At 44.7% G+C, this 72,089-nt stretch overlaps 1 protein-coding gene and 1 long non-coding RNA gene across 4 annotated transcripts in view; both read right to left on the reverse strand.

Moving 5' to 3' along the window:
* Positions 1 to 4,802: 4,802 nt before the first annotated feature.
* On the reverse strand, positions 4,803 to 50,096 carry LOC142564339 (uncharacterized). Its single transcript, XM_075675311.1, has 8 exons — positions 50,030 to 50,096; positions 49,843 to 49,976; positions 35,274 to 35,323; positions 23,770 to 23,878; positions 14,259 to 14,397; positions 13,730 to 13,880; positions 12,753 to 12,869; positions 4,803 to 4,922 (listed from the first exon to the last, which is right to left on the reverse strand). The coding sequence occupies exons 2-5, from the start codon at positions 49,974 to 49,976 to the stop codon at positions 14,343 to 14,345; spliced, it is 348 nt and encodes a 115-aa protein (XP_075531426.1). The 5' UTR covers positions 50,030 to 50,096; the 3' UTR covers positions 4,803 to 4,922; positions 12,753 to 12,869; positions 13,730 to 13,880; positions 14,259 to 14,342.
* A 4,443-nt stretch (positions 50,097 to 54,539) lies between these two features.
* The window catches only part of LOC142564596 (uncharacterized), a 20,176-nt gene continuing 2,626 nt past the window's right edge, over positions 54,540 to 72,089 (reverse strand). For 2 of the 3 annotated variants that reach the window (XR_012824625.1, XR_012824623.1), the window contains exons 2-3: positions 67,555 to 67,754; positions 60,094 to 60,261 (exon numbers count right to left, since the gene is read on the reverse strand). This is a non-coding gene — a long non-coding RNA (uncharacterized LOC142564596). Of the gene's footprint in view, positions 54,666 to 60,093; positions 60,262 to 67,554; positions 67,755 to 72,089 lie in introns of those variants that run through there. The other variant, XR_012824624.1, reaches the window with a different exon arrangement.

Here is a 72,089-nt window from a genome sequence, read left to right on the forward strand (position 1 = left end):
AACATTTGTAAGCCATATGTTGTCCGACAAGTATCTATTGCCCATGTTTCAAAATTTCGCCTATTGTATGTAGTAGAGTGATATTTCAAGTTCGCTAACTGACGCAAAAAACAAGTATTATTTTTATCTCTTATTTATATCGCTTGTACAGGCAATAATCATAAATATTTGTTACTGACATTATGTTGTAGCTGCGAAATAAAGTTCAGATAGATAGTACCTGGGTACATCCGCAATAACTCGCAGAAACTTTTTTTTTCTAGCGTGAAACAAAACTGCCTTTGTTTTCTGTACATTTATTTTTAAGGCATTGTCTTCTGTCCACTTTTCAAGTTTACCCGTTCTGAAAGTATCTCGTCGTACGTTGAAACAAGTCGAAACGTACGGATTACAAATGAGGTAAGGTTGGACTGCAGGCCAAGTAAACAGATGGATGTGATGCTATCCTTTAGGCACCGACCGCAAACACTCACATCTAGGTTGAAGTGGCTGAGGAAGTCCGCTCCCAGTATAACATAGCGGACGTGGTCAATCACAAACACAAATCTGTGGAAGAGCTGGAGTCCGATATCTAGCGTTATTCACAGGAGATCATGCGACGCGATGTCAGTACTCACTACGCGGAGCATCGGTGTGGACTTGCCGCGTTGGCGACATGCGGCCGTTGCGCGAATGACACCTTGGCTCCGGTGTCGACGAAGAGGTGCGTGCCGGTGATGCTGTCGACAACGAAGAATGGGAGGCTTGCTCGAGGGCCGATGTCGCATGTCACTGTTAGCGACTGGTCGTTGCGCTTCCGATTCACGTAAAGGCCTGAGTGCAGCGACATGCTTGTTCGCGGAAACGGCGGTGGTATCATCACAACTGCCGCGGCGAGTCTCTGGGTGTACAGCGAGACTGTGAAGCAGAATGTTTGGGCCTGTAATAGTTGCCAGTGTTGCCGCGAGGCGTCAGCTTCTCCAGAGCACTGGTAAGGCAGTCTACTGTTTCCTTTAGGCGCGAGAGTGTGTCTCCTGGCTCTGAGATTCTCGCAGAGGCAATAGGCAGCTGGGCCGAAGACGAGCATCCGCATATGCGGTCCGCGAGTGCAGCTAGCAGATCGAGGCTCGATTCGTCCGAACCCGCCAGTGTTAACAAAAATGAAATTATCTGGTTTTACATGCCAAAACCACTTTCTGATTATGAAGCACGCCGTAGTGGAAGACTCCGGAAATTTCGACCACCTGGGGTTCTTTAACGTGCACCTAAATCAAAGCACACGGGTGTTTTCGCATTTCGCCCCCATCGAAATGCGGCCGCCGTGGCCGGGATTCGATCCCGCGACCTCGTGCTCAGCAGCCCAACACCACAGCCACTGAGCAACCACGGCGGGTGAACCCGCCAGCGTCATGCGTGCGGATTGTGGGAGGCGTGCAAGGACAGCTCGCATAATAATGGAAGCTGGCTTTCGTTCGCGGAGTAGTTACGTAGTAACTGAAGCAACCGGTGCAGCAGTTGTGACGGTCGTTGATCGCAACGTTCCACGGAGAGAGCAGTTGGAGCCATCTCTGTTGCGATGGCCCGAGGCGCTGCAGGACCGTGAGTTTCAAGTCGTTGTATGCTGTGTCCAAAGGCATGTCCACTAACAGGTCCTCTATGTGATCGGCGATGTCGGAGGGTAGAGCGGTGACGATGTGCAGGTGCTTTACTGTCTGTGAAGTGATGCGCCGGAGTTAGAAACGGGACTCTACTTGGACGTCACACTGTCTAGTACACACAGCACCTGTTTGGATCTTGTGCTCGGAAAGGCTATCGGATCCCCTGTGCATTGCCTGCCATTGCCAACCTACTTCAGTGACCACAAGGCGGTTGTCGCGGTCGTCGTCGAGTGAACTCTGTTCCACTTATGTGCACGTGCGCCTACATCAAATACAGTTAGTAAAGCAATGAAGGGGGCTAGTTGGTGAACGTCCGTCCACGTCCTGTCCTTCCTTAATATCGTCTGTGTAATACTCAGCGCAATATTTTCTTGCAATTTATTTCTACGCCTCAGTATATACACTACTTACTGTTCGTCATCTGAATTATTGAATTATTCTAAGCATTATGCATTATTCAAGCGAGCGTCCCAGCGCCTACTTGCGCGGCGCGTCCAGTCTCATCAGCTGTGCGCGCGATGGCAGCCACAACGACTCCACACCGTTGGTCCATTCGAACCTCTGTGGGCGCTATTTTGTCCCGCGCCCTATTCTCACGGCAGTCTGATATGCTCATTTTCCGATGCGCAGCCCACATGAGATACTCCACTGATCGGCAACGCAGTATGTATATATATATAGCCCTTCACAACTGCACGCGCTTCCCATGGTAGCCGCTTGTCAATGCCACCATTTCACACGCGCCTCGTCGTGCTGGTCCTGTCTTCCTCTTCATATCGGTCTGCTTACGCCGCGGCAGAGTTGCTTACTTGTTGCTTCTAAAGCTGGTAGCGTTAATTCCTATGGGCAGTTTAGTCGGTTGCTATTGCATGCATTGCTTCGCCCTTGCGGCCAAACTGGCTCTTTATGCAAAACTTTCTCAAGAAAACCATTCACCAAGCGATATCTTGCACCACACAAGCACAACCGGCGGTCATTTCGGCAGCCTAGTCTAGAAGAAACAATTTTTTTAATAAGACGAAGGCTCGTCCAAGAAACCTAATTAGTGAAGCCAAACCAATCTGATAGTCGCCCGACGGTGACAAAACGGTGGGCAAGCCAAGTAGAGTCACTAAGTTGCCAAAGCTACACTAGCGGTTTCGAATATGTTTTGCAAGTGGAGGGGGGGGGGAATTTACGTGTTATGCACTGATGCCACCTCGGCCGAAGACTTCTACTACTCATACAATGTTCATCGTTCTAAGTTAAGCAGCATGAAATGGCACCATTCACTGTGGCTGGGCAATGGCAATCGCGTTTCGCTGCTGTGCACTAAATCCCTGGTTTAATTCCTCATTTGAGTGGCTACATGTTTATGAGAACTAGAGAGATAGAGAGAGAGATAATTTATTTGAACGAAGGCAGAGAAGTCGGCCTGAGCTAACACGCTCTAGCCAACTATTCTACACAGGGGGAGGAGGAACGGGAACATAAAGGTGTGATAACTGATGGTGATGACATAGAAATGCAACATTGCTTGTGTGCCTAAATTAAGGTTGAAAATAAAGAGCCCCAATTGCTCGAAATTATCTTGGAACCTTCGACTTCGGTGTCTCGCACAATTAAAGGGTTTCTTTCGCACGTTAAACTGAAAGAATCAATTAATTTATAAAACGGTGCCAAGTACACCTTTAACGACTTGCGCTAACAAAGGCGGCTATAAAGCGAGAATAAGTTAAATAAATATCTGTTTCGAAGAACCCGCCTACCCATGAACGGAGCGCACTTACGATTGTTCTAAACCGAGAGCAGACACAGACTTTGTGCACGCCCTTACCATAGTTGCATCTTTCTGTAGCGACTGCATGATTGCGGTCGAAGTGCGTTTATATTCCCGATAACACGCATGCTTCTTCTTTACACGGCTACAATGTTTTGTGCGATATTGTGACTCCCTCGTTTTCTCGTTTTTTGTAGATCAAGATTGCAGTTGAAATGAGATAACATGGCACTCACAATACTTTTAAATAAACAAGCGGTCTGCCAGCTATACGTTATTTGTTCGTGATATATCCTGCCAGTTAACTTTGGATGATAAAATAATGTGTTTTATCGTTTCCAAAGTAATGTTTTGGCGAAGCCGAATTGCTTCGTGCATCTGAGCAGTTTCAAAGTACGGGAGGTAGTGACTGCCTACAGCACAAGGATTACATGATCTGACATCGTCGTAGAATAAGTTAGTCAAAGATATACCTCTCCTTTAAACTAGCTCTATTTCCTAATGCTATTGTTCATGGCGATACATGATATATAAACAGTAAGAACGCACATGTTCTCGGGCTCTAGGAAAATCAAGCTTGTGTTCCTCGACAAGTGACGATTGTTGAAGCTTATGGTAGCCCTTGGCTTCTTAAAATCTAGCTGACGACTGGTTGCAAAACACCCTAGCCGTCTAGCGTCACGACTCAGCACACTCTACAATAGTGAAGCTTGCGCCTTCTACTTTACTGCGCACTGCTAGCGGCTTTGAGTCTTCAGGTCGCTCTACCGAAATGACAACACCGCTCGTCGACGCTAAGTGGCTCAGGCGCCTGGAGTCCACGATACGCTACAGAAAGAAGAAAGAGAGAGAGACAAGAAAGGGAAACGGCAGGGAGGTTATCCAGATGAGAAGATCCGGTTTCCTACCCTGCGCTGGGGAGAGAGGGGAGGTAAAGTTATTTCAAACTAGAGATAAAGAAAGGAAGGAGCATAGATGTACAATTAGAGTTGGTCACTGCCACCGCATAGCGTCATCGCACAGAGCAGTAGCACTTGCAGCACTATAAACATCTGTTCAGGCTAGAGCCGCTTGTCCAATTCCGTTGCTCTTAAAAACTGCAGCAGTGCCCTCGTCAGCCTCCGTGGCGATGGCTTGTGATGTCGGCATTCGAAAATAAGTTCCTATGTTAGAGTTCTTTGGTCAAAGCGCGCTATCGTGATTGCGAATGATCGTCTCTGTAAATTGTTAGAGTAACAAAGTTTTGATTGTAGTATAACGTTAAATAAATAAAAAAATATGCACCATTGAATACATCAATTATATCTTAGCAATTACACACTTACAATACTACTTCATAATGCCTGATGACTGGCATCAGGCGTTATATGGATCGCACAGAAGTCTTCTGAAGCACTTGACAAGATGGGAGCAAATATTTTTTTTTTGTTTATTCAAAATATCTGAAGTTTGTGTGTACCCAGGTCAGCACCCGAATTCAAAGGCATTCGTAATTTTTATTACTGGCATTTTCCACTCGTGCATTGCTGGAATGGAAAGAAGAGGTGTTCAGTAGTAGCGCATGCCTCAAAATTCCACAGGGGCAACGAATTCTGGATCTCGCTCTAAAATTATTGTTCTAATATTGCGTAAGTTCAGTGGCTGACTTCTGCTAAAATGGTAAACCTAAAAGATTGTTATGCCTCCACATTCATATTTAGCTGCTTTATTTGTACAGTACCGAGATGCGCAATTTGTCGTTTAGTTCATTTGTAGGTATTTTCTTGTTCTTGTTTTAAAGAGAGCTGTATGACTTCATTTTAGCCGACATTGTGTAACCTTCAGAATTGTTTTTTTTTCCTTTAAGAAAATGGATATATATCACAACAATAACAACAGAAGTAGCTATTGCAACGATAAGATATGGTATGGAAGGAACGGTTGTGCAAACGAATACGCCACAGTTACCGTGTTATGGTCCTGTTGGAAATTCTCTTGACGCATAAGGCATTAGGAGGAGCGGCGAATAGTTTTCGTGCGCTTGTAAAAAGAAGCATGCGATTAGATGCAGAACGTTAAGTCCTTGCACTAAAAGCAATGCAACAAAATGCAGTACAATGAATAAGCTTATGTAAAAAGTGCCCCACCGCCAAAATTCTTTGTGGAATTATAGAATGTGGCACTTTAAGTGGTGAAATTGTTTGAGCAGCCGTGAAAAACTTGGCTGAATTGCGTGGTCACATTGTTTGCGGGATCATGAAAATGTATTTTAGTAAGAAATTCGGTGGGTAAGCGCACCTTTAACACTGTGCTAAACAGTTTCGGTTCCCTGGTATTTTGTAGGTGTGGTATACTGTATTGGTATTATTTACTCCGCGGACATTCGCCGCTTGTGCGCCATATTATACAGCAGGAAGTTCAGAAGTTGTGCGCGACAAGTATTGTCCAAGTTCTGCCCGTTCAAACACGAAGCAGTAATGTATTTATTTATTTATTTACGTATTTATTTACTTATTTATTTATCTATTTATCTATTTCCAATACTCTGAGGGTTCGAATACCGCACAAAGAGGAGAGGCCTACAACGTAAAAGGAAACAGGAAAAATAATACCACAAGGAGGGAAGCATTACACAGAATAATTATTCAAAGCATTATACAGCATACACGAAGTATGCAGAATAATTACCATCTGGAGTACAGTGTGCTACACACGAGAAATTAACGTTTGGTACTATAGTAAGTTTGAGAGGGAATCTTTAAAGGCAGTTCAATCAGCTATGTGCATTATGAGGGCAGGTAAGTGATTCCAGTTTCTTTCGATTATGGGGACAAATGAAGGCGAGCCTGCAGTAGTTGAAAAATATGGTACGTTAACCTTGTGGGGATGAAGTCGGTGCGAGCGAAATGGCGCTGGCATTGCGATCATAGTTATCTGAAATAAAGCGAGCGGTGCGATTTTGCGCTGCCTAAATGCACTGTATGATTTCACAGTGAAAGTAGGTTCTAAAATGTAACAGTTTGAGTGACAGCGGGGCAAGGTAAAATTTTCTTTTCAAGTAACCTAAAGTTTGGTTCACTTTAGCTATTAAATGATCTTTTCTCGATAATTTACTGCATATGATAAACTAAGATAGTGATAGGAAGCTGTGGTCTGCAGGGAGTTGTTGTTTAGAAGGTCGGACGAGGAGATCATGTCACGCCTAGTTACGCGCATGCTTTTTCATTTAGCAACGTTTATTTCCATGTGCCATGTGCATCACCAATCTGTAACCATATTTAGATCATGTTGAAGTGATGTTACGTCTGAATCGTTGGTTATTTTACGGTAAAAGACACGGTCGTCGGGGAACGAACAAACTTGGGAAGAAACGTTTACAATTAAATTGTTGATATAAATGAGGAATAAAAAGGGGCCAAGGACTGACGACGTGAGGTATGCCGGAACCGACTGGAGCCATGGAGAATCGCTGCCGTTAGCTGTGACATGCTGGACACGGCAGGAAAGGAATTCGCGAATCCAATTAAATAGTTGCGGGTCAATATTTAACGCACCCCGCTTGTGTAACAATGAGGAGTGATTAACTTTATCAAAATGCTTGGCGATATCTAAAAAAATACAATCTACAATAAAGCCAAATTCAATATACGTGTGTAAGTTGTTTGTGAAGGCTATAAGTTGGGTTGCACACGAGAAAACTTACGGAAACCATGCTGCGAAGTCGAGAAAGAACAATTATTCTGGAGAAAGTTGACAAGATGATTGCAAATGATATGTTCCAAAATCTTACGCGGAAAGGACGCGAGTAAAATAGGTCGTAAGAGTAGCGTACTGTTCAGTTTGCCTCAAAATCGGCAGAATTTTATGTATTTTCGAGTCTTCTGGTAATGTACAAGATTCATACGACTGAGAAAAAAGATACTCAAGAGTAATTGAACAGCACTCTGTCGTGTTTTTTTTAATTTTGTGTTACCTGATGCGTTCCACAATTGGAACTTTGCTTAAGTTTGTCGATTATTTTTTTTGCGAATCCAACTGCATCAAACATTATCGGATCCATGGGAAGGTAATTGCATAGTGAAAGGCTAGGCGTCAGAAACAATTTCACAAATAGAAATGATTGAACGCAGGCAGCCTTCAATACAGGGGCAGTAAGGGATAGAGGCACGGGATCACTAGGTGGATAGGGGAATGCTAACTTGTGGTCATTGTCAATTTTCAATGCATTCCAAAAGCTTTTCTGGTTAGTTTTCAGCATGTTTTGAAGAGTAGTGTTGAATAAGTAAAGTTTGTTTGACTTCGAAGCAGAAAGGTACGTTGAAGCGGCCGTTCTGTACGACAGCCAATGAGAAGTCTTTCGAGAAATTTTTGCTCTTCGAAAGAAACGTTTCTTTTTGTTAGCTAGTCGGTTTATGTATTTATTGTACAAATGTGCACCATAACTGGAGAATATACGTCGACTGGGTACGTACTTCTTAATTAGTTTTGAAACTAACTCAGAAACATAAAAGACTACGTTGCTCTCCATGGGAGCTACATATATTGCGAAAATAGTTGAATTATTTTTTTTTTCATTTATCTTTTATATTCTCAAGGCTCCAAGGTCCTACGATGTTGTGCGGGTATAATTGGTAACTGCTCCTTTGAATCATGTGTACCGTTTCGCATGACAACGATGAAGGAGGGAGGTGGTCAATTCGGTTGCTGTTTTTGCGATTAAGTGTAAATAATGGGGAATGGTAGGTGTCTGCTTCATAAAAGCATTTTTCACCATTTTGACATCAACCATTTCATTTCAGTTTTTGATATCAACAATACCATTTTTATATATTTTGCCACCAATCTCAGTTGAACGGGCGCATAGAATCGGGACTTTTTCAAATACGAAGTGACATCCGTTTACAATGAAACTACCAAACTTCAAAGTTAAGGAGAGCATATATTCGTCGCGCAGCCAGGTTACAAGTCGAGCTAGAAAAAAAACTTATCGAATTTGGCAAAAACCGACCTAATTCACCCTCACTTAAACTAAGCTTTATGAAGCTTTTCATTGATAAGCTGATGATTATTTCATTGCTGTTTCATGTATGATCCAACAAGTGACAGCGTAAGCGAGTTAAACGTGGTGTTCAGATCACGCAAGCGACAATCAGCGTCATCACCCTAGTACATAGCAATGCGTGAGGGACAATGGCGTATCTTTAACACCACAAGCTTCCGTTCCTGTTGCTAACGCTAGAAGTGTGTTTCGCAAACGCAAGGAACTTCAATCGTTCCTCGATAGCTGTAATGCTGACATTATTGCATTAACGGAAACATGGTGAGAACCTCATGTGCAAGGCGGTGAAATCTTTCACTTGTCTCGATTTCGTACTTTCCGTTGAGATTGTGCTGCTCGCAAAGGCAAAAGCATACTGTTAGCTATTTCGAAGTTCCTGCAGTGTCATCACATTCATATTGACTGTAACCTGGAAATCTTGTGCGCTTGCACTGATGTAGGCTACCATAAAATTACGATCGTTGTTTGCTACCGCGCTCCATCCTACCCATTCGTTCTCGCTGCTGAGCTTCAATATGTGCTTAACATCTTTACTCTGCGGCATCCTTGAAACTCCATTATATTAATAGCGGATTCCTACTTCAAAAAGATATGCTGAACTGCTGATCATCCACACGTTTACCCATTTTCTTAACAAAATAACAACTTCCTTGATCTCTGCTCTGTTTTCCGTAGCATAATTAGTATTAGAACCAACTAACATCTCAGACTGCGCTGCTAAACTGCTTGACTTAATCTTATGTCCTTATCCTGACATCTTTCAACACAATATCTTCTGTCTTTAAACCAGTTGTCTAAAAAAATAATTATTTACCGCTATGATAGAGCAAATTTTGACGCTGTTAACATTGAACTTGCAAAATTTCTTGATTCTTACCTAAGCCAATTTAATGATCGCACGGTTGATGAGAACTGGATTCTTTTCAAAATAATATACATGACCTCACCGACAAGTTTATTTCGTCATGTGCAATATCCTGTAATAATATGAAGCCCTGGGTCAACTCCAAATTAAAAATGCGTTCTAACCAAGAAAACGTCTGTATCGAATAGCGAAGGATAGTACACTTGCATCGAAATGGGATTCTTATTAGAAAGCGCGCAATGCTTGCACAGAAGCTATAAAACTTGCCAAAAAGGCGTTCCAAGTACACACTTTGCCCCCAAGGATTAAGAATGACCTTAAAAAGTTTTGGTGTGTTATTAACCTCTGCAAAAATAATTCTGTCGTGCTGATCAATTCCAGTGGTTCACCGGCACTCGATGATGTATGTCCGCATGTCCTTAATTCTTCGTTCTGTAACAACTTTGTCGTATGTAATCACCCTGTGCCTCCAACTCTTCAGTGTTACGATTACACACCTACAGAATGAATTATCATTGAACCTCTTGTGGTCGAAAATCTAATTAAAGATCTGAAGTTGTCGTTAAGTCCTGGTGCTGATTTGTGCAACACGAAATTTCTGAAAAATAGTGTAGTTGATTCATCTGTTCTGCTTTCAGAAATTTTTCAGCAATCTTCAGATACCCATCAGGCACCTGCAGATTCCAAGGTCGGGAAGGTGGTGCCTCTTCACAAGTCAAGTAGCAAAATTCGCCCTTTAACTACCGCCCCTCGTCCCTCACCATCATTCGTTGCAAGATTTTCGAACATATTTGTACTGACATTTTGTAAAGCACTTAGAAAATAACTCATGTTTCACAAATGCACAACGTGGTTTCCTAAAAAATTTCTCTTGCGATACTCCAATTCTATTACTCACATCCTTCAAGTTATTCTCAACAAAGGTTCATTCCCAGACACTGTTTTTGCTTCTATTTGCTTCTATAATTTGCTTCTATTTAAACTTAGTAAACGTTAACGTGTTCCTATCCTATTTGCGTGGCTTTAACATTTTTCCTTAGTCGGTCACAGTATGTTGCCTCAAATAATCATATCTCTCCATGTAGTACTGTACACTCTAGTGTGCCCGAAGGATTAGTTATAGACCCTCTTCATTTCTTAATTTACATTAAGAATTTACTCAATGATGTTTTTTCTAATATTTACCTTTTCGCAGATGACTGTGGTATCCTCCGTGAAACCACAGGCAAATCTGACGACAACTTCTTACAAGACGATATAAACGCTATCTCTAACACGTGTGACGTATGGTTAATGCAAGTTAACATATCTTAATGTAAATATATGCGTGTAACTCGCAGCAATATTCCTCCGCCGAACTATTACCTTAATGATACTCTCCTAGAAGTCATAAGCTCTTACAACTACTTAGGCGTCCATGTAACCTCGTCACTTTCCTGGTCGTTGCACATCGATAAGGCAATTACAATACTAATCACATGCTTGGTAATCATCGCCGAAACTTTTCTTCTGCTCCTACATCAATAAATATAATCTTTTACATAACGCTTATTATCAGCCAAATGGAGTATGCATCATCCATCTGGGACTCGCACCTCGTCAAGCCTTATTCAATCAGTTGAACTAATCGAAAACAACACCGCGCGTTTCGTTTATAGCAATTGTAGACGCACATCAAGCGTAAATGCCACAAAAAAACTATTTGATACTTGCTCTTCTCTCAGCCCGACGTAAGTACTTTCCCCTTGTTTTATTTCATAAACTATATTTCCACAATTGCTACCTGCACGATAAGCTTATGACATGTCCTACTTACATTTCCCCTCGCATTTATCACAGCCATAATGTTGGAATAATTGAATGCCACACCCGAACCTGTCACGAATAATTTATTGCTAGGACCTCGGGAATGGAACCACCTTCCCGGGGCAGTTGTCCCAATCAAGGACAACTCAAAGTTCCGTGCGGCCTTATCAGATATAATTACTCGCAGATAGAATTAACTAATAATTTGTGCTGTAATGCCTAACCACATCTTGCTGCTTTGTTATTACTTATGTATATGTTTCTTACCCACTCCCCTCAACGACACTTCGCTCTTTAGGGTACAATAAAATATAAATAAATTAAATAACTAAAAGAGACTTCTGTTTATAAGGAATATATACTCTTAACTTACCAAAACGAGGAATAGAAATGTTTCAAAAATGCCAGTTACATCCCGCCAATGAAATTCGGTTTGGCTTCAAAGCAATTTTACGCATTTGCATCTTCAGGGTGCTAGACACTTGCAAAATGCTTTTTTGCTTTTGGGATTGAAGATTTGGCGTAACAGGTAACTTCAGTTGATTAGAATTTTAAACATTCACCGAAAAATGACATCGCCAACCGTTTGCGATGGTTCCATTGTTTGCATGGCAGCAATTGCGTTTATCGTACTTCACATTCTCAAAATTGTTCATAACTAGCAAAATTTGCTTATTGATACACGATACTAAGAATGCACGAATGTTACGTTTTTCTTCAATCAAGCAAGAAAGCGCACATTTTCCGAATATGGGTAAACTATCTCGTGTACACATGGGGAAGCCTTGCTCACGAGGCGAGTCCCATGATAACCCTATGTGTATCGCTCATATGCTCAAAGGCAAGCCAAACAGAAAAGCTAGAGCACTGGTGTGGAAGGTGTATTCGAGGGAATGCTGGATACATGCTGCTGAAAATGAGTTTCTGGAGCGTTTTAGGCTTGATGCTTCAGAGATGAACACTAAACTAGCTTTCATGTAATGACTGCTTTTTTCTCCAGAAAAAAATAATTTTATCTCTTCTACGTAGAAACATTTCGCTATGAAATATTTCCAACAATTTTGTTCCGTGTAAGGCATCTACTGAACTAAAACAGTAATTTCAACTGATTTAGGTCCTATTTAATAAAGATATCTTTGCATATTGCCCTCTTTATGGGATGTCACTCTTGAAAAGGGTATTTCAAAGCACGTTGCATATATTTATATATTTCCCACATCTTGTTATTTCTTGAAATAAGACTTTGTATGATTGATAAGATATGTCATTGCTAATTAGGCGCAATTTCTTGAAACTTCGTTTGGAGAAAGGAGAAAAATTGGGAAACTGTTTGACTTTCGACATGTGTCCATTAAACCTCTTCAACATCTGAAAGGAACCTTCAGTGTAACATGTGACATGGCATAAGCACAGTCGCCGAACACGAGACTAATCGCTCTGAGTACTTCAGTAAGCGTACGGTCACTTTAAAGATATCAACAGCGAACTGCAACCTAAACACACGTAAATTATTTGTGCTGCTGACAATTCACTCCTCAGTTGGCACTCTTTGACCACTTCTGGCCATTCCACCAATAAACCCCGATCACCATGATCATCAATCACTATGCTTCTATACTATATTCTTTGTTCAAATATTAAACTTACGAGGAAGGGATTTTCATTGTTGCAGGGCGTATGGTCTCCATCATGTAGATAATATATAACTCCAACTGATTTTGTTTCGTAGCTAACGCTGCATGAAAAGTAGCAGGGTTTCTTTGTCTAAATGCCGAAAAGAAAACGGCACAAATTAAACAAATGTAGAATGACCGGTAGCGCCGCACTGTTTACCGATGCGAGTATAGACCGGTCGAAAGTTTTTAAGAAAACTACTTTACCACTGTCTATTTGGCACCACAGCAAAATACTGTAACAGCCGTAACAATATTTTAGATGTCGACTATCGATAACATTCGAAGGCAATTAATTAACATTGAACCACTGTAAAAACCCACCGTATTGCCACCGTCGAAACCAGGTATGCATAAGGCGCGTAATGCAGCGGGAATAGTCTATCGCACTAGCCTAAAATCACGCAATCCTAGAATTTAGGCTGAACCCGAAAGCAAAGCACTCAAAATATATGTCATCCAACGCTCCATGTACTCCTCTCATGCGGGGGGTGACATCATAGAGTGCTGTGCGCAGTACGGCATTCTGCGCATTTTACGTTTGAAACTCCGCCTTGTTTCTGCGGTTTGTGTGCTCTATAAATTTCGGCCGATCCCTAAAAGAGTGCAGTAAAAAATGTTAAGCTGTCAGACGCTTCTGCTACTCTCCTAACATGAGTGTTAACGCGGTCGACTGCAGCGTGCCGTCCCTCCGCCCCATTTTCACCCCAAAATATGCTGAGGAAAACATTGACTTTTGGTTGACGCCAATGTAGGCTTGAACAATAATGCCTTTTATCTTTAATTTTCAGAACGGCCAAAATTTAGCGCACTGCACCAGTAGCAGACACAAGGCCTAGGCTACACCATTCAAGGGTCTCACTACGGTTCGAGAGGATGAGTTTTGTTAAGTGATATGCACATCATACTTGGACCATATTATTATAACTTCAACGTAAGGAATCAACGTACCTCAATGCGTGAGATTGACTGCCCATCACTCATGTGTTTTTGACATGCTTCAGACCTTAGGTTCCACAGTTGTGGATTATTCTCAAGCCTTGTGCCCAATTGAGGTTGCTCGATGTCTGTCTCTCCAAACAAACAGATAGCTTGGGGTGTACTGCGCAAGTAGGAAATACGAGAGGTACACAAATAAGCAGTTCTAAATGTAGGAGATCTGTGTTTAGATTCTAATTCAGTTGAAGGGAAATTGTGACAAGAGCACAAAAAATCACTTCATAAACCTAAAATTACGCCCAAAACGGGACGATATTAAGCACATATCAATTTAATTTCGCATCCATGCTATTGTCAACAAATCAGCGATGATTACAATGCTTATAAACTGTCTCTTTACTAAACCCCTCTACATCTGGCAAACGTTTGTACTATAGAAGTACCCTGTCGATCACAAACGTAAGCTTTCCCAACCGCTTGTGTTACACTACCCTAATAATAAAGGAACCTGTAAGAAGCGCCATGAGAAAAACGAACTTACTTCAAAAATGCATTGATGGACGCCTTGCTACAGCTTGAGTAGGTTTCTCCTCTCTCTTCAAAATAGGGGTTCATTAGGTGACGATCACTCTCTGGACACCCTTTTGGATGCTTCTTGTCCATCGTGAGCAGATCCGAGCCTGAAAGTGTATAGTTGTTAATGTGCATGCAGTCTACATAAGATTATCAATAATCAGATGATTGGCCCCTGTAAACCACGGCTGCGGACCCACCTACATATGCGAGCAGACGTTATTTGTGATGAAGTACTAGTCCGAATATGTATTTTCCTTCACTGATGAAAATCTGTGAGCTACTCTTTGCATAACTACCTCGCTCGTGAACATCGCTCGTGCTCAAGCCCATGAAAGTGGCTTTTTGTTGCACATCAACAACAACAAATTACTACACCATAAGAGGAAACGTCGTTGCTCTACTAGGAGCCACAATCACAGGCGCACCATTGTTGATTAAACTTCAATTTTGTGCGTGTAGTCCACACGTTTCGCCGTTATTCCTGCGATTCTTGTTGATTAGGAACGTTCACTAAACGTGTCTTTATTGTAGGTGTTCTCAATATAAATATTCGCAATTACGTAAGCTAATCACAGCATACTTCTGCCGGTGGCAGGACTCGAAACAAAGACAGTAGCGTACAATTAAGTTCAGCCCGTTGGCCTAGCCCTCAGAGAGGCTTAGATTCTCGAGCACGCCAAACCTCCTCCCAGGAACAAGAGTTGCCCCCCCCCTTGACTACGGTGTGCACTATTTTCGCAGCTCTCTGTGCCGCTCCTGCAGTTAAACCAGAGTGAAACAACGTGCGTGCGTACCGTAGAATGGTCTTCATGGCAGGGTCCCATATGGACTTATCCGCGCACTGTGGTTGTTCATTCTGATATTCCCGAGTCCTTGTCTACAATGGCAAGCGTAGTTAGGAATTAGAGTCCGGCCTTGCGTTGCTCAGTTCATGCAATGTATCTAGACGATCGGTGGAAAGCCATTTAGCTACCTCCCTCTAGACCTTGGCAGTTGAAGCCGAGGAGCTCTGTTTTATTCTCGTTTGATGCTACAGCTCGTTTACGTGGACGACGTGACCGCCTCCTCGAAGGGGGTGCTGCTGCTGCCGCTTCTTTGTGTAAAGCGCGGGCATTGCTCATTTGGTTCAATATTTTCACCTGTTTTCTTAGGCGGGGGGGGGGAGCACTGCTATTGGCCTCATCTTGTTCATTGCAACTACACCACTTCATTTGTCTTACTATGCGTAATGACTTCTCATGGCTGGGCCTGGCCTGTGCAGATAGGGCTGACATAGCCTAATTCTATGCACTTGCAGCATACCGGTAATCGGAGCACACGAGGACGCACGAAGTGACGCACGCAGCCCTGCTTGACTTGACAAGGTAGCGTGGCTCCCTCGAACACTATCTTGACCCTCGTCCAGCCACCGTAACGATAAAACTCCAGGGTATCACTCTTAGTGACAAAATCGTTTGTGTTTCTTCATGCCTCCAGTGAAAGATCGCATCGAAAATGACGCCTGTCTCAGTGCGATAAGCATGCAGGATAAATGGGAGGGCTTGTTTATGGTGTATGTCACGCTCTTCGCAAAACATAAGGAAGGATCAGCGTCCAGTAGCTCGCTTCAACGGCAATCGCGCAATCGCTGGTGGGAACTGACGTTTCTAACAAACAAACCTATACGAGTGTTTTTAAGGGTTCAATGAATGATGCAAAAATATGTAGACGAGATTGTACCAAAACTGGACACGACTTGGCCTTCGAAAAGGCAAAAAACCAAACTTCTTGCGGCTCATAGTGTATCAGTGAACATTCAGCGGGTAATAATGCAAGTTTCAACGTCGTCCGTTAACACCGTTCTCTTAATTCACGCCAGTACACAAACCATCGGACGCGATTTACGATATATATATATATATATATATATATATATATATATATATATATATATATATATATATATATATATACATATAGGTTTTTCATGTAGCGCGGAAATTCTCGGGGATTCGGACTTATTAATATGGCACACAGCTGTGCTCACTCGGGCTCATATGCATCCTAATTCTGGTTAACCGGGCTGAATCACACTCACTCAGAAATTTTACACGTAGCCTCGCGCAGTCAGAATTAGATGTTGGGAAATTCTACTCATACGTGCTAACTGGGACTCGGGCGCACTAGTATTCTACTCAGCTATCGTAATTCAAACTCGGACGGAGTAGAAATTTCAATAAACTTCCGTAATCAGACACAAACACGGAAAATTCTACTCAGCATAGCTCTTTCCTACACAATCAGGAGGGTCATACGCAAGTACGTCGTCTTAGACTACGCCTTTTCCTACTCGAGTGTTGCTCGTGAATTCATCGCATCATATGTAAGAAGACCTTGAACCTCCGTACGAGGCCAATATTGAGCAAGTGCAGGGTGTACGACGCCGTTTACTCAAACTTCACGGTTGGCGTCAGACGTCATCATAGTGACTGGCCAGGAGCGTACAAACTTGATACAGGGCGGCAAGGAAACGGATGAAACCTCCAAGCGTTTTAAAAAGGGAGAACACAGCGCTCAGAAGGGGCAAATCAGCACCATTTTCTTCGTTTTTGGCGCCTTGGCAGTTTCTTCCGTTTTCACGCCGCTCTATATCACGTTTGTAAAGCATTACCAATTACCCGAATTTGCAGCGCAAGTGGCCATGGGTGTCAGCAAACGAGGGGGCGCGGCACGGACGTAAGGTACCTTTTGCTAGACCTAAGATTTATTTCGACTTTCAATTAGTGAACTATGAAAAAGAAGGCAGCTCAAATTATAGGCCTATAGGGGCCTTGACGCCTACAATTGGCGATGCGACGCAGACATTCCACCTGTGGAAGCAAACACTTTCCTCGGGGAGACGGCGTTAGTCCACCTTCTTGTGACGGACCATTCTTGTCAGACGACATAGCATGCGCCACAAACGTGCGGCACTTGCCGACCCTAGGCAGCATGTGACACCACTTTCGATTACTGACCTATCAGTGATTACCCTCCTGTTGGTAGCCGCAAGTCTCTTGTGTAATGGCAATGAAAACGCACCTAATTGTTTCGCAGTGGACGTCACGGTGTGAGCACCATGCACACCATACACACCGAACATGAGCTTATGCATAGTGCGTAGATTTCATATAAGTGTAACAAAGTGAATGAAATAAAGTTGCTTCCTCTTCCTCGAAGTAGCAGGTCGTACAGCATCTCATACTGGAGAGCAAGTTGAGGACATGCAGTGGCCAGCAGCTACTGTGCAGAGGGATAGGAAATTCAGCTTTGATGTTCAGCCTGTTCATCCACAGTAGGTGCATTGCAAACGGTGCCAACATATAGCCATCTAGCCGAGGTTGCATTGCTGTTGTCTCGGCTGTTTCTCTCCTTTGCAAATACTCGATGAACGTGCACTTTCTGGCCGCTTTAGCAACTTCTTTTTACTCGTCTTCTGCAAGCAGTCGGTCATGACCAGCGCGAAAACCACAAGCACAATGCGCAGGAGCACAAGGCCACTTCCCCTTTAGTTATATGAATGATAAGGTTGGTGGCTACTGCCATCCTACCCTTTTACAGCGCAGCTTTAAGACGCCCGTTTCTGCGGCGAGATCCGGCGCTCCTCGTAACCGAGCGAATGGGCACACCAAAGTCCGAAAGAGCGAACGCAAAACGTAGTGGGGCATGAAAGACTGCCACAGCGAAGAGAGCGCGAGGAAGAAAGCGGAGAAGGAGCCTGCAACAGAACCATGAGGCGGAAAGCAGAGGAGAACGGTAACGCGAAAGCGTTAGAAGTGTTGTGCCGCGCAAGACGGACCCTGCGGCGACGATAGCTACAAAATGGCGCCACAGTAGCCCGCGTCATCTGTGTGGGGAACAAAGCGCTGCATGAGTGGACGTATGTCTGAGGCGGCTGATCGAATCGCACATACGCGTCACCCACATGCTGCCATTCGCGATCTCCCAATTAGCGAGGCAGTCATGCCACACTTCGCTCCGTTTGAAACGTGCCGTAAGAGACAGATTGCGAAATAAAAATGTGTAGTGACGCGCTGAATCATCGCGTTAGGTAGCGTCGTATTCACCAGTGATCTTTTCTTTTTTGCGTCTCCCCCTCCATAACGCTAAAAACAACCTTTCCCAGCTGTTGATGGAATGATCGACTTAGTACACTAAAAATACAGTAACAGAAATAAGCGGGAATCGAAACAAAAGAGGCACTGAGAAGAACATTGCACACAGGCAAACGCAGAGGGTTCAGTATTCCGATAACAATATTGCACACCCGGGCGCAGATATTCTTTGGAGTGCTAATTACAACCCCGTTGCCTAATATTAACCCCAAATTTTAGGCGATTCTTTCATATCAGAGCGAGGTTATCGACCAATCCTTCAATGGGTGATAAAAGTAGAGACTTATACCTTCAACCATTCTAAAATCAGACAGCCTGGTAACACGTGTTTTAGCATTTAGGTGTTTCTCATAACATGACGCATATGAACTTTTTAAACACCAAGCAAAAATGTATGCTCGTTCACCAGTGTCCGAAATAGCCAGAATTATTTGAATTGGCCTGTTCGGTATAGGGAGACTCGTTTATTTCACGTTTATTCTTGTGCGTGTATAAGAGACGAGAGAAAGCATACTAGAATATCTTCCACATTCTACGATTTCACTTACCAGTTCTACTCCTTACTCTCCAAGCTCGCGATGGATCGGCAAATATCACATCGAGTCCTCAGGTGTGGCAGGTTAGCTCTCTTAGCTGCACTCTTGTATGGTAAGCTCTGTCGAGGAGCAAGTGCTCGCACCGTCACCACCATCCTGTGTTTACTAAGTTGTCCTCTCAAGCCACTAGCCGCTTGCTGGTGCAGTTTGTTCTTACATATGTGATTTCTTTGGAAGCCTCTGTCACTGCTATGTGACTTCGTACCTTTGCATAATAACAGGCAGCAACAATATTTGTCGTGGGCCCTGCCAGATTGACCCGCTTTAATTTATTCAGATCTTTTGGTTAGCTTTCTAAACTGCCCCTCGTTTTCTTCAAGCGTTCTGTGGGTCTGTTTGAAAGAAGGTACAGGCACTTCAGCATGTAGCACCCATGCGACACCGAAACGCGAGGAAGCTAATATCGGCGTTATCTCTTCGAACAACGAGAAAGAAAGTTGGGTAGCGATTGCTCGATGCGCAAGCGCAGCACTGTCGGCGTTGTTTTAGAAGCCTATTACGCTGGTCTTATTTGTCGGGTGCTCCGTTGCGACCCCTCAGTTGGCGACATTGGTAACCTGGGAGAACGCATCTGTCAACGCCTTTCCCTAGCCGGAGCCCCAGTTCAGCCCACCACTATTTCAGTTCCGGTCCGGTCACGCTATGTCGCCGAATGGTTCCTGGAGGTTGAGCTGGCTCTCGAGCTGAACATCTCGATCCAGGAATTCACGTGCGAGTTACTTTTCCAAGTACTGCCGCATAACCTGAAACTCCGCCTCAGGCTTCCATTGTCTGTCCCTGCGCTCCTACGATAAGCTACGACAGGCCGTGCCGAACTAGCCGTGCGCCCTTTTCTAGAGGTTGACAGCACAGTACGCAACTTATCTTTACCAACGCCCTCGCGGCGAATTCTAAGTGCGGCTCTTCCGGGGCCCGTATGCCATTGTCATCAGGCAAGCCTTCTTCCCTCGCCTCGCCACGATGCCGTCCCGTTGACCGACAGGTGCGCTGTCGTGCAGTCCCCGGCCTCAGCCTTTCACCAGAGGTCTCTTTCCTGCTAGTACGCCCACATTGTTCTTGTCAGGGGTATCGGCACTACAACGGTACCGGACACTTACACGCCTTTCTCGCCATCAACGATCGCACGTAACAGGTGACACCACCGACCTAACGAAGGCTCCCGCACCTCACGCCATCGCACTTGGCGCTCGGCCCCCGACAGAACTTCCAACCGATCTGTCCACATCATCCGCTTAGCCAGCCTCCGAGCACGCCCACGAACTCTGCACCTAGCCGAATCCGTGGCCTCCGACCGTGCCAACTATCGCCACCGCAAACACAAGCCACGACCGCCTGCCACCACCGAGTTCGAATCCAGTTGAAAACACATTGGCGGGCTAGTTGGTTTGACTCCATGATAGAATGTGCAAGCGCTACTGAACGAGGCCGTACAAGGACATACACAGGACAGCGCGGTCAGCGCAGTCCTCAACGCTGTTGCAACAGGTAACTCAACCTATGGAGTGCTTCCGAATCTTCACATGTGCTCCACGGACGTTCGCGCCTCGCCGCTGTACGCCTCAAGGTCTCGTCCCACTCCCAGTTTTTGCGGTGTCGCAATGTGAGACACACTGCCTTCTGCGTCAAATTTTGATGCCGAACGACTAGACACTCCTAAGAGCCTCAGCCCCACTTTGCCTGGTCAGCCCATAGCTAAAGTCATTGGGAAAAAATACAGAGTACCGCGTTCGTTTTCCCCGCGCCGCCAACGCGTTCATTGGTTCAACCGTACCACGTGACTTTGGGGTGCCATATATCTTCCAAGCGCCGGGTGGGCCGGCTGAGTTAGAACGCAGGCAGCGCAGGTTCCCTACGTTTTTTGTATTCCGATTATCGCGTTCGCATTTGACTGCAAGGAAATCATGCCTGGCTGCTGCGCCTTCGGATGCAGCAAGCGATCTGAGTCTGGAAAAACTTTTTATTCTATTGCGACCGGGAAGAATGACCGAGAGCGTCGTTCTGCGTGGTTACACAGAATCGGCCGGAAGAACTTCAAGCCTACAAAAAACACCCGCCTGTGCGAGGTATAAGTACACCTTGCTTGTGCTTTTCGGCACTGTTTAAGAAGACATTTAAGCGAAGTGCACGCGGTTTTAGCGATGCTACGAAAATAGGAGTTCATTGCAGGGATCGTTCGCGTCTTGCACGCTTGACGCGGGCACCCGTGTACGGTTTCGTTGTTCAACACAGGCGGTTATTCCGTGCTCGTGGCACGCGAAGGCACACTTGTCGCGCGAGAATACCGCGTCCTCACGTGCACCAGGCACTCGCATGATTTCTCCGCGCACGTGAGCGCGCGCTCGCCTCGAGTCACTCGACCCATATGGCTCTTGTTTTTCGCAGATCGTGACGATCGCAGTCAATAAAAACATGGTCAATACGAGGCCCATGATACTTCCTTTTTTCCACTTATCCTTTGCTCATTTATACATACGGATTTCGAGCTGGAAACCAACAGAGAGGTGATACTCACAACACATGCTTCAAAATTTGAGCTTGTAAGCCGAGCACATGCAATTAACTGAAGTCAGCATACATATTATGTTTTATGTTGCAATGCTATGGTGCATACCTAAATAATGTTGTGCTTGATGCAAATACAAGAAATACAAAACAACAGAACACCCAGTAGCTTTAGTTTCCCTCTGTCACTATGTATGTTACATAAACCGCTCTAAAAGCACAAGAATTTTATAGATCGCCAATGTAATTTTTAAAAAAAATATGCTGCGTCACCAGCGGGCGTTCATGCTTTTTTTTACACAGGCAGCAAATCTTGGCCGTCTACCAAAACAGTGATAAATAGGTTCAGAGAGTAGCCGCTCATGAACGCACTAGACAGCCGCGTTCGTAAATCGCAATGTAGCAAACTGTCGCTCATTATCAGTGTACAGAAGTACATATACGTTGCTGTAACTACGCAAATGGCTCATATTGGCCTTCCACAAGATTTAGTGCGCAAAATGGTCATCTAAGTTCGTTTTTACGCCTGCTGTGCCCAGATCGTCTTACGATCACGGCCAAACACCGGTGCGCACACGGCCGTCGCAGCGTGTCGTGCGTATACGGCGGACGAAGTCGCCCGGCAGAATCGAGAACGCGCGGTATTCGTTTACAAGCTAAATTAAATGCATCCGATTTAGCTTGTGAAATTATACAATGAACGTGCGTGCCTGTGACACTGTCAGGTGTTAGTTTCGTCCGGCTTGGAAACATTCAATATTAGCCGACGGCGGTCCACGATGTTCACGCCCAAAAGCACAAGCTTGCCTCATTCCGGCTCGAAGTGATGTTTATCGTAGCACAGTTGCAGCAGTAAACACGATCGGCGTGCAAAACAACCACCGGCTGCATTACTTCGCCCAAAATAGCATTTTATTTTCGTTCTTAGCGACTATTGTCTCCGGGCACAAAGTATTTGTACTTCCGAAAACACTCAACCCGATGTGTCCTCGAATATCAGGTTCTTCCAACACGGCAGCCTTCCCGCGACGCGGTCGGCTTGGAAGGTGTATGGTGGTGGCCGCTCAGCGTTGCCAGTCAAATCCCGTCCTTTGGGGTACTCTGAAATTTTTTCTAGTGACTCTATCCATAGCTAAATAACGACGCACTCTGTCGCCAGGTGCGCCGGAGCAATTTCGCTTCCCGACAGGGCGCGCCAAGTCCACTTGCAAGTTCCAGCGCATGCGTCGTGGCCAGCTAAGCGCTTCGACTGAATTTGCGTAGCACCCAATGCCACCTGCCTGAGCTATGCGACAGAGTCCATGACCTACATGCTGACTACTTAGACTGACCCTTTGTAACGCGGTCACACTAACTCGCCATTTGGCCGTTTCGTCTCGGAGGGAGCCCTGTAGCGCCCACCGACGCCTCAGCGCGGGGACTAAGAGGTCTGTGTTCTCAGCCGGTGCAGTGGCGCTGGCTGCGAAAGACAAGGGAAAAAATGTTGGTCAGGGCGTGCTCGCTGCGCAAGAATGACACGAAGAGTATTTGTGAGTTGTACGTGGCAAAAACACGATCTCAGTAGGAGGCACGCCGTAACGGGGGACTCCGAATTTACTTTGGCAACCTGAAGTTCTTTGACATGCACCCAATGAGCGGTACACGGGCGTCTTTTGCATTTCGGCCCCATGACACATGCAGTGTTCTGCAAGCCTACTGCGCTGATCCTCTTGGTCGCTCGCTCCGCCGCGACCCCTCAGTTCCCGACAAGCAAAACGTCCCACCAGAGGGATGCGTTCTTCACTACGGTACCAAATGGGTCCTATGTTCTTACGTTCAAGACGGCGAGCGAATACTATTTTTATAAACCACCCGCCTTATGCATTCCTTCCGTCTAGACAGCTTAGGCAATATTTGCAAAGTTGCAGCAATGTGAGCGTGCGAAACGTCATATTCGTAATTCTACTACGTACGCTGCAGCCCAACTAACGACGATATTTTTCTATTTTTATTTGGTTTGACGAAGCATTCTGACGCAGTGATTCCTACTCTAGGCTTCTAACCGCCATAATCTTGAAGGCACTTTACTCCGAAGCTGCCCGAAAGTTCAAGCAGAGCGGCGCAATGGCCCAGTTGCCGCAATTACCCTTGTACAATGGTGAGTCTGGGGAAACATTTTGAAACAATGGCGGCCTATCATACATCATGTATGCGGTAAAGGCTGAGGCTGTTTCAGATTTTGGTCTACCATTTTTCAGGCACTTACGCATGTGATATTTCATGGGCAGTGGTCAAGGAAGATCTGTACGAGTCACCAGAGTCCGACACAATCGCCACCTTCGCCCTACCGCAGGTTGCATTCCTCCAAGTCATTCCTGTCAATACAAAAACACAGTAACTATTAGGATGTGGAGACGTCGTACTCGAGGTGCGTGAGGATCCCAACTATGAATTCATCTAAGTGCTCAAGATCTTTCCCTTTATGAAAGTGTGTGATAAGTAAAACAATTGCTGATGTAATAAATTACAAGTTTGTGTCCAAATATATTCCGTCTACAAGTTTTGCATAATTATCATGTTAACAAATGATTCCAAAATAAAATGGTCGAGTTTAGTATAGCAGTAGTTGGTAGTTTGCGCTACGTACGTCCACACCCTGTCCTTCACTCAATATCATCAGTGTAAAACTTGGCGCAATAAAACCATGAAAATGGTCGAAGCATGCAACGTCAACTCAAGCTGGGCTGTTGTGACACTCTTCTCGGCGTTTTTGATGCGTTAACATTACTAGGCTTACTTGCGACCCCGCCGTCATCCGAAAGCTGTGGGAGAAAGTCGGAATACAAATTACGTCATCTTCATCTAACTAAAAAGAAGTGGCCACGGTGAGGATTCGATCCACTGCCCCATAGCCACTGTTACCGCGGCGTAGCTGAGAGCGCTAACCACTGTGCCACCGTTGCAACAGGCAGCACTGAGGAATGTCTTCGATGCTGTTAACGTGACTGGGTTCTGCCTGGCGGGCGGTTCTTCAAATGGCGCATGATAGCAATGGTGTGACCGTCGTCGCTTTGGAGTCTTCAGCTTCCGAAGTCTAATCACTCACGTCCGCATCATCACGCGAGGCAGCAAAACATGGCCGGAGGCGCCAGTTTGCTGCCGGCGAACTACGAGGCTATCGCAACGCAGCGAAACGTGCAAAGCGAGCTGCTCCAGCGGAACACCGTTCACCGCCCAAGTGCACTACGATCCGAAAGGCAGTGGGAGCGGCTGCCGACGCCAACGTTTATCGGCGCGATGCAACCGGTCTCAAATTCAAGCTCGCCTATCCAGTAGATGCAATCACCACTTCGCGAGGGACCAGATTCACTTTGGTCTTCGATAACATGCTAGGCACAGTGCACGATTAATGACATGCTACTGCGATCACAAGGCCATGCTACTGTTAGTCAACTTGGACCCGCAGACCCGTCACCGGAGTACCAATCAAGGACAAAGCTCACAAGCACCAACAAAAGCTTTGCCTAAGAAGTTTGTCAACGCACGTGGAATCTACAGATTATTTTCTCAGACGGGCGCTTATCTGTACGTTTTTTAAACGAAGCTTTCATTGACAACTTGACCAAGTTTTGCTAGTTGTGTCTGTCTTCGCAGGGTGTGAGTTTGGACCGTATGTGTATTGCGGGAAATTTAGTTCGGTGAATTATTGGCAGCAAGCACACCTCTATTGGGTCTGTTGAGTCAATAGATAAAAGGTGTCCTTGTATTGTAGGGTGAGGCGTACCATTAAGAACAGGTCTAGTAAGATTGACCATTATGCTCAACAGCGTCATGAGATTTAATATTGCTTACATTTGCGCTACGCCATTCGTTGGCCATTTCGGGTACACAGCGCCTAATTTAAATTTATATAGGTTCTAATATGTCAATTGAATCTGTTCTTTCCCATTATATCATCGTGTATGCATCAACGCTGAAGCGCGTACTCCTACCGCAGCCGCAACCAAAACTGCTTGAGGCATGCTGTATTGTGGTATTCTGTTGTTCACGCGGTACAGTTGGCACCAGCATGAATAATTCAGTTTGGATTGTTTCATGGTGCATACCGATTGCCATGCTATTTTTTTTCTGAAACTATTAACAAATATACGGATTTCGTCATTGGGAGGTAGTATTACTTTTCTTTTTGTAGTGAGCGTGACACTTGTATATATACGCGAACTGTGCTGTATAAGCTCTACTCTACTTCAAAGATTTGAAACAAGGCAAACGATAAAAGAGAAAAGGTACAAAAAAGCACATATTTAGTATTGTTTTTGTTGTTCTTGTTTCGGTTTATTCTTTTATACTGTTGTGAGCATTTTAACACTTTGACTGCTAATGGTGGGAAACCTCCGGGCATATGAACGGAGCCTACATTGCCAAAGGAGGCGATTCGGCGTGAGAGGTAGTGTGAATTTAAAGAGGACTTGGTGGATACCACTGATAATTATATATTCGAACAAATTTTGACGGCTACGGACAATCGCAGCACACCTAATAGAAAGGCCATCTCTGTTTATCTGTAGGCTCGCGCTGCAGGTGACATAAAAGACGTGAGAATTATTATCCGCAAGAACGTCCTCGCTATTGATGTTATTAACAGAAGCGCCTTAGACCCATTCATGAAAATTACGCGGCTAAATGACATCAAAGTGTGCTGCCACATTCCCCAGAGCTTGGAAATCACTGCAGGCGTGGTTTATAACATGGATGCCCCAATCAGTGACAGTGGTCTGCCTATTTTCATGAAACAATACAAGCTCGTCGTATTGGCAAATTAAACTTTGTGAAGGTCTACTTCAAAGCTGGATGCCTACTATCGCACGTGAAGGTCGGCCATTTTCATCATACCGTGCGAGCTTTGGTGCCCAAGCCTCTACAGGGTCGGAATTGTCAGAGAATTGGACATGTGAGTGCTGTGTATAAGAACCTACGAATTTGCTCACGGTGTTTCAAGTCGCATAGATCTTACACTTATCGTGTAGCGGACTACATGTGCTCCAACCACAAGTGTGCATACGATGCGACTTCGAAAGATCGCCTGTTCCAGAAAAATGAACAGAGGTTCTTGACGCAGATGGTTGGAGACCATTGCTCGCATAAAGAAGACGCATTCAAAGAGACACGCCGACGTTCCCGGCCCTGCAAGTCAAGAAAGCACAGTAATAGTTCTGAGGAAGGTGCCTAATCCGGCTAAGACTAGTCGTCAATCGCTGACGTCATGCATTACCAGCACAGAAGAGAGAAGGACACCCGCCATCGCAGTTTCAAGCTAAGCATGGCCACCTATACCGAAGCCACGCTTACTTACAGAACTGCGAGACGTGACTTTGTCTACCAAGTACGAATAGCATTGCAACAGGCCCGGCAGCCGGCCGTGTAGCAGTCTGCACAGAAGGCCAGGACATGCAAGTGTTCGCTATGCTTGCGTCACTCATGAACGTTATGCTTACATTAATGACCAACTTGAGCACCCCATGCATGCATGCAGCACACTGCAGGTACTAGACGTGACGAATCCAGTTCTGGCAAGTCATGAATAGCATCATGGCTCATTTGCCGCGGTCTTTCCGTAAAAATGTCAAGGAAGCGTAATGTTTGAGGCCTCAGATCAAAAGTTTCGGGTTTTCGACATCTCGTTTTCAAGAACAAAGTTCTCATTGTCGTCGTCTCTGAACGAAACCTTCAAACTACAATCCGCCTGTCGGGATATGAAGCTTTCTCATTCACAACGTGTAGTGTCCTCAGCAAGGCGTGGTTATGCTCGGGGTGAACTCACTTACGTGCTACATTCAGTTTTAGTTCACTACGACGACCAATACAAGTGTTTAACAACAAAACGAAGCTTACATTCACTCTTGTCGCTGCATGTATTTCTCCAAGAAGTCGTTTCGACACTCAGTGACTGGGTGCTTTGTTATCCGCGACACCTCTCCCTTGTATTCTAAGTGGGGATATTAACGAACATCACCGGCTCCGCGAGAGTTTGAAAATGGACCAATGGGAAAAAAACGAGTACCATTAGCCTCGGACCAAGAGCTTTGTTGTCTCAATGAGAGCAGCCCAACATGTTTACGGGAATTCACCTACAGCAGCTGCCTGGACATTATTTTGGTCTCTCGGTGTCCTTGAAGCAGTCTAAAGTTGTTCTCAGACATAAAAACTCATAGAGGTGATCACATTCCTGTCTATTTGAACATCAAGGTAGTGGCCAATTCTCTATCTACTGCCCTCCGCAGAACAGACTGAACTAAGTTCAGGGCGCTTATGGAAAACGAATGTCAAGAAGGCCGCCCGTCATGCTTTGAGAATCAGATTCGAAAGGCACTTCACGGGTATATGTTCACTTTTAGGCCTTCTCCAAACCATACTGAATACGAAAGGGAATTAGAAAGGCTTCGAGCGACTCGCTGAATAGCAGAACGAATATATAGGTGCAGCAAATGTATTCACCATCTGAGGGAGATGAGGCGGATCCAAAAGGAAATCCGAATCCGCATCGGTACGTTTCAATCCCAAAAGTGGACGTGAACAGCCTATGCTCTACCGTCTGTGGCTAGGCAGTTGCTTTTACGAACTCATATCATTTCTTTATTGGACTGGCCAACAGCTCCACGTGCTACACATGCAACAGCGATGGGACGCTCGCACATATTATCTCTGTCCGTCCAGGTATACTGGCCAGAGCCAAGTGATCTGAGGATTACTAGACCAGTTGGACAATCATTCACTATCAGAACTCAAAGCTTGAGGTCAGTGCTCCCAAATAACAACCACGCTGAAGGCCTTACTCGCGTTATTAAGGTTCCTGTGTTCTCCGGGGCTAAACTATAGACTGTAAGAACGCTGCACCCTACAGCGCTGTAGCGTACTCGGTTTGTTCGTGCTCGTCTTTCTTTCTATCTGCCCCTTCCACTCTATTTCTCTCGTTATACTCCCTAAACCTTACCCCCGTGCAAGGTAGCCAACGGCAACTACCTCTGGTTAACCTTCCTGCTTTTCTATGCATCCTTTTCTCTCTCACTATCTCTCAAAAGTGGAAACCTTCTGCGAGTTTTCGGATCCTCGTAAGCCTCTGTCACATGTATGGAGAACCCTCTGTGGCCTACTATCGTCTCCGCAACAGCACCACCCTTTCAAATCTCTTTCCCCGCATCTAGGACGGCGTGGCTGGGGACTTCCGTGCAAGAACTGCTGGCTTGCCGTCACCTCCTGTATCACCATCAAGCGATGTTTCTGCATCCCAGGATTCCCGCACGAATTTCCTCTTCCTCTATCGAGGAGCTAGAAGGTGCGCTGGCACCTGCGCCCGAAGGGATCACATAGAAGGCACTCGGAAGCCTTGGCCAAAAAGCCCACAGCGTACTCTTGAAGATATACAAAGAATCCAGGAGCGAAGTATTGATTCCTTCTTAGTGGAAGGTCAGCCGCTTAGTACCTCTAATTAAAAGTTCTAAATCTCCATCAGACTTGGCATCGTACCGTCCAACGGCTCTTCTGATTTGCGTTGAGAAACTAATGGAAAGGATATTTTTGGCGTGCCCTGAAAGGTAATTAAAGCATGATTAGTTATATCCGAAAGCCGTGGCGGGCTTCCGTTGCAGTATATCATGCGTCGATAACGTGCCTAATTTGGTAACATCCATTCAACGTCAAAAGAGCATGAAATGATTAACGGCGGCGATGTTTCTTGATGCAAAAGGTGGATATAATATTTGGTAAAGCAATGAGGAGGGCTAGTTGGTGGACGTTCATGATTTTATTGCACTTGGTGTTACACTGACGATTTAAGTGAAGGACAGGACGCGGAAGTCCGCGTTCTGTCCAGCAATAATGTAGCACAGCAAGGAATCCTCGATGCTTTGACTGATGTGGGCCTTCGTGGTCGTGCGCTGCGCTGGATTTGCACCTATTTGGAAGGCAGATCCTTCTTCATGCTTACACAGAGGATGGCATGACATCGCACCATCTAACCAGCAAAGGAGTGTTGCCAGGCGTAGTGTCAAGACCCACATTCTTCAACGAAGCGTTGTTGGGCCTTGCTAGATAATTGACAAGCACGGTCCACGTATCCATCTATGAATATGGGATCTGCATCTGGGCGCCCGGCGTGACGCATCCGCAGATACGAGCGAGGCTGCAGAAGGTGGTCGCACCATGGTTTTCTTAACTTCGTACGAAAGTCCTAGAACCCTCCTCAGAAAAGTGCCGATCAGTCGCATTTTCGCATTTACATGCAAAACAACGACTCGATATGTTGCTTACGAAATATATAATTATATATATGCTTACGAAATATATATATATATAATTGCTTACGAAACAAAGCACCGTTCTGTTGGGGTCATCACCGACCGTGATTTGTGTTGGACGCCACATATTTGATATACGAAGAAGCAGTTGAGTATTCAGTATCCCACGTATTCAACTTTTTCGTCTCCGGAAGTCGGGGCTCATCTGTGCAATTGATGTTGCAGCTGTACCATGCATTATTTATGGGCTTCCAAAGCGCATGCTGCAAAACACCAGTAAAAGGAACCCTCGCGCACTCCTGAGTATACAAGTTCTACCGGCAAGCCTCGGCCACCCTAAGAGTGAATCTACAGCAGCCACATACGACATAGCGCGTGACCATCCTATAACAACATACATTGCAGTCGACGCTCTAAGATTGCACGTTCGACATGTGGTAAAGGTGCCATTTGACCAGCTTGTTTGCCTGCCAACAACTATGCCGCACACGATTTTCAGCCGTCTCGTGACTACTCATGGAACATCCTTATAATCGAATTACATCCCAGCAGGATGACCTTCGCTCGACTGTGGTTTCGGAATTCACCTCCAGCATTTGCTTACCATTCCAGGCATGAAGAAGGAGGCACACATACCGTCAGCAGTATTGAAGCAGGCAGCATTATTGCTACTACACGAGGTCCGCAGTGGCCGCTTACAAGTTTACACCGATGGCTGGGTCATGCACACCAGTTCAGTAGGTGAACAGTTTGTCGCAGCACAATCTATAGCGATAGAATTCAGAACATTGCACTTGCCACCAACGAGGGCTGACGAACTTGCAGCTCGGCGTCCAGCAACTCAATTGATTGTCAAAGAAACTTACAAGAAATGGACTTTCTTCTGTGATCCCAGGGCTGCCTTCCAGAGTTTGCTATCTGCAGTACGCCGTAGACCCCAGGAGCGACTTAGCGCCGAAACACAGGAAACTTACCATCATGAACTTGAGGCAGAACGTGACATTGTATTTGAATGGTTGCCAAGTCATTGTGCCATCATTCGAAACGAGCAGGCGGAAACAGCCTCTCGATCTTCACATAACACTGCCCAATGCGTTGCTATCCCGCCACCAAGAACAGACGCGGCGGGAAAGCTCAGTGCGCTTGCTCACGAGCTTACCTTGGCCCAATGGAATTCGGCAGACTTTCAAACAAGCGCCTTTGTTCCCGGGATTCTGATCTGAAGCTCCCTCTTTCACGTGGCTTACAACGACGCTAGGTACGTCTCATCTGTCGCCTGCGGCTTGGAATAGCTTTTACCATTGCGTACTCTTATCTTATCGGAATGGTCACAAGTTCAGATTGTGAACTTTATGGGTGCAATGTGATGACACAGCACGTTATTTGCTAATGTAGTTTGAGCGCACGAAGAAAAGTCCTCCGCACCACGCTTGACAGGACTGACAACCGTCTCCTTACGGAAGGCGGAACTCAACCATGGTCCCAGCCGACGTCGGCACAAACTGCTTTAAAAGCGCTAGTGTACTTGTTCAAGGAAAGAGGACTGACTGAAAAACTATATAATGTGCAAAGGAATGCTTCTCTTTTTTATTTTTTCCTTATTTTCTCAACTTTTCAGCACCTTACCTCATCCTCCTGTAGAGAGTAGCCAACCGGACACCCTAATCTGGTTAACCCCTCTGCTTTTCGTCTCTTGTTTTCTTTCCTTCCTTCCTTGCAATCTTTACAATAAAGGGCAATATCTGTTAACTTCATGAATGGTTCAATTTGTTAACTTAAGTTGATATGTGTAGAACATTTGCACGCGTCCTCCGGCACATGTGTCTTGAAGGGGCGCCGTGGGCGCATTTCCCACGTAGGATATCGCTGAACCTTGTCCAACAAAATTCTACACCGAAGATTGCAGTGAGTATTGCACAAATTAAAAAGAAAGCGTGAGCTGAAAAAAATATATCTGTAATAATATTCATCCTGAGAATTCATTCCAAGCCGACCTGCCTTGCGAACTCCGGTCTCCATCTGTAAATTGCAATTTGTGCCACAAGGTAATTAGTAAAGCAATTCATTACTAATTTCGTTATTTTCTGGATTGTGAATTTCAATTTTTGTGCAACTAATTTGAGCTTCTTCGAGCAGACCCTCTCATAGGCTAGTTTTGTTCTATATGCCACAGGCAATATTAAATATTTTCGCAAGTGTTCCCTGGAACACCCGGTACATATGGCCTCTGCTATCTCTCGTCTAATCAGCCTCCTTACAACGCCAAGAGTGCGAGCCCTGTTTGATCTGTATGTACCTACTGTACTTCGGGCTAATGTCAGCTGCCACTGAATTGCTGCTGTCCAAGCACAACGCCAGTGTGGGAACGACCGCGTTATCGTTTAAGCAAGCCGCCTCTTCACAATAACGGAGCGCGCAGCTCCATGCCTACTTACATTGCAGGTCCTTTTCTGTCGCAAGACTATCACGCGCTATGTTGGTTGTCCTTTATGAAAAATCCTACTAGATGAATAGGTGGTTGGGTACTGCACTTACCGAATTTTACTTATTCCGCCATCTACGAGCCTGAGCACCTTCACAAAGATCCCGATTCCTTGCTCCCTTGTACTGTCGACGATGCTGACGTCGCCGACCATTACCATCACCTTCGTTTTCTTTGTGTCTGCCTTCACTCACATAGGCGAGTAGCAGTACATTGACTTCGTTGCGTGCACTAATCCACCGCCTGCAATGTTGTCTGGTTTGCCCTTCAGGACGAATTTTCATATCATCCTAACTTCCACCGTGACGGGCTTCTTTTTTCCACTCCCAGACACATACACAGAAGTAGTCTTTCGGGCTCGTACGTATAGCTGCGATTCATATCAATTTCGCAAAACGCCCTAGGTGTTGCCGGCTGGTCGTCTACGCATCTATGTCTCCGCCGAACCATTCTTCTGTTGCACTTGACCTTTTCGGTCCCTTCCCATTTCAACTTCCGGAAACAAATACGAAACCGCTGCAAAAAACTACGTCACCCGGTGCGCCAGGGCAAGGTATAACCAACCAGGTAAAACACTGAGGTCGCGGAATTTGTCTTGCATTAAATTATACTATTTAATGGTGCCTGAACAACGATATGACAGAGCCATTTAACCGTACCGTCAGAGATCGGCTGTTCAGGCACCTTCTTAAGGACCACCATGACTGAGAAATTACCCCCCTCACGTCTCATTTGCGGTTCATTTATCTCACTACGACACTGTACATTTTGTACATTCGATTTGCTATGCGGTCGCAAAGCGACATTATCTATAGACACAGTTCTCCATATGCCTGCCACTTCAATAAGCAGGTACGTACGTCGTTCCATCGACCTTGTCGAGCACGTGCGCTTAAGTGCATGTACTTGATGGCCGGCCCTGTATATCATGCAGTGGCGCCTCTACAATGTACGGATCTATGACGTTCAATCATAGGATCGTGTGCTCCTGCTGCTGTGGTCACTGTCCTATCTTGTAAGGTTTTCGGAAAAGCTCATTTGCTGCTAGACGCACCTCTATGGCGCGCTGCACCAGATCCCACCAATGACGTACGAGATTATTCATGCCAATTCAACCCCACCCTCCAGCTTGGCGACCAATGAAATCGTTAACGTCAGCACGCTAAAGTTTACCACACTGCTTCCGACCACACCATGTACCAGCTCCGAGACGGCGCTTTAGCTGCCGGGATTATTGCTAGTGGATACGCCATTGAAGTCACTGAAGGTAGCCGTGTTTGAGAAGGCGATGGCGATCCTTCAGCTAGCGGTGGCTCCAGCCTTCAAGTTTGTCGGGAGCATCTGCTCGCAAATATATAACTTGTATATAACTTGTCGTCTGCGTCTTTCCACTTAACATCATAATGATCAAAGTGTCATATACTGATCTAAGGACGATATTATCTTGTATACCCTAAGGAATGCTTCTCGAAATGGCTATTCTTTCAAGATGACAATAAAAGATGAGAGCACTCATGGTGCCTTTGTATTACAATAATAAGTTGTAGCCCGGACAAAGTCCTAGATCCTACACAGGCACTGCCACATGCTTTACTGATTATTAGGGTGAATCACTTAAGTGGCTCATGGGTCGAAAAATCTGATGTCCCGCGTTATAGAAATATTACACTTGCGGCGTTATGACACCAAAATTCAATGGTACCAAAATGGTTGCAATTTGAACCCAACATCTTTAGTGTGACCAAAATGGTGGGACTAAAGTCAAAGCCACGACATCTGGTGTTAAGAAGTCAAATGTATTTAAGAGAGTTAATTAGGATCCAGCTAAAGCACTCGAACCCACGATCTTTGGTGGCAGAAAGCAATACGAAGTAACACATTCGAATCAGTATGTCAAATAACTTAAGTCATGACTCGGGAGCGCTAAGGCTTTTGGCTTCATCCTCTTTAGCGTATGCTCAAGTAACTCTCAACATTTATTTATTTGGATATGGGAGACACGTTTTGCAGCATATACCTATATTCAATTTCAAAAGGCATTCGCAGCACTATGGAAACTGTGGCACTCATAGGTAATAGGAAGGTAGAATGCTCATCGATATGTGATCATCCCTCCCGCGTCATCTACTAACCGCAACTGTAATCCACCAACTGCAAACACCACTTCACCTATCTATTCAACGTATCTTGTACTATCTGAAAATAAACTCTCTAATTGCGCCACTAATCACACAGTTACGCCTCGAACTGCGTTCCCTGCACTAGAATATTACCTGTGTGCGCATTGTACCTTAGACAGTGCTGCAAATGACTTGTGAGATGAAGAATCAGCTCAGCTGAAATTGCTAATCTCAAAGGGAATCTTATCAGAGCGCCACTCTTAGGCGCTCGTTCCTGCATCGAACGTCACCGTCGTCCCTCGTCGTCCGCATAACCAAGCCGACGAGCAGAACCAAACATGGAAGAGCGAACGCGAAGCGTGGATGAAGGACGCCGCGAGGGAAAAGCGGAAGACGTGCAGAGGAACGACAAGGCGGAAAGCGGAGGAGGAAGGCATGAAGAACGCGTGGGAAGAAAAGCATGGCGCCATGCAGGACAGGCTTCGCAGCAACTAAGGTTACTAGATGGCGCCAGATTTGTGCACGTCATCCGTTCACCGATGACGCCACTGATGTCATATATGAAAAAAAAAAGCACTGCATGAGCGAAGGTCTATCTGCGGTGGCTGCAGGGAATCACGCGCACGCGACACCTACGCGCTGCCTCTGGCATTCTCCCGATTCGCGAAGCCGTCGCGCCACACTTGGCTCCGTTTTCAATGTGCCGCACCGGACACATCATCCGCGCCAGCCAATATATCGCGAAATCAAAACACGTGCAGAGCTGCGCTGAAGGCGTATGGCAGTCGGGAGTGCATTTTTTGGAGCACCAATAATTCAACGTGAGCTTTAACGTAAAGATTCGTTAAGTTGTGGTCTAATTAGGCACACTTACCTTTTGCTGAAGCTGGCTTCTTCTTGGGACCCGGGCGGGTCATGTTGCGCCTGAAAATGTAACAGCAACTGATACAATACACAAGAAACAGTAGACTTCTGAATATGAAAAATTATTTACGAAAGAATAGTTTTTTTTTTACAGAATGCAATAATTTACAGTGTGAAGTTCTTCCTTTTACTATCACCAGAGTGAGGCAATTGTAAAAAAACGCACTCTCTCCATGCTAGGAGCAGTGACTGCTTCCCTACCCTCAGGTAAGCCACTTCCTGGCCATGGCTGCGTAAACTTTCTTTAGAATGCTCTTCTAAGGCTGGTGTGTCACTCACTGTGAGTATTCGCAACAAAGTGTGTTTGCGATGATATTTAAAGTGGCATACCAACGTAACGGTTTTCCCGAACTCAGCGCACGTACACTAACGAGCTTCGCACATGGCTACAAAGCATGCACAATCTCATCATTGTTTTTTGAAGCAAGGTATTCCCAAACACGACAATACATTTCAAGGTATTTGCAAAACCTCATCAGCCCAACGTATTCTACTGTGCATAAGTGTCTAGCAGTAACATCGTACTTCAATATTTCATTACCGGTTAATACTGCATGGTTCATCTGGCATTACAGCTCGATGCTCTCAGTAAAATAAACATTGAAGCACTTGTGAACAACATACTTTTGACATTAGAAAGCATACTCAGTGTCGGATCGCATATTGTTCAGTAAGGCCTAATCATTTGCTCCTCTTTGGCTGCTACGCGTCCATTACAACTTCTTCTTCGATGGGATGATAATCGCGTCAAATGGTATGCGCTGTGCAAAGGAATGATTCGTTCTTTCTCCGCCGTCGCGGAAGCATAAAGTTTATTGCATCAGCGCGTCAATATTCGTTTACCATCCAGTTTAAACACAAGTTCAAACACAAGATATACGGCTCCGAAATCTCATCCGTTGACTCATATAAATACCTCGGCAGAACCTTTTAATTACACTAACTTGGTCACATCATGTCAATAACTTAGCCAATGCCGCGAATCGAACCCTCGGTTTTCTCCGCCGGAACCCAAGGCTTGCTCCCCCATCAGTAAAATTATTAGCTTATGTTACATACGTCCACCCTAAGTTAGAATATGGGTATTCCGTCTGGGATCCTTATTAATATAAGATATCTAATGCACTGGAATCAGTTCAAAACCATGCAGCCCGGTTTCTCTACTCTGAATATTCTTATCATGCAAGCGTGTCTGAACTGAAAACCCGTGCTGGTCTTACTAATCTGGAATCACGACGTCTTATTTCTAGACTGTGTCTTTTTCACAAATTCTATCATTCACCACTTCAGATTTCAGTTATATTACCAGCTCATCGTCAGTCCAGCCGCATTAACCACAGAAAAGCCCTGTATCTTCCCCCGGCGCTCACGACGCTCATTTCTTGTGAAAACCGCGAGGGACTGGAACGGCCTGTCTGCCGACGTCACGCGCCACTCAGACGCTCATCACTTCAAGGCTGCTCTCGAATCACTGTTTTGTTGAACTAAACCCATCCCTCATGTAATACCACATCTCTGGGGCCTTTGAGGTATAATAAATAAATAAATAAGTAAATAAATTAATAAATAAATAAGGTGCCACTGATATACTGTTATTTTGTTTAGTTGTTATGGTCTTTATTATCCACCATTTCCGTTTGACCGAGGCACCTGCAGAAGTTATGCTTATTAGGTATGTCTTCTATTTGCACGTCCTTTACTGCTATATTCCTGCAAATGACAGTGTTACGGGTCATTATTTCGGCAAATATGCCCGCTTTCATTTATTGTCGGAAAGCTTTCAACGTTTTTGGCAGAAGCACGAGACATCCAAAGAGGAGAGCACTCGAAGCACTCCTTCATTCAAATATATCATCATCATCATCATCGTCGTCGTCGTCGTCATCATCATCATCATCATCATATTCATCAGCAGCTGCAGCATCATCGTCAACAACAGCAGCAGCACCAGCCTATTTTATGTCAACTTCAGGGCGAAGGCCTCTCCCTGCGATCTCCTGTCTTGCGCTAACGACTCCAACTAGCGCCCGCAAATTTCCTAATTTCATCGCCTAACCTAACTTGGCAATCCTCGACTGTGCTTCCCACCTCTTGGTACCTTTTCTGTAAGCCTAATGTTCCTTAGAAGGGTGATCGTTTGGGCTAGTTGGTTTTCCATTTTAGAATGTGTGGTACAGCGCGAAGCAGGGACAAGGGACGCAAGAAAGCGCTTGTCCTCGTTTTTCTTGCGTCCCTTGTCCCTGCTTTGCGCTGTACCACCCATCCTAATGTTCCACGGGTTATCTATAACGTGCCAAGCTCCATCTTTTTCTTTTATTGTCAAGTTGAATATCGGATATACCCGTTTGCTCTCTTATCCAAACCGCTTTCTTTCTGTCTTTGAACGTCATGCATGGCATTCTTCGTTCCATCGCTCTTTGCGCGGTCCTTAACTTGTTCTCAAGCTTCCTTGTCAGTCCAACTTTTTGCCCCGTATGTTAGCACCGGCGAAATGCACTTATTGTACTCCTTCCTTTTGAATTATAATATCGAGTCTCCCACAACGAGAATTTTCAGCTTCCAGTCAGGAGCTGACAATGTCTGCCTATGCGCTCCAACAGATTCTTATCCTTCTGTAAATTTCCTTGTCATGATTAGGGTTCCCTGTGAGTAATTGACCTGGGTAAATGTGCTCTTTCACAGACTCTAGAACATGACCCGCGATCCTGAACTCTTGTTCTCCTTCCCGGCTATTCATCATCATCTTTGTCTTCGGCATATTAATCTTCAACTCCACTCTTACACTCTCTCTGCTAAGGCCCTGAATCATTTGTTGTAACAGGATAATGTCAACTGCAAACCGAAAGTTGCAAGGATACTCCCCGCTGATCTTTACTTGCAAGCTTTCCCAGTTTGTTAGCTTGAATACTTCTTCGAAGCACGCAGTAAATAGCATCGGAAAAATTGCGGCTCCTTGTTGGACCCCCCTTTTCTTTTATAGGTATCTTCCTACATGTGGAAAATTAGGGTAGCTGTGCAACAGGTGCAGATATTGTCCAAGAGATTTAAGTCCGTGGCCTGTACTCCTTGGTAGAGTAATGACCATTTCAGTGCTTGTATCTCTACTGAATTAAATGCATTTTCATAATCAATGAAAGCCACATAGAGGGGCTAATTGTACTTCGTTGATTTCTCAATTACCTTAATAATGACATGGAGGTAATGCACTGTAGAGTATCCCTTCCTGAAGACAGTCTGTTCTCTTGGTTGACTAAAGTCCAGTGTTGCGCTCATTTTATTGGAAATTATCTGGGTGAATATTTTACATATTACTTGGAGTAAGCTAATGGGCCTATAATTTTTCAACTTTTTAACGTCTCCCATTTTATGGATTAGTATAATGTTTGCATTTTTTCTGTTCTCTGGGAGCGTTGATGTCGATAGACGCTTCGTATAGAGAGCAGCCACCGCCGCCGGCGCCCGAAATGCGCATTAGGAAGAGAAAGCGCGTTAGGAAGAACAAGGCGGCAGACGCAAACCACAAGGGAAAGCATGGTAGGAGAGGAGGAACTTGTCGCTACTTTGCAAAAGCCGGTGTAGGTACTTCAAGTATTCCTGATTTAGTTGTACAAGGATTGGTATATCCTCAGTCGCTCTCGGCATATTTTGCCCTTGTCAGACGCCACTGCAAGCATGGAGATGTAGTACACTAGAGGAGGTGAATTTCGAGCTTACCATCCTCAGATTTTAAAAGAAAGTTTTTCTCATTCGAGGAGTCGATCTTCTGACTATGGTAGCCGAGCAACGAACAACGGTTACTCAGATAATCCTGTTGGCGCTGAGGTACTCTATCGCGGAGAAGTCCTGCCCTGAGGGCCTTGAACCTAAAAGATCCCTTGATTTACCAGCCCTTGGCGGGTAGCACACACTGTGTCATTTCTGAAAGATTGTAACATTGTGATTCGGGAATCTCAGGTGTCCATGCAGCCATGAACGCAACTATGTGCACGATATATCTTCGGCGAACTTGAAACGTTTGCAAAAAAAAGCAAGAAAGAGTTGAAAGGTGTCAGCGCTTACCGGGAGGCCCCGGTAGTGTATGCGCGGAGATACACCCGTCCGCTTATTGACTCGTCTCCCAACTCTGGCCGTCTTGTTGCGGCCCTTTCCTAGCCGTCGTTTGCGTATATATCAAAGCTTTCGCTTGTGGGCAAATAATATGAGTGCCGAGACTCGCCTCCGGAACAATATGGTTTTGAGCCGCGCTTAAAGCAGGCGACCTTGACAGCGGCTAGGTGTCTTCGACCTTTCTACAGGTTTGGACCGCGCCCATACAGGAGCTAATGAGAAGCAAGACATGACGGAACGGGCCCCTTAGTTTACCTGAAACGCTTAGGACCTAGATGCTAGCAAGTCAGGAATTTTATGCCCACTTTTATCTACAAGGCAGTCTGCGGTCAGTCAGACATGGTTTGTACACTTCGCGCGTGGAAGCAATTGACGACCCTGCAACCACCACGCCCACAATTCAATTCAATCAATTAATAAAGCCATAAACCAATCAATCAATCGCTTATTTTTTGTATTTTTGCAGTAATTCACAGGAATACAAACGCAAACACGAAAAAAAGTGAATAAGTGCAAATGCAGCACAGAAGAATGGATGCAAATACGACCGTTCAGACGAGATCAAAATCTGTATGCTAACTTTACAAGTGGTGTCGCTTCGTGCTTTTTCCTTATTCTTAGCCTCAATACTGTAAAGCCTTCTCGTTACTTTTCTCCGTTCCTTTTGTGCAGAAATTTTCAATCAATTAAGGATGTACTTTTCGACAGCGCGTTGTAGATTGCTGCGGATAAATTTTTGAACTTTTGCAGTGTTATGGAGGGTACAGTGCAGACATCTACTCACGCATTAAGTACCCCCCATACGTTGGCGAGATATGTATAAGCAAACTTCTATTTATGCCGGCTTACAAAGTGGAAATCTCGCCCATTTCTTTACAACGTCATATCGGCACATGCATATGTTACGAATTTGCCCACGTCATATTTTCTAGGGTTGTCACTAGAAAGTATGCGTAATGGAGGTCAGTAGTGTTTTCATATCTATTTATATTTCATATTTCATTACAGTGCGTAATAGAAAGCACGAAGCGTGTTTAAAGTGTTATTGATACTGGAAGATATTTTGAACAAATTATAGTTCCTACTTCATTAGATGTATGAGAAAAATTCAAGTTAACTTCGCACGTGCTGTGATAGTCATCGTCCTATTTTCGCCAGCTAGTCACATCATAGTCCATCTTCTTTATCGTAGTGTACCCTCTCGCTCTAGCGCAAAAAGAGCTGTCCCCCATCGAGTCTTATGTTTTCGGCTTTGCTTCTCGGCGCCTAATACTAATTCAGAAAGTACATTTATTATGAGAGAAAAGCTGAAAGATTGGCCTGAATCAATGTTCCGACCTGCTACTCGGAGTTGGGGGAAGGGAAAAAGGTGTACTTGCATCAGGATGATCGAGTTGCTAGTGGAAGAGTTTGTCATGTTGCTCTACGATGTTCTTATTGACACTTTTCATTTGATTTTTATAATTGAGAAGTTGGTAAGTTATTAAAAATAATAATGTGATGGAGGTGCAATGCAAAAGATTATCTACCTTCAAGCGACAACAAACAACATTGCCTTTGTTCTGTGTAGCTACGTAGCATTTGAATATCTTTAATGTTTGGGAGAAGTTCAGTGAAACAGTCTCTATATATAGAAGTGACTGCGCGTCTCTCGGGTATGACTGTTCAATGCGACTGCTTACGCAGAACGTCTGCTTCTCCCACTCGTCTTCCCCTTCTCTTATCAGCACATGTATCCACACACGAGGAAAGGAAGGAGATCGACAACCAAGCTGACCAATGCTGGCTGCTCCCCAGGATAACGCCTAGGCATTTTCTCTTTTTATCCTACATGCTTCTGGACTTCCCTCCCTTCTTAGTTTCATTGTCCTGGGCAATCATTCCTGCTGGCGCCGGTCCGATTGACCTAACTCGACCCCGACCTCGTCATCACTTTCCGATTGTAGAAGTTGGCACGTTGGCTGCGGCGGCAGCGGCTGCCACTGGAGTTCCACCAGGCTCGAACAAAACCCAGAAATCAGCCGATAATGCACGAGCTATAAAAGGGGATGTTGCATGGTACTGCTTCCTTTTCTTTTTGAGCGTTTTGATTGGGAGCAGGTCGTTAGTGTGATCGTTCTCGTTCTCGGTATAGGCGACAACAGAGCATCCGCTGGTAAATCCGCGTAGCGGTACGCGGTAGGATATGAGAGTGCCGATATACCATTGTACACAATAGCTCGACTTTTGCTGCAGTCCTCCCATTTAGAGTTATGCGGAATCGATGCCGGTGTCCAGCTTGCTGGGTAGCTTTGCGAATAGGTAAATTGTGCCTGCATATAATTTTTTTTTTTTGCTTTTGGTGGTGGCGGGCTTATTTCTGAACCTCCGCACACAAGAAGCTATGTATCATGAGGTGGGAAGAGTGTATGGATTGTTGCCCAGTTTCCACCGTGCAGTTCATCTTTGGCGGTTTTTTTTTTCGAGCACTTTCCTTGGGGAATGTTTCAGCCTCGCAAAAGACTGCAAGAGTTGGGTAGACGGCGTTGATGTCTCGACTTGTCTCGCCGACCGATCAGCTGGCGTTAGTTTCTCGACTAGGCAGTAGCTGCTGTCGTGATACGTATACCAGTGGACCACCTTTCTGCACCACGTCCGAGGCTCGCCAAGGTATCCTGGGGCATCGTGGCAGGTGGGTGGTCCTGGCTTTCATTCCGAGCGTGGGCTATGTTATGAGTGTAGTGTCACTTGGAGTCAGTGCGAGGGTGACCTAAAGTACTGTGCCTTGTAAATAAGGCTTCGTGGAGGCTCTCGGAGGATTGTACATGTGCTCCTAGTGTGGATTATTTATACGTTGATCGCGTTTACTCACTGCTTGCTCTTCACGTCGTCCCCATCAGACTCTACCAACCCGAATAGGATGTGGAGCGAGACCTTCGTCTTGCTGTGTCACATTTGCCGATATTGCTCGATGGGCAACGGCCTGCGCGTCGGTGGGTCTATTCTTTTGCGACGCATCTTCTGGAGGTAAAGTCGACCAAAAAAGTTTCCGTACCAAGAGATCTGACAAAAAGCTGAATATCTCCTCAGCCTCAAAACGCAGCCTAGTGTTCCCATTTCCAGCCTTTAGTGGTACGTGCGAACAACATTCGGATCCCCGGTTTTACTGGCTGCTTTTAAACGCTACTCGTATATTTTGAATTTTCTGAGATATCGTGGTGCGTAAACTTATTTGGTCGACTGTACATACGCGTATAGAAGTCCAGAGGCTACGGCATATGCGAAAAAATTTCTTCTAGAGCTGCCGTGCAATGTGTAATTGTATAAAAGGATGGCGCTTGTCAAGCAGGCTCACATGAGCAGTAAGTAAACTTGACTTCAGCCTTTATGGCTAGGCTGGGAAGAAAAAAGAAATTCAGTGGCAACTCGAGTCCTTAATTATTTGCACTCGACTGTGCATAAGGTTTTGCTTACGCATTTTGTTGGGGAACTTGTTATAGGCTACTTCGCGCGGATATATGGCGCGTTGTCTATTCCATGGCACGACGACTGCAAGGATATTTGCTTTCGTGTTGTTTTCTGGGACGTCAACTTTTCGAGCTCCTGCTCTGGTTGTGACCAGAGGGTCCGTGTTGGCGATCACTGTGTCGTTATCTGAGCTGACGCGGCACTCGCGGCCTAGGCTTGGTTGAATTGGTCTTCAGGTGGTTGTTTTGTTTTCCATGACCGTAGCCTCACCGGGCGCACAACTTGGCAATTACGCCTGGTTATGGTTTAAATAACTAGTCATAGTCAGTCTTTATCCAAAAGTGGCCTGAGATTCAAGACTGCAACGAGCCGGGCAGTTCGCGTGGTGGGTTTTATCACGTTATTCTAGTTCCTCGTTGATGGCTGCTTCGCATTCCTCGTTGTCGCTCACGAGGTCTTTAATTTTGGCGAGACAACAAGCTTTGTCATTGAGGTCGTCTAAGAGGGCTTTCATGTCTTAAAAGGCGTCAGTTCAGCTGCTTGCAACGCTTCCGTAGCTGTGTCGAGGACTAAGGTAGTGGCATCTCCAATAACACCGCGCTTACGGCACAGTGTGGGTTCATTATCGATTTTTTGAGATGGAGCTGCCGTTTCCGGATTTCATTCACAGCCCCATATTATTTGCTGAGAGTGTATAGGCGTATATCGGGGGGGGGGGGTGAGGAGGTAAGGAGAAACTTGTCCACCCACTGTAAGAAGTGGGGAGGCAAAGTATTATTTGCCCCTCCCACTCCCCCCCCCCCCCCCCGCCGCCCTACTTTTAAAATCTGGTTGTTTAGGCTGCATGCTGGAAAGTCGAACGAAGCTGCGCCTCAAGCTAAACTTTCGTTTCTAATTGAGTGACCACATAAGTAATGCTTTTCTTTACTATGCATCCCCTGATTTGATAGCGAGGATTGTCTGTTGTGCCTTCTCGGGATGGCCTGTATCGGACGAATCCTGGTATTTGACATACACGCTAGCATTGCGGAGGACGCCTGGCACTGGGCAGTTCTCGCCAGAACAAAATTTAAGCTTGCGAAACTTGCATCATGGCCAGTTTTCTTGGAACCGCCATATCCGTATTCGAAAACACAATCAGCTTGCTACATAACCTTTTCGGTGAGGGGGAAGTTCCCATAAAGTATGGTAATCAGCCGATCCCAGCAACTAATGTGCCGTATGGCATGAAACAAAGAAATGCGTGAACAGAGATAACAGAGAAATGTGTCACCTGTGCGGTAAGAGACCATTCAGAGGTAATGGTTCTTGATGTGGCATTTCAGTCGGAGGTAGGGAAATGTAGCCACGATAACGATCGACGACATTATTTTCAGATGAAGTGCCGTAAAAGAAAGGCCTCGAGTGACGTATCTGCCAAAGCTGAGAGAAGCGTTTAGTGTTTTATTGATCAGAAATTGGCGCGCTGATAGCTACACAGCACAAAGTGCGACTTGCTAACGTGATGACGGCGTGCTGTATAGGGCGCTTCTCCACGTAATCATTGATATTTCTGCGCCTGAAAGCTCGTGTTCACGATTCTAGTATGCTGTATCGACTACCATTCATGCTTAACCCTACCTCATTTTATGTGATAATATTTGCGCGTACATTTAAAGAAAATTTCCCTCATGGTCGCCCACGTCTTCGTAATGATCGATATATGTTGATACTTATGTACGCTACTTGTCTAATTTAGGGCTATGTACAATGCAGGTAATGCAGAATTCAAATGAAAAACTTGTTCAGCTCACGTTTTCAGGCAGTCTGTGAAACACACCCATGAATTTTTTGACAATTGCAGTGTGTAAACAGCAGTCACGAAAGATGCGATTCACTTCGTATTATTTGTATCTTAATTCTTTTGACACAATTAATAAAGTACGACAGCATCTTATTGCTTAGAATCTGAAAGTAATGCGGTCCCACTGGCGCTGCTCATTACGGCCGGCGCAGTAGGGCTGCTGCGATGCCACTGCAGTTCCTACACGGTGTGTTAAAGCGTTCAAGGGTGCCAGAAATTTTGCCACCCGCGTATAGATAATAGAGAGCTTTAGTTCAGGGGACGCAAGCGGCTTGCGTACGCAAGAACTAGGGGCGACGATACTGCGCATGCCCAGATCGCTACGTCTACTTGCGTCCTTGGGGCGGCCGAAAACATCGCTGCCCCTAAGCGGTCACGTTCCCCACGTGACTCTCGCGGTGTACGAGAACATAAGAGTAGCTAGCGGGTAGATAATCTTGTAAATCTTTCGCCATGTACCGACAGATGACGTTTTATATATATTAGAGAGGTGTAGCGTGTCCGGTATTCGGGTAAACTTGGGGCGTCGGGGCGGGGCAGTAAACGGGAGCGGTCTGCATGGTGCATCCACCTGGTGGCGCAAAGCTCAAACAGTCAAAAACAGCTAATATCGCTGTAACAAAGTCTATTCTACTTCGCTGTTGGTGTAAATTTTCGGCACTGGCGTAATAGTATTGCTGCTAAAAATTTACACCCGCAGCAAAGTAGAATAGAGGTGGCTACAGCAATATTAGCTGTTTTTGACTGTTTGAGCTTTGCGCCACCAGGTGGCTGCACCATGCAGAACGCTCCCGTTTACGGCTCCGCCCCAATGCCCCGTTCGTCTGCGTTTACCCGAATACCGGACAGAATAATTCTTTCTATTAACAGCTTTTAATAAGAATAGTTTTATGTGCTTTACTCCATACGCATGATTTCAAATTTTAAGTAGGATAACGCATCAAAGGTCAGAAGTTTATGGCGCTGCGAGCGCACCCGACCTCACTGCGGCTTGCGTTTGGGGCCGCTAACATATAACGTGTTTCTGCTTGCGTACGCAAACGCAAACACACCCAAGTGCTAGGGGCCTCAACGCCTTGCGTCCCCTAAACTAAAGCTCTCTAATACGTCGGCCGAGCAGTCCAGGCGCAAACCTAAACTTTGCTATAGCTGCCAATGTTTCGCCTTCCATACCAAACTCCCACTTTGCTTATGTCAGATATTTCTTTATTTAGAGTGCGAAGGGACGTACACGAAGACTAGAAGCAGACAGGAATAGCGCTACGTATCTGTTGACGGAGAGCCTTCGTCGGTGTCCCTTCGAGCTATAAACCAGACCTATGAGAACGTAGCAACTCCCCAACATTCTGTTATTGCTCATGTCAGTGGATTGGTGAGGAATCCCAGCCTCTGTATTCTTTGCGAACAGGCAAGTAATCACCACGCTGTAAAAACGCATTCGACAAAATGAGCGGCCTACACGGCATTGAAATAACAAATCCACGAAAGATCCCATGCGGAATTGTTCTAACAAGAACACTGAATGTGAAGAATTTCTTTTTTTTCCCTTTTACGCTGCAATAAGGTGAATGCAACCGACATATACAGGGGCCCTGTAACGTAACACTATTCCAATTGCCTTTATTGCAATATATTGACGTTAAATTGACGTAACCGCCGACGCAAGCATTAGGCGGTGACCCGCAGCGTTGTCTGAACAGCCGAATGAAACGCTCTGCTAGTTCATAGGAGCTAACTTTTCTTCGCTTTCAAAACGAATAACGTTGTCTACACGCATCAGTTCTTCCTGTCTAATTGCCTGAAAAGAGGCGAGGAGGATGCTCAAGCGGAGAGGGCTTCGTTGAGGCCAATACAGCCCAGTGGAAACAGATAACCGGATGAAGAGGGTGGTGCCGGAGTCTGCGATGGGCCCGCTTGCCCTTAGCTCACGATGGCTGGTCAAAAATCGCGGTGGCGTGCACCCGAAGGTCAAAAATGCCGCTAAAACGGATCCTCAGTAGGGAAGAGTTGGCACAGCGATGTCGTTCGCGTGCCCAAAGGGCTCGATAACGTTTTACCGCCACGCAGAAGTGTTAATTATACGGAAATAAGTCCATCCTCACCGGTACGTACGAGCACGGGGTAGAATAGGAGATATGGCCAAACGAGCGCCGCAAGCACGAAGCCGCCACCCTCGAGTTTGTGCAGCAATCACCAGGTGGCGCAATGTGTTTATGGGCCCAAAGACACGCATCGCAAGCTTTTGCTGTGCTGTAAAAGGTCCCTTATTATCGCACTTTTTCTGCCTTTAAAAACTGTTTATCACTTTATTAATTTGCAGAGGCTGTCTGTTGGCCTTATATAAAAAAAACAGTCCGTCAAGCGCTATGGAGCTTAAAAATTTCTAATCGGCGCGGGTAATCTGTACAAGACTGACACGGTAACGCCGATCGCAAGGTGTCCACACGCATGTATTTTCCTGGAAGGGTAAAAATTCTTACCGGCGCATGTACAGCCTAAAAAAAATATTTCGTTTTCGCGTCATTGGCTCATCAACGAAAGAGATAATTTATTTCAATGAAGGCCGAGGGGTCGGCCTGAGCTAACGCGCTCTAGCCTCCTACTCTGCACAGGGAGAGGGGGAACAGGCACATAAAGGTGTGATGAGGGATGATGATGACATAGAAAGAGGGATGCACAACGGTGAAAGCAAGTTTAACATTGTGATGATAAACATTCAGAAAGCTCGATCGTGAATTCTGGTTCCGTATCTAGCCAGTAGTCACCAATTCAAGTGAACGCAAAGGTACTAGGACGAAGCTGGTGGGTGGGCCTCCCTTGCATGAGCAGCACAAGCGCCAAAAGAAAGCGTTATAGCATGAAAGCATGATTTATGGTCGTCTGGCTGTATGTAAATTTCATTGTGCACTCACCAATTGCTTAATTATTGTTCAGCTCCCTAAGAACAGAAAAAATATAAACATAAAAGTAGCAAAATATTTTATTGGCATTTCACTTGTGAATACAATTACGCTGTGCTAGAAACTGAATACGTTTTCAAGGTTGCAGTGTAGACAATTAAATAAATGCATCACGATGGCACAATTGAGCTTAAGAAAGTACGTGAAGACAATATATATCTCCTACGCCTTTTTGTTGCCAAGCACTAAACCCTAAAAAATGTTTTCACCCTTTGTGTGATATTTTCTTCCCAGACGATTATCGTCATCTGTCTTGCCGCATTTCCTTTCTTTAATGCCGCGAACCCGGTATACTTCCTAGACAGGAACGGCTTGAGCATTATCAGCTTGACACAGCATTCTCGACAGGAAAGTAGCGAGCGTCGAGTTTTCAAGAGAGGAAACCCAAGCAGGGCACATGGCGATTATAGTTTGGGGACAAGGTGAGCCCCAAAGGTTGTAAAGTTTTTTTAGAGTGTACACTCTTAGACAAAGGTACACCCTTTGTGGTGTACATCTGCCACACAACGATAATCTTCATCTGCCTTGCTTGCGTTTCTTTTCTTGAAAACGCCGCGCCCGCTATTATCCTGTCGAGAATGCTATGTCATGCTGATAACGCGCATGCCGTTCGTTAATGGGAAGTACGGGGCTCACAGCGATAAAGAAAGGAAATGCAGACAATACAGATGACGTGTACTGTTTTGTGCCAAGATACAAGCCAAAGGGTGTAATTTTCTATTAGACTGTAGTTCAAACCATTTTTGATAGCTTCCTTAGTTTATTTCTAGTCTTGTCCTGCGATTTAGATTTTTTTTCCTTTGCATACTGGGGTGTTCCCATTGATGCGTGGTACTGCACTCAATCAGCCATAATCGTTTACTTGTGAGAAGAGCATGCATGCAAACCCAAACGTATTGATATATGCATATATATACATATCGGTTAACACGACAAAAGTACTTTTGGGAAGCTAGTAAATACTCTTTCTGCATAGTCCTACATGCTTATAAAGAATTCTTTAATAACGTTGTAATAAGGAAGAAGAAACAGGTGTGCTTATTGATCGTGAACGTATGAAAAATATATTCGTTTCAAACGTGATTACTCTGACAATGATGAATTCGTCACCGCATAGTTCTTAGAACCAATCTGTATCCAGGAAAATAAAGAAATTGAACAACCAAATAAACAAGGAATAAACGACGCGTCTCAAGTCACGCATAAATCAGCGCGCAAAGTTCCTTTTAAGCGACGGTAACTACAGTCTGATTGAAGATCTGTCTGGTGTACGGCACTACGATGCGGAACTGTTTCTCAAACGTCAGAAGCGTACAAATACAATTGGAGTGCTCGCGAACATCCACCGGCTACGTACTTTCAAATACGGCGGAGCGCAGAAATGGGCCCAGACAACCCGTGCTGCCATCTGACGCAAAGCCGCTGCAACTCGAGAGCTGTAGCGTATTGCGCGGCGCATTGGCGAAGCAGCGCCATTTGACCACCTCTCCTCTTCTACCAACTTGGGTGCGAGTATCGATGCCTCAATGGCCAGCAGATAGCCATCTTCTATTCCTTTCGCAACGATGCAGCATCTGGCTATTTCGAAAAAGTTCTACTTTCGGCGTACTAATGCATCTTTAAAGTGTACAAGTCACGTCGCGTGACCGACAGGCGAAGCGGGCGCAGCCCGAGATCTTATGACCAATAGCAGAGGGTTAATGGTGAAAAGGCGTCGATAGAGCAGTAATTGTTTTTTGGGGCGGGGGAGGGGTTATTCATGCATAATCAATGGTTACACGTCATATGAAATGGGGAGCTATTGCCGTTTTTGTGACGTCACGAGAAAGACAGGCGAAGTTGGGGTTGGCCGGAAATTTTTTTCACCAACAGTTTAGGGCTGATTGCAGAATTCGAATAGAAAAGTTTGGAATAGCTTTAGGTTATCGCGCCCCAGAATTCCCATAATACATTCGTCGTCACACTTGCTCACTTTGTCCGCACAGGAAACACTTGTCACAGCGTTGTTCGTTCAAGTTAGAACATGTTATAATGTAAAGAGGCGAAGTACCGTAACGACAAAAAAAGGAAAGATGCGGGAGTCATGTCAATAATTCATTCACAAACTAATATCGCTTCCAGAATAGTCTGTACATTTATTAATACGTGAAAAGATTGCTCACCCTGTGAACAATACCACAAGATCGGCCGGCCACATTATCTTGTGTTGTCTCATATAGCTGGCAAATATCTTCAGCGTTTCTGAAACTTTAACTCTGCCATCTTCCCGTAATTGCATGTACGGTTCGTCTTCCATCTGTAAGGTTATGTTTTGTTATTTCAGAATTTGCCGATGTTTTTTCTACTCACCCTGCGAGAACGTTGTGCTCCTATTAGACTGACTTTGCCTGGAGGTACAAGCTGGCCCAAGATTTTGCTGATCTGTGGACATATAAGACACGATAATGGCATGTCATAATGGCTAAACGTAATAACGCAAAATATTTCGTCCAGTATCCAAGCGCTTGTCGCTTTTGATGACACGAATCGTGCGTAAGAAATACTGTAGCTTTCGATAGAATTGTCTGACCTCGGGGAATTCCTCTATTGAATAGCAATAAACTTGACCAAAAGACACATTCTTTGAATCTGACGAAATATAATCGCAAATATCATTCGTTTCATTCAAAGGAAGTAGGAAAGATAGCTCCTCAAGAGATCGCCAAGATTCGTGGCGATGTCACTCATTTTTTGTATGACTATCACTGCAAATAAAATTTCTTATGAGAAAGAAATATGAAATATGTTAGGGAAATGCACAAAACACGAACAGATAGCGGCCATGGCATAGCTAAAATTTGGTAAACGCAATAGCTAACTCGTTGAGCGTACTTAGATTTGTCATACTCAACTCAGCATAAGTTGCAGCATAGAAAGGCAAGGAAATTTGTTGGTGTTAACGTACAGCCCCCTAATAATGGTGTAACTAAAGTGGACTTGGCCACAGAAACTTATTTTGCATATATACGCCACAGAGAATCGCTTTTCTTGCAAATCGCAGCCCCCTGAACGCGGACGATTTTCTAGAAAACTGGTCGCGTTTATGCATCGGACAAGAAATCCAGCGCCTCACTTTGTGCATGAACGTGCTTTAGAACCGCATTAATGCAGAGAGAGCGAAATATTGATTGGATGTAAAAGAGATGCAGCCGTAATTAGGTGCATGAAACAGTTTGTGTATGCTATAGATGGTGAATGGGCACATAGGCTGCAGGAATGATCTTTGAAAATACAAAATTTCCACTTATTCAAGCATTAGAAATGTATGCCGAACCTAATTTATGTTACAGCGAGTGAGCTAATATATTGAAATGATGCTGTTTCCGTATTCGTAAAGGGCATTTTACTTTCTTGTTGCAGAATGTGTTTGAACACTAGAATAACAAAGTGGGGCGCGAGAACGCCCAGTGCTGCTCCAGCCCACCGGCCTCCTACATAGTTAGCGCTCCTGTACTTTATTTAATCTCCTACACTTGCGCTTCCTGTGGAAACGGCCGCCTTCTGTCCACTCAAAGGGGATTCGTGTCCCTTAGTTCCCGGCTCTATATGGGCCATTTCTGGACCCATCTAGTTGTACGCAGGGGCGCACTTAATCAAACAATGGTTACATTTCTGCAAGATATTTCACACTTTTAGGCCTTACAGGTCTTCATGGGCGCCTGCTTGAGATCGTTGAATTTTAAATACTGTGGCATAGCGAGCTCTCTGAAACGCAGCCACTGCATCTCTGCTTGAGAAACGTGGTGCTGAGCAACACCTTTCTGCACAAACCGGACGAGAGCCGAACTTAGTTTTGATCGCGTCTTGCGTGGCATGACAATGGCGTCATCTGCGCGTGCGACACACACCCGATAGCGCCATTGATTTTTTCCTCTATATAATTATGCCAAAGTAAGGCCCGTTACTTATATTCACGCACTAGAGAGTTCCCATGTTTAATCAATATTGCAGCTACTGGGATGCCTGTGGTCTAATCCAGCAATCCTGCTCGCTCCTTATTCGTAGCGGGCCTGTCGTTTTAAAAGGTGGTGTGCAAAAATTGTTGTTCCTCTGACATGCTACCCGGGTCTTTTTCTTTCTTTATTACATAATAAAGGTCCTATAGGGTATTTCAGTGAAGGGTGGGCTTTTAAACAACTTTCAAATTATTCATTAGTCCATACGAAATGAGTGGCAGAATGTGATGAGAAATAGGTTAAATTTAGTGTGGCGACAATAAAGGCGGGAAGATCATTCTAAGCAACTGTTGGATGGGCAACGAAGGACGGATCAAATTTAAGTGTGAGCACGTTGTTGGCAGTCGTAATTACCTGCGTGGTCTGGTCGTTCTGACGTAGTGGGCTGCCGAGATCAGTGCCTTATTTGGCAGCAGATAAATATAGAAGTTGTGGAAAAGAGAGAAAAGCGCACGATTTTAGGTCGTGAAGCAAGGTGTGGTAAGTCAAGCAAGGAGTTTATTGGCGCTATGCCAGTATTGAAAGAACCTTCAAAAGTGATGAATATAGCAGCGTTGCTTTGGATTAATTCCTATTCGTTAGTTAGATTAGATGGGGGTGGGGAGGTGTCACACAATAACATGCACATATGAGTGTACGCCTGATGAGGGTTTTGTAAGCGAGCTATATTAAGTTACGTAGAGAAATTTTAAATCGCGAAATAAGTAACTAGGATTACGATTAACTGAAATAGTAAGTCACATGACATGAATAATCCAAGATATAAGAAAGGAGATATAAATTCTGTACTATATATGTAATATAAAGCTCTAGTGCATTAGCTGAGTCGTCCGCGATACGTGTTGGTTACTATACAAGTTGGAAGCACCCGAAATTTGGGCTAGGTTGTGTCGGTGAAATCAATATGAACGTTATTATGCTTTTAGGATAGAGGCGATGTTGTCTGTGCGATTAATGGGGAGGTTACTTGGAACCAAGAAATTCGAGCTTAGGGATAGGTCATTGTTGGTGGCAGTAGGGCTTTGTGGAGCAATGTTAGAAACGAACTGCCCTTGCTAGGTGTAAGATGGCGGATTCTGCTCAGCAGACGAAGTAAAAGAACGCGTCATAATACTGTTGCACTCTGATCCGAACACGTTCTACGAGGTTGGCGAAAACAAGGGTAGTATTATTAGGCTCCCGTTAATGCACTGTCAGAGTAGTGCGCCTCGCGTACAGCATAAACGCAAAATAGTGTTTGTAACATTGATTGTTACGTAGTCATGTATATATTTTGTTAAGCGTTCTCTCTCTTAGGGTTAGTTGCATGATGTCACGTAAAGTAAAATTAGTATCGAGCACTGTTTGTTTCAATATCGGTGTGAATGACTTTAATATATTCAATGTTCAAGAACGGGCGGACTACACAGTTTAAAGTGAAAAGATTATTGTTTTGTAGCATTGAAGCTTTGTGGGTGCCTACTGTTTTCCTTCCTATAAATAAAAAGCTGCTCTAATTTACTACCGGCTCCCAGAAACCGAAAGCTTAAGCTGGAAACTTGTCCCAGTAACAAAAGTGCGGAAATGCGCCCCGGTCGCTTGCCCTTTATTGAGGCATGAGGTCATGGGCGAGTGCACAATGCAGCAAAAATATCAGCAGTAGAAATATATACCTCGAAGCCGTCACCACGGAATGGAAAAAGAGGTCAAGAAAATTGGCAGCCACGTACAAGGTGACTGAATCTACAGGCAACCAGGAGTCATAAAGAAGAAAGTTAGAGAAGTAGAGATGCTAGATGGGATGCAAAGAATGTAAACAAATACCTTGGAGAGTTACAAATACGGCAAGAAACCAGGAGCATATGTCTGTAAGATTAGGCAAAGATATTGGACGCCGTAGCTTTCGGCCTGAGGGCAAATGTGGTATCTACAAAAAAAAGGCCAAGAAAGACTATACCTATTGTAGTGACATGCCAATATAATGACACAGGGTGTCCCGTAGGGAGTGCCCACCTTCTCGAAGCATTGGGATTCTAAGAAGATGGAAGGATTAACTGGACAGCGGTCGGTATAAGTAGGAGAGGAATGGAGTATTAGTGGAGGAAAATCAGGTAAAAGTTTGATTGAACCGAAGCCAATGTAAATGTAGCTAATACTACGGTAGGTTTTAAATACGAAAGTTAGGATCGATATCACAGAGGCAGAAGGCTAGACACCGATAGATGTAGTAACACCTCACTTTATGGCGCAAGCTAACCATTTGTCCTCGCCCCGTTTCAAAGGGAAGGCCAGTAAACATCATCATGATCATCATCAGCAGTTCTTTGACGTGCCCATATCGCACGAGTATGTCACTTCGCACGCACACATAGAACACTTTCTGGATATATTCAGCACAAAACTAAAACATGATAAAGGCTTCAATGCTTCGTTCTTGGTGATATACTGCCCTTTTTTTTTGCTGCTACAAACTTTATACACATAAATTGTGTTTACGCATAGTACAAACGCCGCCCAGAACTATTTGGTTATCACAGCACGTATCAAATTCACAAACATATATTTATAATTCACAAAGACATATTTCTGTGTTTCTCGCGTGATCCATATGTTTGTACTCCTTATGATTTGTTCACCCCGACGGTGTTCAACAGCAGAAAGAGTTAATAAAATGTTGTTCCGCGTAGTCATTCTAGCATAGGCAAGCTGGTACACTACCATGTACTAAGTGAACTCTTGCAGCTCGCTAAAGCGGAAAACCTGTGGCTTGAAAACAAATAAAGCTTTACATTTTATCGTGGTGACAAAAAAATTCCATTGGTGCTATGATATTTAGTAAAAGTGCTTTCTATTAAGTAGTATTCCCTTTGCACTTGCCGTTGTGAGGTGAGCTTGAATATATTTCTCAACATCTTGGTCTTGTTCGTCCAAACGTTCTGCAAGTGCTTTATCAATTACAACATACAGCTCTAAAGTAAAATAAGGTTGTGGATGTGTCAGAGGCTCCATTCCTGTTACATTTAAAGGAGAAAAAACATAATCAAAACCAGCACAATGAATGTAGAATGTCTTAACCGAATGAATGCGAGCATACAACCTGGTCTTCTCAAGACAAACATCGTAAGCAACCAGCAATAAAAAAATATGCTTGTTGCTTTTGGAACACTGCATCACTATGTGTCCTAATGTTCACTTCAAAGTAGTCCTCTGACTCCTAGAAAAAAATGTGCTTTTATGAACAGATGCTAATTTTATGCCAGCTGGTCATTCGTAAAAGTTATGAAGCGTGCACGTTTTTACTTTTGACATATAAATCACATAGTCTTTTACCTAGTCAAAACTCACCGGCCACAACTACAGGTACATTCTCTTTAACCGTAATATTGACACGTGTACTTGTCTTTATCGGGCGACACGTTTCACCGCCTAACAAATGTTATCGCACAGCGCCGGACGAGCCTGCATGTATCGGAAGTGTCTGGATTGCTATCGATGGTTCCATCCGCTGCCTGTGACCGAACCTTGTGAAAGCTGATTGCATGTGTGCGCGACGCGAATAATGTAGAACTTTGTGGAAGGCACGAGCGTCCCAGCGATTAGTCTGGAACATTCGACGATTGATGTATAAAAGCCGACGGGCTTGACCCGTTGATCAGATTTTCGACGATCGCCGACCGTGTTCGCCGCTATCGTTGTTCTATAATTGTAGCCTGTTTTGTGGGCACAGGCTCGCCCAATAAAAGTTAGTCTTGTCGTTCACAGTATTGCTACTGTGTTCCTCAACATCACCACCACGTGACAATATTGTATATTTATGATGAACGCGTAGCCAAGACGTCACGCATGAAAATAATTCGAAAGCAGCAAAGTGTATTTCTTCAGCTGCTCTATTCTAGAAATATATGACAATAGGTTTTGTTTGTATTAATAACATACATACTTAGCTTTCTTCTGATATACTTTGGTGAACTATGAGCATTATTGAAAAAGCTGCTTGATTGAATGTTCAATTTTTTTCTAAAATGATATAGACGCGAAGCCTATGCAGGTATAAGCACGAACAAATGCCAAAACGTCAAAGCTGTAACACATCGGTTGTGAATTGGAAACATAAAGCCCTGCAACTTGGTGATCTAATGCACACCGCGGTACCACATTATTTATAGAAGCTAAAACTTATTGCCTTTGGTGAATTGAGTCACAGCTTATTTATTAAGGTGCTTTAGAATTCCCTGAAATAATGAGTGCACATACGCATTAATTCTCACGAAAACTGGCGTTTAAAACAGGTGGGTTTATTTCTTTCTTAAGTGATACTAATTGTGATGTAAGCAGGGTTCGGTCTTGTGAAGATGTCTTGTTAGCATGACTTCAACCGAATCACATTGTTTAATATAATTTTCATAACACAATTTCGTATGAAAATAATTCCCAGGGGTAGCATTTATAAAATTTAAATTTTTGTTATGTACGTTTAACCCTTTCTACACTTATTCACAACCGATTTGGATGGGTCTAGGTATACACAGCATAAAATAAAAAATGGAATCAAGTTCACCTTAACTAGGGGTAAAAACAGCTTATCGAAAGCATATTGGTAATTGGCGTCCAGATGAAAGGACCAAATTGCTATTTAGTGTATATATAACAGTGAACTGCATGCAAGTTTACCATGCTAAATGATGACACACACTTAAAAAGTTTTCTCCTTCCTGACGTTTGCGCAATGGAACTTGTCTCAGAATTCAATATAGCGCCATTTTAGCGAACATATTAATCAGGATTCTTTGATATGCCCGTCACAACAGATATCTCTAAAATTGCGATATGGTGGCAGAAGTAATGTCGAGAGGTAGGTTTACATACAGGGCGCTGTCGTGCACCATGTCGTTTGATTATCGGCCATCATTAAAGAAGGCCATGCAGTTTCGGCGAGCTCATCTTCATTATCTTCGTGACAATATTAATGCAACAGAAAGGATAAAGCCTTTGTTTGCGTCGTTCTGTGATTGCCGAATTGCGTTTCAAACTGGAGTGTGTGACGAAAGCCCGTCATGTCAGGATGACTGGGAGCAAAAACTGTAGGGCCATAAGACCTACGAAAAGGATCAATGACTATATCGCACGCCTCCTGGCTCACGAAGCACCTGCTCAGTCTGGACCCGTCAGAAAACAGGCCACAATCACGTACACGTCCCAGGCGTTAGCAAGGCATTTCCGCAGGTGCTACAAGTCATGACGTAGAGGTAGCGCATCTTCCATTCAGGAAAATTAGGCACAAGGTTGCTAAATTCGAGGACCAGCTGGAAAATAACAAGATCTCAGCTGTTTTACACATCGCAATCTGTGCGGATTGCCTACACATCGACATACGTGAGACGGGCAGCACCCAGAATCGACTTCAACAGCGCAGGAAAAACATTATTAAACGCGCAGTGTCGAAAAGCTTACCTGATCACTGCGCAATTATGCCACGCAATATCAACTTCACCGCCAAGGAGAACAATATACTTTCACGCCTTTATCGGGAGTCATTGTTAATCGAAACCATTCCGTCCGCTTTTCATCGCAGTGAGGGAAACGTTCTACCTGTCTATGGCAGATGCCTTGATCATTTCATGCGCCATGAATAAACGCCACGCACTGCAAAGGTTCTCACTCCTTATGAAAAGATCTTGCATGAGGGAGGGGACACGTTAAAACGCATTTAAGTAATTCCGAAACTACAGTTCAGGTCCTTTTTATGACGCTGTAAAGCCGAGGCCTAAAATATGTGCCTAAACGTTAGAAGTCATGGCGTTATCGATGAATAGAACAACAAATTGAGAAATCCTCTGAAATGCACGTGCGTTTAGCAACAGTCATGGGATTGTGTGTTTAAGAAATATCATTTCGATTTTTTAGCCGCCAACGTGGCTCTTATAACAGACTTGAGCTCGTTTAAACAGCAGCTTTGACATGTTTGTGTCATCCCAAGTGTCGACTCAAAGTTTGCAAAAGAAGGTTGCTGAGTGTGGGGAGTACTCTGGTGAAAAGTATACTTCTTGTATAGAAGACGTCCTCAATCTCTTCCTTCGGGTCAACAGCTCCATGGCAGAGAATGACCACTTTCGCCATTCACTCAAAAGCCATTGAACAGTTGCATTCAATGCATTCTAGGGAAGAACCCCATTATTGTGCCCCTAGTCATCCCTACATGCCATTGTACGTGCCAACGGCTGGACGAGCTTCATTTGATTCGCTTGCAGCATGACACGTATGATCCCAGGCCAACCGGTGCTAATGAGCTTCGAGCATTGATGTGTAGCAACATTTTAGTGGACCTGCAATCACAAGCTTAGCCGTGAGCTCTTGGCCTTTATACGTGTTCTAATTGCGACCTGGGTTACATTGTAAGACCTAGCTTTGCTCGCTTGCGTGCAAGCCCCGAGCCCACTGCCCCTACTAGTACACACTTGCTGTTAGGTTCCTTCTGAGACGTCATCTTTGCCGGAAGCGGCGCCGCCACCGCCACCTTGAACTTACGCTTTTCTGGCTTCCCTCATAGTACGAGCCCTACGTTAGCCTAATTATGACGCCTCCCACTCATCTCGAACGTTCTGTTATTACGGCGGCATCCGTGGCCGTACTGTGGGATCTTGCCGACGCCATCAACAATACTAAATACATGCCTAGGATGCTTCCGAACGACGTGAGCTTCCTGACTTTCGACCAGTTACATTTAACTACGTCGAGGAGCTTTGCTTTGAAATAGTGAGTGCAAATGGTGAGCAGGAGAAACGCCGCTTGCATCGCACATTCTTAGCTGATTTATTCCTGATCTCTAGTGTACACCAGACTTCACGTTGTGTAATTTGCACTAACACAAATGCAATAGCCCGATCTTATCGATTTTTTGTAGGCGACTTTATTTTCACGTATTCAAGTCAGTTATGGAGTGCCCTTTAGAATTTGAATCGGTAAAATAGTGTACTTCATGATGTACCCTGCGCCATTATAGGGGCCAATCGCGCTGCAAATCCTAAAATAAGCTGTCGCTTGGAAACAAAAATCACTTGCTTTGAATGAGCAAGGGAACCTTGATACGGGACCGCTAAACCTCCTGAGGGCAAAAGCTGTTTTTCCTATCCAAGATTTCGACATGTGATTTCGGCATTCTTACTGTCATTTCAGAACACACGAGAACGGCAAGTTCTACGTGTTGAGATCTCTGTTACACGTTCGTGCATGAGCGCAGTGACGTGGTTGGATTTCATATTTAGCGGGCTGTCTATAAATGCCGAAAAACATCAACACATGGCATGCACGTTGCAAGAAATTTTGGATCTGTAGTTTCAGAATCCACTCTACAACGTAATGAAATCCACATTTACGGCATTCGCTTGTAAAGATTATGCAGAAGGATCAGCTTCGAGCAGCAAATGCTGTAGGTTCGATAAAAATAAGTAAGCTCACATACAGCTGTGCTTGCTTTTTAGAGCACTTCCCCAACTTTTATGATGAATAGATTAATGACATCCCGCAGCTGAGATAAAACTACAACGTGGACCTCATGGCAGGACGCTTCTTAGTCGAATTGCGTCCTAAGGAAAGTAGTCTGTTTGTTCTTTAAATATACACAAATCAAGATGGCACTGTGCCTTGCAAATTACAATGAGCAATAAATAAAGGTGTCATCCACCCTTATATAGCCTCACACTGCAAAGAAATCCAATACCCGTGTCCTTTGGAGCTTTGTAGTTCTTCGAGTGAAACCTAAAGGGGTTTCTCAGAAAGAAAGCTTCGCAGTCCAAAAATCCTACCAGGACCATTTTTTTTCTAAACAGCGAAGCTTCCTTTTTCAAAAAACCTTTTGGGCTTTACGTGTAGCTTCGTGCTACATCGGGCGAAAGCCACATGATTCTCAGAAAGGTAGCTTCCCAGCTATAAAGAAATTTGTCGTCAACGAATTTTCCTTCAACTACTAAGCTTCCGTTTTGACGAATTTGAATGGGTTAAATTTGTGACTTTGTGCTAAATGGGGTGAAAGCTGTACAGGATTCTCAGAAAGGAAGCTTGTCTATTTCGAAAATCCCGCCACGGTTGCTCAGGGGCTATGGTGTTGGGATGCTCGAATCCCGGCCATGGCGGCCACATTTCAATAGGGGCGAAATGCGAAAACACCCGTGGTACTTAGATTTAGGTGTACGTTAAAGAACCGCAGGTGGTCTAAGTATGCGGAGTCTTCCAGTACGGTGTGCCTTTTAATCAGAAAGTAATTTTGGCACGTAAAACCTCATAATTTAAATAATTAAATTTCGAAAAGAAAATTGTCTAAGACAAACCTTTCCTCATGTCGAAGCGTGCTTTCTAAGAAACCAGTATGAGTTTCCTCTGTAGCTGCGTGCAAATTTGTGTTTGTGACAATTTTGTCTATGCTTACTTTTCCGGCGCCTTCCCGCATTCCGCAGAACTGGTTTGCCACAGCGAAATGATGGCTTAATGTAATATTTCGTTTGGTTGTCTTAAAACGGACGAGGTAGAGTTTATTTCTCTAATCACTATAGCATGCCCTGCAGAACTCACCACCTTTGCTTTCTCCTGATTTCGATGATGCTCGGCAAAGCACTGGAAGAAAAAGTCATTTGAGGTAGCGGTAAAATTGTCAGCGATCAGCTCACGCAAGTGGAAAGAAGCATGTGGTATCTGACGTAATACGCCACAATCATGTCACGTTCTTTGCGACTCTTGTCGCAACTATTTAGACGATCTCGTAAGTCACACCTGCAGCGCTACACGTGCGTGCAGCTGTGGTGTGAGTTAGGCCGGTGACGGAGCTTGACTGTGGTTATACGGTATAGAAGTTGGTTCTGTTTATCTTTTTTTTTTAAATCGGCATGATTAAGACATACACACATAGTCCAATGGATATACGTACTGAAGCTGGTGTGCTTCTATGCGTTTTATTTCTCACGCAACTACTATGTGGTCCATAGCACCAGCAACAACGATAACGTCCAAGGAGGGCAGTTGCATTGTCGGGTGTGTAAACTTTTTAATAGTGTCCGAGAGTGATGCCGCCTTAAAAACATTCTCAGCATTTTTCTTTCTTGCAGAAAATGTACAATGGTTACAATGTTAGAAGAAAATTTTATAATAAGGTACCTGTCTGTGAGTAATGAAAATAGATGACTGATTCCACCGTACTACCGAAAATCTACACTTTTCTCGTGCGCTCACATATAAGGAGTCCTGGGAAGCATAGTTTGTGAACGGACGCACTCAAGCAGATAAAGATACTGCATGTTGCCATTGGCTCGAGAAGAAAATCTCATATGCCATGAGCGCGTATACAATAGAACTGTGTAAGGGGATATTCACCAATATTTTCTAACTGTACCCTTAAGAAGAATGGTCGCTGACCACTTCCCAATGTCTTTTATTGTACCTCTTCTAACTTGAATACCTTAAAAAAACATGGCTCTGTCGTTTTTTTATTTGAGCTTTCACAACTAATACGTCGGTAAATGCAAGATGCTACAAATGCCGATGTGCGAGTACTCCCAAATAATGACGCCTACAAGATGGTTAAATGCTGAGGTTAGAAACATGTTTCGCGTAGGCGATGTTAGGTTTGCTTGACTGTTCCAATATTTTTCACATGGACAGTCATATTTTTGATTGCACAAGATGTGGCTAAGTACCCTGAATACTGTATTATTTGTAAATTAAAACAGGGACACTGTGTCAAACGTGGGAAATATGATGTCTGTCTAAATCAAACAATCGAATACCACAGGAAACTCTATATTCGACAAATGAAGAGCCACTTTGCCTGCCTGGAAACAGCTGACATGATGGTTGATCGACGTTTGTATATAAGTTGAGACACACAAAGTTTAAAACGAAGTTTAGCTGTTCTGTAATCATAAGTGCAAATTAACGTCATTGAAAGTGTAAAGTTCAAATTTTTAGGTATTTCAATAAATTAGAACGCGCAGAATGAAGCCGAGAAGCACTTAGGTGGGTGTGGAGGAGAGCTCATTGGTAAACATGTACGGCAAAAAAAATAATGGTGCTAAAGAGATGGAATCATCGGACGAAGACTAGGAAAGCGCTCTTCTTCTATTCCTGTTTCTAGTCCGTGTCGTTATCGCTGTTTTCTACGAAGTAAGCACACACTTCGAGTTCCGGTTAGGGTAACATTTCGAAGATGTTATTCCCACGTTATACGTCTTCTGAAGGGCCTTCGTGCAATTATAGTCCCGAACGTTTACATGGTACTACTACATGCTACTGCAGAACGCTGTGCAATGACACTGCACCGATAATGAGATTTGCATCCTTCGGATGCATGGCTAACTTTTGTGTAACTTTCTATTGGCGTATCCAGCCTCCCTCGCGCCAATCGTCTCACCGGGTAGTTCATGGCCTAAAGTGCAGAGAATCGGATTGCTAACCCGAGCGAACGTGCACGCTAAGCTGAGCAAACTAACCATTGAAAAAAAAATGGGACAGTAGGTTTGTTGCACTGACAGTTGGCCGCCGCTCTTCTATAAACCTAGTTCACTCAAACGTGGGTCACTGGAGGCATGTGACATGTGCCGCTCCTTAATAAAATAAATGGTAAGCGACTCTAGTGTTTGAATTAGGTGTCTTTTAGAGGCACTCGAGCCTCCGCGCTTGCTCTTCTTTAGGCTAAGAGAGTGAACGTGTTTTCCTTGGCACGATATGCGGGCGAGGAGCGAGTGAGGGCGACGAGGAAGAGTAGCGTGCGCCATCTGGTGGGGCGTAGCTCCCTAGCGAGCGGCACACGAAGCGCACCTTACGGTGCTGACGTCAGAGCATTAGCGAACACGCTCTCAAAGCTGTTGCGAGCAAGCGAGCGAGCAGATGAACGCCGCAAGAAAAGAGGCGAGAAAGGTGGGACTGACGTCACCACCCACCTTCTAGGCATATGTTCAGTGTGTGCCAGGCAGCTGTTTTCTATTAATTAGCCGGTGAAATACCATGCCACCTTCCTGTGTCTGACGTCATTAACGACGTCATTACTCACAGTTTCTACCCGCGGGGTTCCAAGAATTTCTCCCGTCGTGCTCACGTGGCGGGTCTCTCGCGTCTAAGATTCTGTGCTTTGGTGTGGGGTAAATAGGAGCTTTTAATTAATTTCAGTTATTCCAGACACTTCAGTAACTCAACATGTAACTTATGCTGTCATATCATATCTATAGCGTAACGCATCAATTTCACACTTTACTATTTTTTTCTGATTTCTTTTTGAGTTTTGTCCCCAGTCGTCTGTTAAGATGAAACGAAGGTGCCGTGCAAGAAACAGGAGCTTAAATCAATCCTCCTGCTACCAAGAAAAAAAGTTTGATAATGCCGTCAGCGCTGTGCAGAATTCAGTATGCCTCGTATGTATTCATATCACACTGTCTTAATACATACTCTGACATGTGCCACGCTAGATGGCGCAGTGTGTGCAGTGGGACGCGCGTGTGGACAACCCGGATGTATGAACCTCTTTATACATGGCGCGTTTCAGCGATGGCAATACGGTGTGTCACTGCATCGCCTCCATATGGATTACGTAGAATAACGTGTATATTTATCCTGAGATGCTGTTTAAGCTTTCTTCTAGATTCGCATAAAATAAACACTTTCTGGTTTACTCTGTGTGGAATTGTAGAAGTTGAATTGTGTCATTACAGAGGCCCAACTTTAATCACGTTACACTGCCATTTATTCTGCTAGAAACTGACACTCCTTGTGCGGCAAGCAGCTTGCGCTTGCATGATTCACAAATTCGGATGGCGTTTTTTTTCTTGACTGTGTATTCCCCTTTGTTCTGGGAGGTTCATTACCAAAACAAATCACGTACGTGGTGGTGTCTCAGGCACAATAACTTAATTTATTTCGAAATTATGCCTATATTTTTAATGTGTACTCAGAGCCCTCCTAGCATATCTACAGCAAAACTAAATGTGTTCATGTTAAATAATGCTATGTTATACAGGGTGTCCTCAAAATCCCTTACTCACCACTGCCTGTCCCTTCGCAGCGTAATAACTACTGCGGCAGGAGAACAATCGTAAAGCCAAGCATTCCTTCCACCCCTTCCGGGTTTTCCTGACAGTATATGATGGGTGCTCGTGCTGTCTTGGTTTATAGCCTAATCTCGCGGATCGCACACATTTCACTGGAGAAGCTGCCAAGCTTCTGGAAGAAACAGCAAGGCTTATGCTGCTCATGCAGCTTGGAAAAATAATGCGAACAGGCCTATCTTTATTCTCATCCTTTCGCGGTTTCTGAGCTGCTTTTCCCAGTTGCATACACAGGAAGCAGTGGTTCCATACGAAAAAGTTCTTTTTGCTTACATAGGGAAGTGGACAGAAAGAAATACTGAATCACACACTGGTTAAACACAAAAATTACAAGAAGAATGGTTTAGCAATGAGAACCAACGTGTCAAGTGCAACATACGCTCACCCAGGCCAAAAAACGTCTTGCTAACAACGTTCTTAAAGCAAGAAAATTACCTCCGCAGAGAAAAAGAAACACCTTGCTACACGAATGAGGCGGCACGTGGAAAAGCGCGGTGGCGTTGGCGTTACCAGTGACCACCACAGCATCAATAACTCCATGGAAACGAAATGCGTGGACGTAACCCCGTAGAGGTATGATAACCTGTCTACCTTAGAGGTAACGTGGAAACGCAAATCGCAGCGCTGCCTGGCGGGTGCTCGGACCCTCACTTGCTCGGCCGCGAAACGGCTCGAGTGTCCGCTCTTTACGTATGTTTCTCTATGCGTATACTCCTATTGTGGAAACGTCAACTGCCTCTTCGAGATGATGGCCGCGGTCACCGCACTGCACAGAACAGGTGCGCACACGCGTGGGCGCCTTTTTCTTTTTCACGTCACATACGCCACAATAAAACCAGCAAATCTATAGCATATCATTAGACGATCCACGCGATCCTCACTTCACATTGATTGTAGGATGTGCACTCGATCTGCTTAAAGCTTTTTTTTTTAGTTGTCGTCGGCTAATAACTGCATTGTTTAGCCAGGCATGACGGCGATGGAGTGCTTGCTTTGTCGCTGCCGGGAGTACGGTCATTGCTGCTCACATCACGCATATTCATGTCTGTTTCATACTATTTTTTGTAATTGTTCTTCCACTGTCACACCGCTTTTACCTAAATTTGAGACGACCAGCAAAAAAACGGCTAATAAAACTTCGGGAACAACTCATTTACGATGACAATGCAAGTGGACGTAAATGCGGTTACAATTCAAGCAATGGTGACGTATTGCACTGCCAAGGAATCATGTATGAAGAGTTTATTGCAGTTGGGCAGTTCTCTAGTTTTGTCCTTAACTTCCTGTGAATTCCGGTTGCACCTTAAGTTAGGTGTGACCATATTTTGTAACACGTGGTCAGTGACACCAGGAGACCATACCCATTGGCACATTTCCACGAGAACGGACCACATACTAAAGTGCAGAACCTTTCAGGTCGGTATACATTCTTTTACGGAACAATCATCACGATCCTCACACACTTTTTTGTGTGGGATAGTTGGATAGTTAGATAGGCGGAAAGAAAAAGTGGTCAGATATTGCCACGAACACTTCTCACAGTGAAAGTAACCACGCTGTTCTGTTACCTGATATTATTTTTGTGTCTTCATTACCATGTCTTTCTTCCATTTCGCACCCTACGCTTATATGCTTGCCACTACGGTTTTCCATAATTTTGGGGCACTTACTAAGTGAAGCCATTTCAGCTTAATTGTCCGTGCCGAAAACATTGGCAAGGTAGTGAATAAAGATTGAATGAATAATTATGAGCAGCATGCGCCCACTGTTTCAGCTCTGCGACTGGCAATGATGCTTCCTTTATGAAGGTTGGGATCCTGTGGATGAGTGCATTGATTTAAGCCTCCAGTGAAACGGTCGAGGTGGATAAGTATACGGCCATGCGACAAGCTCATAATGCAAAAATGGTTCTTTTCGTTTCGCAGCCAGTAGTCTATATCATAACTGCGAATCAGATTCGTATGCTAAACAAAGCTTACAGTTAAATCAATAATAATGTTATATTATACCACAATTGGAACTGGCGTAACCAAGCCCTTTATTTCAAGAGGCAACTTATAGAGGCTTCTAAGTTTTCGATGATGTCATGTCACTAGCAGGTAAAGTCAAATCAGCTGATAATTATTAAAACAGAATTGGTACGTACGCGTTCGAAGTCCTTCAGAAGATGCTTGTGAGGATCAACAAAGCAGACTCTATTTAAACCGAACACTTTTGTTAAATAAAGACTCAATTCCATAACCCATGATTGTTTTCACAAAAAGCATGGCTCAACCTTAGAAGATCACGACGCTATTTCTATTTAGTTCGAATTTTCTCAGTTGCTTTGCGTTTGTTCCACAACGTGCCAGATCTGTTATTACGTTTTTTATGAAGCGTATCTATTATAACAGCGGCAAAGGTAATCACACACATAGAAGTACAAATGTTCTTCTTGTCTATGTTTGCCTGTACTTGTCCATATCAGCCAATAATAAACTAATGTGATATAAAGAAAGCATGAGGAGATTGGGAACGGATCTCATTTCTTTAGATAAAAATCTCATTTTCTCCTCCAGCTGAGACATAAAAATCATTGTCCCATACATACTTCTGCTCATTAGAAATAAAACTTCAGTATAAAACTATGGCCAGTACAGCAAAGCATGAACAAAATGCAAATGAAACGAGGTAAGCATATTTAGCGCCAGCAAACAAGGACGGAAGGGAGACGACAACACAATGCGCCAATTTCAACAACTTGATTTTCAGGAAGTACACCTATATAAACCATGCACAGTGGCGTCACCTTATCCAAATCTTACCCATCCCAAAAAGCCGTCTCCTTATCTAACAGGTCGATTGAAGGGGCACTAACACATGTGTCTCTATTCCGCCAGATAGCCTGCGCTTCAATGATCTCTCGCACATCTTTTTCTTTGTGCTTCGCAAGAACCCGGCAGGATTCATACACCGGCGCACAGCCGCATTCTTGACAGTGGGTAGACAGATGACCGTATTGCTTATTTTTCACAGTTTGGCAATGTTCCCGTAGTCGGTCATTAAGACATCTCCCTGTCTGTCCGATGTATTTTTTCCCACAGGACAGCGGAAGCTCATATACAACACAATCTACGCATCCCACTGGCGCTTTTCGATGATTCGTAGAGCACCCGGCAGCTGGCTTACGGTACGGGTCTGTCAATCGACATATTTTTGCCAGCTTTTCTGGTGCGGAAAAAACCACTTTTTTATGTCGATATATGTCGATTGACAGACCCGTACCGTAAGCCAGCTGCCGGGTGCTCTACGAATCATCGAAAAGCGCCAGTGGGATGCGTAGATTGTGTTGTATATGAGCTTCCGCTGTCCTGTGGGAAAAAATACATCGGACAGACAGGGAGATGTCTTAATGACCGACTACGGGAACATTGCCAAACTGTGAAAAATAAGCAATACGGTCATCTGTCTACCCACTGTCAAGAATGCGGCTGTGCGCCGGTGTATGAATCCTGCCGGGTTCTTGCGAAGCACAAAGAAAAAGATGTGCGAGAGATCATTGAAGCGCAGGCTATCTGGCGGAATAGAGACACGTGTGTTAGTGCCCCTTCAATCGACTTGTTAGATAAGGAGACGGCTTTTTTGGATGGGTACGATTTGGATAAGGTGGCGCCACTGTGCATGGTTTATATAGGTGTACTTCCTGAAAATCAAGTTGTTGAAGTTAGCGCATTGTGTTGTCGTCTCCCTTCCGTCCTTGTTTGCTGGCGCTAAATATGCTTTCAATTTACCAACACGCCCAACAAATGGCAATGGAAACGAGGTAAATGTTATTTACCAAAGATGATGTTCCAATAACAAAGCTTCAGTAGAAGCCTTCCCATGTTCAAGCGACTGCTAAAAAGTAACGAAAAGTAAGCCGTTGTAATGATCTGGCTTAATAATTTTCCACGCAGTGGCGCATTCGGTTATGTGAAGCCAGGAAGACAAGGAAGTGGCGATCCAAGCATTGGTCACATAGACGATCATGTGTGTCACCTGTATGGGTTCAGGTAAAATGAACTTACTAAGGTTCTGTAGCGTTATTCATTCATCGTAAATGATATATTTACCAGACTGCTGAAAAAATAATAATTGGAAATCAAGGCACATGAGTGTTGCGCATAAGAAACAAACTAGCACTCAACAGAATGTCCTTGTTGATCAACTTTAAGTCTACAAAAATCTCAAGCGCGTTCATTCTGCAATTCACGCAGCTTATACTTGGCAATCGGAGGCACCTTCCTTAATACTTTTTTTTCATCCGCCCGAAACATCCCTGGCAAACTTATATCAAATGAGTTGCGATGAGGAAATGGGGTTGACATTTTTCGTAGGACGTTTCCTGTTTTTATTTCATTTTAAATGAAATAATTTGCAACATTGCTGCAGGATACAACAAAAAATGATCGAATAGCCTGAAAGAACCTGGAATTCCTACACCCAAGTCTGCATGAGGCTAGTTGCAACACGAAAAAAACATTACACTGCATTTACATGGCTCACGTACAGACAAAGCACACTTGTGTAAGCCACTTGTCATAAACTTAAGGAAGCGATATTTCCGATAAACAGCAAAGTGAAACAAACAATCAGAAAGATTTCATACAAACGTTGATGGCTTTATAGTAAAGATGTTATTACCTGTAACGCTTTGCGTAGTTCCTTGAATGAAACTTGTGAGATGTCACAGAGCTGTTTACTAATTGCATTTAGTAATGTAGTTCGCCAGAACTGTAGCATCTGCTTGCCAAATCGTTCGCACTACTGAACATTTGTGTTGCACTGCTGTGGGTGCAGTCAATAATGGCAAAGTGAGAATCCTACGATGAGGCATATTGGTTAACGAAAGCATTTAAATAAAAGCGATTCAATAGATTTTTCCCTTTTTGAAAGTGAGTTCCTAAATTACCAGAAAAAACGGGGCTTACCTTATATAGCTATGTCCATTGGCGGCTATTCAAGCAGGTAAGCATTTATATAGAAACAAAAAAGGGGACATGCAAGCTACCTTTACAATTTCTGATAACCTCCATCTTGGGTGTTCTTGACAGGCGAGCACTTGATGTAAAGGCGATGTGCTAATAAATATGTAACAAGGTAGACTCAGCGTACGTGACTTGTATGCTGAATAGTCGACATAGAAGAACGATATTCGGAGAAAATTGGAAAGGTTATATTAAATTTCTGTCGCAAGATTGCAATGACGACGTAATGTTAACATATTTTGTGTGACGACTTCCTTACGCTGTAGAATACGTTCGATACTCGTGAAATTGCTAAAAGGAGGTATCCTGAATAAAAGGCAGTGCAGCTGGACATGACCTACTATATTTCACGAAAACACTTCTTCGGTTGTGTAGATGCGGGATCGAGCGATACCTTTCGGTACAGCGGAAGGTAAAAGCTTCACGTTGTCATAGTTGCCCAAATGTGTTGTTTAAGGTGCATTTCTTGCTCTTGCATACATCTAGCAGTCATCATCAGCTTCCTCGGCCGCCTTCTGTATGCGGCGCTGTCCAGCGCGTGTGACACGTGCCTCGAGAAAGAGGCACGGTGCACACAGAGTGGTGTCTCTTACTATTCGAAGAGACAGCTTCTTTGCCAACATAGCAATGACCCTGCCGGCTAAGTACGGGTCCTACGTGCGTTTCGGAATTGGAATTTGGATTGCTTCTTTCTCAGTGGGCGGAATGTACCCAATAAATCATGTGGTGTTGAAAAGTCACGGCGCTATTGTCCTTTAGGTTTATCGGTATAAGGTTTTGTTTATGTCATGAACTATTCGCTCGATCCCTGGAGCGTATTTATTGCAGCCATTTCGAGTAGACCGAAGGCCGTTCCTGAAAGTCAGTCGTGTCAAATGGACGGATGTATGGTTCATTCCTTGTGCTTTTTAGATCAAGGGCAATCATTCGGCTTCTCGTTGATTCCTCTAGAATGCGTCAGAGTTGTGGGGTAAACAGCAAAACTATTCGAAATGTGCGTCTTAATAATTGGCTTCAGCCTCCACTCCTACGCATGGGCGCGCCCTGCATTTCAGTGGTCACGAATGGTGGTGCTGTTGAAAAACTTTTAGTGGACGTACAAAACGTGCTAGGAAGTGTGCTCGGGACGACCCTGAAGGCGCCGCCCCTAACAAACACTAGGTGCAGTCCATAGTACGGGACCCCAGTAGCGGTCGCCGCTGCTTGAGCGCGCTGAACTGGGGCCTTTTTGTTTCGTAGGTCTGAGCAGTCAAGCAGGGCAGCCTCCCAGTCCTCCAGGGTAGAGTTGAGTAAGGGGGGCAAAGCATGGTTCGATGGGCAAACCCACACCATGTGGTTGAGGTCCGAGGACTTTTCCGCACAGTACGGGAAAGCTCCGGTAAAGGCGGATCGAAATGCTTGAGACCCGCCTGGCACAGCATAGTGTTGGTAAAAAGGCGGAGCAGGAGGCACTCCTCCTCCTTTTTGAGGCCTCTACGCAGGCGGGGGTAGAGTTCGTGGCCAGATTAATAGGCTGTTATTCCTGTAACCGAGTAGATTGGGTTAAGGGTGGAGTCCTGATTGGCGGGGTCAGAGAAGAAGGGAGCCCAGTGAGAAAGCGCGCGACCACATTCAACATAAGGGGGGAGAGGACAGCACCCTGTGCTGTACCTCTGGAACCTAAATTGTCTGGGCCGTGTTCGCTGTCCTATATGCGCAAGTATGCATGTCTCTGTGTTAGAAGTGGTAAGACGTACCTAAAAGCATTACGCCAGCATTTGGTATAAGAGAGATGAGTTAAAATGATTTCATGAGTGACCTTGTTGAATGCTACCTTAAGACCCAAGGCCAGGACCACCTTGTCGTTATGGGAACCTATTATGGGGTCTAGGACTTCCCACTGATGTCGGAGGAGAACATCCTGTGCGGATGTGTGTGGGTGAAACCCCAACATGGTGTCGGCAAATGTGTTGTGGTCTTCCATGAAAGTAGACATCCGGACCCGCACCATCATCTCCATTAACTTGCGCACACAAGAGGTCACAAAGGTGGGGCTGAGATGGTCCGTATTCATGGCTTTGCCAGGTTTGGGAATAAAGGTGACAAGTGCTGTTTTCCAATCAATAGGGAAAGGCTATTAATGTGGGAAAAGTCAAATAGAAGTGAAGTATGCCAATAGTGAATTGCAAGTCGACTCCGGCAGGTTTTCCATGAGTTTGACTGTAATTTTGTCCCATCCAGGTGAAGTGTCACATTTCATTTTTTCCAGGGCTGCCTTCAGATCGTGCAGCTGGAAATGTTAATTCAGCTCGGCAGTCTCAGAGCCTGCATATGAGTGTGCCGACCCTCGGGCATCCTGGGTGGTGAAGAGGTATTTGTCCCTGAGCTTGTGCGCTACCTGAGCTGTGTTACCAGCAAAGCCACGGATGGCGCGCTGCAAGTGTTTCTGCGTTTCAGTGCGAGTTTGCGGGAATCAATAAGGGCGCGACAGAGACGCCATGTGTTTCAGCTGTACATTCGTCGTGCAGCTGTATTGAAGCGGCTAAACCAGATAGAGTCGACGAGTTGCACGCTATTCTCTGCCGCCTTCTGGGTAAGCTTTCCTGTGCGAGATTTGGATTTCTTTTATGCTTTTGCTGGCGCAAGCGGCGCACGAGGACGTGCCAGGACTCGCAAAGGTGGAGGACGTGGTTATCCAAATCCGTGACCGCCTCTATGAGCTGGATTTGTGTTTGCGCAGAACGCAAGGTACCAACCAATTGCTAGGACCAACCCTCGTAGCCTTGCATGTTTACGGAAACAGTGTCCTGCCAATTTGACCCGAATTTCGTCCAGTCTGAGATGTGGGCTTGTTTGATGGGTGGTGCCATGGGGTGTGTGTGAATGGCCGTGTTGATGAGGCAGTGGTCACGCCCGAGGGTTTCTTCAGTATTGACTCAGTCGGCAAACTGAATATTGTGTGTAAAGATCAAATCCGGACAAGCGTCACTGATCAGGGAGTTGCCAATCCATTGTTGGTGGACATGGTCAGTGTGAAGAGTCAAGCTCAGCGTGGACATAAGCTCCGCCAACTTGCAGCTCCGCTTTACATCACGGTGGTACCCCCAGACCCGACTGCGTGCGTTGAAGTCATCCACAATCAGGAGGGGTTTTCGCGAGGAAACGCTCTGTGCACGACTGAAGAGGTCCGCGAATGAGACGTTTTAGAGTTTGGGGGAACCATATACGTTGAGAATGTGAATGGGTGGGTCCTGTTTCCGGAGCGGCAGGAGAATCACCATCACGTAGGAACGGTCGATTTGGAGGTGAAGATCGACATGGTTAGTTTATAATATCGATGGACGCAGAGACAAGACGTGGGGTGCTG

This window comes from Dermacentor variabilis, chromosome 11, assembly GCF_050947875.1.
Source record: "Dermacentor variabilis isolate Ectoservices chromosome 11, ASM5094787v1, whole genome shotgun sequence".
Taxonomy (NCBI): domain Eukaryota; kingdom Metazoa; phylum Arthropoda; class Arachnida; order Ixodida; family Ixodidae; genus Dermacentor; species Dermacentor variabilis.

Bases quoted from the DNA above. Each gene is read 5' to 3' on its own strand.
- LOC142564339 (XM_075675311.1), bottom strand. From the start codon at position 49,976: ATGGAAGACGAACCGTACATGCAATTACGGGAAGATGGCAGAGTTAAA. The intron at 35,324-49,842 runs GTGAGCAATCTT...TTACATTTTCAG, and splicing joins CTTGTGGTATTGTTCACAGG to GCGCAACATGACCCGCCCGG. The intron at 14,398-23,769 runs GTAAGTGCCTGA...ATACACTTTCAG, and splicing joins GCCCATGAAATATCACATGC to GCTCGGATCTGCTCACGATG.